The sequence below is a fragment of the Cornus florida genome, unplaced genomic scaffold (assembly GCF_030987335.1).
Source record: "Cornus florida cultivar Cherokee Brave unplaced genomic scaffold, ASM3098733v1 CherokeeBrave_3.0.0_Hap2_Chr03, whole genome shotgun sequence".
NCBI classification, from domain to species: domain Eukaryota; kingdom Viridiplantae; phylum Streptophyta; class Magnoliopsida; order Cornales; family Cornaceae; genus Cornus; species Cornus florida.
This window is the reverse complement of record NW_026775573.1, coordinates 4,605,092-4,677,180: the sequence shown is the minus strand read 5'-3', so window position 1 is coordinate 4,677,180 and position 72,089 is coordinate 4,605,092. Positions and strand designations below refer to the sequence as shown.

At 35.1% G+C, this 72,089-nt stretch overlaps 1 protein-coding gene across 11 annotated transcripts; it reads right to left on the bottom strand.

The window, feature by feature from the left end:
* Positions 1-15,659: 15,659 nt before the first annotated feature.
* LOC132299140 (uncharacterized) lies at positions 15,660-45,370 on the bottom strand. 11 transcript variants are annotated; one of them, XR_009480025.1, is made up of 20 exons: positions 44,363-45,369; positions 39,294-39,842; positions 39,081-39,200; positions 36,995-39,004; positions 36,792-36,908; positions 36,428-36,610; positions 36,252-36,314; positions 35,161-35,232; positions 34,790-35,053; positions 34,295-34,414; positions 28,974-29,033; positions 24,824-24,864; positions 24,593-24,670; positions 24,413-24,497; positions 22,144-22,298; positions 20,805-20,923; positions 17,919-18,061; positions 16,243-16,429; positions 16,127-16,161; positions 15,660-16,024 (listed from the first exon to the last, which is right to left on the bottom strand). XR_009480025.1 is itself a non-coding variant. In XM_059795605.1 (16 exons), the coding sequence occupies exons 1-15, from the start codon at positions 45,239-45,241 to the stop codon at positions 22,183-22,185; spliced, it is 4,767 nt and encodes a 1,588-aa protein (XP_059651588.1). In that variant the 5' UTR covers positions 45,242-45,369; the 3' UTR covers positions 20,805-20,923; positions 22,144-22,182. The 11 variants fall into 11 exon arrangements, 3 of the variants coding, with proteins under 3 accessions (XP_059651588.1, XP_059651589.1, XP_059651590.1); XR_009480024.1 differs by having other exon boundaries at positions 16,127-16,167; positions 17,927-18,061; XR_009480026.1 differs by having other exon boundaries at positions 15,660-15,944; positions 16,049-16,161; positions 17,927-18,061.
* Positions 45,371-72,089: the final 26,719 nt, after the last annotated feature.

Here is a 72,089-nt window from a genome sequence, read left to right as displayed (position 1 = left end):
TAGTTCTAATTTGCTAATTTATGGTGCTAAAATAGGATTCTAAATTAAATTTTAGATACACGGAGAAGTCTTTAATTGATGAATTAGACTTATGGATAGGCTAGGGCTCTGTGCTAAAGATAAAACAGAGTACAAGTATACAACTTAGTACGCTGTTACCGGATGGAAGGAAATAAATTGCTTAAATTAATTTTAACAATTTACTGGACTATAATATGATTATAGAATTGATTTTAAATACGTGATAGAGTCAATGATATATTAGATTTGATCTATGCATATCTGGATGTTAATTGTTGAGTTATGAAATCACAATCTGCAACTATATGGTTTAATGGTTGGATTTAATTGCTGGAACTTTAACTGTTTTCCTGTAATTACTTGGATATTGGTTTTGGATTATATATATGTGGAATTTTAATTGCTGAATTAATATATTCTGTCAATTATATGGTTATGGAGGATTGTATGCACCAGTACGGGACGGTGGCATACTAGGGACGGTTTAGCTCAAAATGCTAATACCTAACCTATCGGATGAAAGGGATGGATTGTAAAATATTGAATCCTAAACCTTGTTTAGTCAGATCGACTGATTAAATTGAACGACTATCTGGATTAATTGTGTTTGTGTGTAGTCGGATCGACTGATTAAGTTGAATGACTACCTGGATTAAATGTTGGTTGTGTTTAAGTCAGATCGACTGATTAAGTTGAATGACTAAACTGGATTAAAATTCTTATGTCAATTCAATAAACAATAAAATGGCATACCTTAGGTTAGACGAACTTTATATATATGTTATGGCACCACGATATGGGCATGAGTCTTAGAGTCGTCGGTTAGGGAGCGTATATGCATTGGGATGCATAGCTGGATATGATGGTTGAGGTGTACCCTGTTAGGTCTAGGTATTCATGCCCACCTTTGGGTGCGTTTTTGCATGTTGCCTTCTACTCAGGTTGAGACCCCATTATAGTCCAGTGAAGGTCCTCTAGTATGGATATATTTATGTATGGACTAGATAGATATTGTGAGGTATTTAGGTGTATCTGCGTATCGGGTCACTGTATGGATTGCAGTTAGATTAGAACTTCTTCGTGGGCCTGACCCACTCTTATTTTTCAGGTATCGGACGGTTCCAGTCTTAGGCTTGATCGTGCTGTACAGGGATTATCATTCATTCCACCGACGACGTAGGATGTCCTTCCATATTTTAGTATTTGGTTTTATGTCAGTTGTTTACGTTTCAGTTGAGATTTTTATTTAGGGGTCCACTAGATGGATTCCCGAGTTGTAATTTATGGAAGTTTTGGAAGTTGGATTTTATTAAGTTTTATCAGGCTATTGAGGATTTTATATTAGTATTCTGTTTAGCTTTTAATAGTTATTCTTAAATTCATATGTTTTTGTATTCTGTGTTCGTTATAACATATTAATTGTTTGATATCCCTCAGGTTTGGGCCTGGGCCTGATCAACCCGTGTTTCGGATCCGAGGGGTATCACAAGGAGCCAGTGGACTTGACCGAAAAACCCCTGGTTAATGTACAGATCGATCGGTTCCGACCAGAATGAACAACCAGAGTGGGGGAACGACTTGCTGTGGCGGAGAAACAGGAGTTAGTTGATTTCTTGTCTCAGAATGCCGATGTATTTGCGTGGAGCCACCTAGACATGCCTGGAATCAATCCTTCCGTATCCTGTCACTCCTTGAACGTAAATCCTAATACAAGACCTGTAAAGCAGAAGCAGCGAAGGTTTGCTCCAGAGCGTAACCGGATCATAGCTGAGGAGGTTGACAGGCTACTTGATGCGGGATTTATAAGAGAAGTGTATTATCCTAACTGGTTGTCAAACGTTGTTGTTTTGCAGAAGAAGAATGGGAAATGGCGAGTGTGCATTGATTTCACCAATTTGAACAAAGCATGTTCGAAGGATAGCTTTCCGCTGCTGAAAATTGATCAAATGGTGGACGTTACTACTGGATATGAGCGTTTAACCTTTTTAGATGCTTATTTCGGTTATAATCAGATCCCCATGGACCCTGCTGATGAAAAGAAAACTTCTTTCGTTACCGAGCGCAGGACCTATTTCTACAAAGTCATGCCATTCGGCCTGAAAAACGCCGGTGCAACTTACCGAAGACTTATTAGCAAAATTTTCAAGAGTCAAATAGGGAAGACCGTGGAAGCTTACATTGATGACATGGTAGTAAAAAGTAAGAAGAAAGTTGACTACCTGAAACATCTACAAGACGTATTTGATGTGTTGAGGCACTATGGAATGAAGCTCAATCTAACCAAGTGCTCATTCGGCGTGAGTTCTGGTCAATTCCTGGGACACGTGGTTAATCATAGAGGTATAGAAGCTAGCCTAGCCCAAGCAGAAGCTCTGACTTCGAACGCTAAGCCGACAACAGTCAAAGAAGTGCAAACACTTACGGGACGGATTGCTGCATTGAGCCAGTTCATTTCCAAATTGTCAGATCACTGCAAACCATTTTTTGACACAATACGAAGCCATGGCAGACAAGTTTAGGGGGGATGAACAGTGCCTAGCATTAACTGGTCTGAAGGAATATATGCAGAACCTTCCGGTCCTGTCAGCTCCAGAACCAGGAGAAAAACTATTTTTATACCTCAGGGTGTCCAGCATCGCGACAAGTGGCGTTCTGATCCGTTGTCCAGAGGGGAAGCAATATCCAGTGTTCTATGTCAGCAAAACGATGACTAAGGCCGAGCGGGTGATACTTTCGCTAGTGCATGCGAAAAGAAAGCTCAGGCATTACTTTGAATCCCATCCTATCATCGTTCTAACCACTTTCCCTATCGGAATAATCCTGCACAAGCCAGACCTCTCAGAAAGAATGACGAAGTGGGTAATAGAGTTAAGCTCATTTGATATAACATATGAACCCAGAACAATAGTCAAAGGGCAAGCAGTGGCAGATTTTTTACTATAATGTGATTCAGAAGACATGGAGGAAAACTTTCGTGGTTGCTTGTGGAAACTCTTTATCGATGGATCCTCAAATCAGATGGGGGCAGGCATTGGGATCAAACTGCAGACACCAGAAGGTACGTCCTTAAATCAAGCGCTCCGGCTTGAATTCAGAGCCACCAACAATGAAGCAGAGTATGAAGCACTGCTGGCAGAACTTAAGCTTGCCAAGGAGTTGAAGGTTAGGAATTTGATAGTCTTTAGTGACTCGCAGTTAATTGTTCGGCAGGTGAATGACGAGTATCAAAACCAAAGATGAAACAATGGAAGCCTATCATTCTGCTGTTATGCGGGAAGCCAAAAACTTTAAAAAAATTGAATTCATCCAAATACCGAGAGCATAACGAAGATGTCGATTGGCTAGCATATAGTGCCTTGGGTTCTGGAGAAACATTGGCAAGGGTGATTCCAGTAGGAATATTAAACCAGCCTTCCATTTTTTAAGAACCTTCCGGCCCAGATCCTTAGCAAGTGAATGTTATTCCATATGAGCCAAGTTGGATTAATCCGATCATAACTTACATCCAGGATGGTACTCTACCTGAGCAAAAAGATGAGGCTAGGAAAATCAAATCGAATGCTGCAAAGTACGCCATAGTGCACCAGTTATACAGAAGGTCTTTTTCTGGGCCGTACTTAAAGTGCGTCACCCCCACAGAGGCTTGGCAAATACTTCGAGCTATTCATGAAGGTGTATGTGGAAACCATTCAGGGGAAGGTCTTTAACGTACAAAGGAATGACGCAAGGGTACTTATGGCCGAACATATCGCAAGATGCGGAAGAATTGTCCAGAAGGTGCGATAAGTGCCAAAGGTTCGGACCATTGATTCACCAACCACCTGAGGACTTGCATGTAATGGCCATACCATGGCCTTTCGCACAATGGGGGATGGATGTGCTGCTGGCTACAGATTACTTTACTAAGTGGGTGGAAGCAGAGCCGTACCCGAGCGTAACTCAAACTGATGTGAGACGGTTCATTTGGAGTAATATTATTTGTCGTTTTGGTGTTCCGAGGTCAATCGTCATGGATAATGGGACCAACCTTGACAGCAAGCAAGTAAGAGAGTTGTTGGAGGAATATGGAATTAATCAAAAGCTGGTGGCAGTAAGTCACCCCCAGGCCAATGGACAAGTATAAATCACGAATAGAACACTCTTTGCTTGCATCAAGAAAAAGCTTGAAGAAAAGAAAGGAAAGTGGTTAGATGAACTGCCAAACGTCTTATGGGCTTATAGAATGACCCCAAGGCGACCGACCGGAGAAAGCCCATTCGCCATGGCGTATGGTACCGAGGCAGTTATACCGGTCGAACACTTGGTTCCGACTGTTCGAAGCTTGGCATGGAGCCGAGAGCATAACGACAGTGTGTTGAGGTTTAACCTTGATATGCTGGAGGAAAAGAGAGATGCAGCGACAATAAGGCTCGCATCCTACCAGCAGACGCTTATGAATAGCCATAACAAAAAGGTAAAGCACAGAGACTTTACACCAGGTGATCTGGTTCTAAAGAAGAAGGTAGGAATGGTTAAGAAAATGGTGGCACCTTGGGAAGTCCCATATAGAATTGCAGAAGTCATAGGAAATGAGGCATATACCCTAGAGACCATGGCCGGAAGGCTGGTTAACAAGCCTTGGAATGCTACGTCTCTGAAAAGGTATTATCAATAAAAAGTTGAGTTTCAATTTTGAATTCTGTTCATTTTCAATTGAATACAGGCGAGTGTACAAGTTTCCGAGATTTATAAAAGTAATATTCCTCTTCAAGAGATTGATTAAGTAAAAATAGCAAAATAAGTGACAGTTGGCACTATGAGCCGAACGCCAAACACTTGCTAAGAAATAAAAAGCCGAGTGGCAAGTGGCATTCTAGCCGAGCGCCAGGCACTTAAGCAAAGTAAGTGACAGCTTGCACTATGAGCCGAACGCCAAACACTTGCTAAGAAATAAAAAGTCAAGTGGCAAGTGGCATTCTAGCCGAGCGCCAGGCACTTAAGCAAAGTAAGTGGCAGCTGGCACTATGAGCCGAACGCCAAACACTTGCTAAAAAAAAAAAAACCAAGTGGCAAGTGGCATTCTAGCCGAGCGCCAGGCATTTAAGCAAAGTAAGTGGCAACTGGCACTATGAGCCGAACGCCAAGCACTTATTAAAAAATAAAAAGCCAAGTGAAAAATGGCATTCTAGCCGAATGTCAGGCACTTAAGCAAAGTAAGTGGCAACTGGTACTATGAGCCGAACACCAAGCACTTGCTAAAAAATAAAAAGCCAAGTGGCAAGTGGCAAGTGGCATTCTAGCCGAGCACCAGACACTTAAGCAAAGTAAGTGGCAGCTGGCACTATGAGCCGAACGCCAAACATTTGTTATAGATAAATGTGAAGCTGGTTGTTACCACCCATTCATAGATAAAGTCAATGTTTTTGTCATCTCATTCATGATATGTTTTGAGGTTACAAAAGATAAAATATACAGATGACATAACTACAAAGAAGCAGGAAATAAAAGTATCAGAAGAGTCCTAGCTAGCTGCCTCTGTTCTGTCAGCCTCCTGATTGCGTTGACTCGTCTCTTCACTTTTATTGGTCGTCCCGTCTTCTTGAAGAGGGGAGTCGAGATGAATAACTGAATCGTTCTGTTGAGGCCTAACCTCAGTAGCGGTTGAGGAAGGGACCATAGCGGATAGAAGAAGAACATCCAGAGGCTGAACGACGGAGGGAGCTGGAGTGACCTTGGAGGAAGCAATCTCCTAACACTCATCAAAAATGTGTTCAGCAGGAATGGAGTCTGGATCAACATAGACTCCTGGAGGATCAATTTCTAAATCCTTATCAACTTCGTCCGGAGTGGAACAGGTCTGGCCTTCGGCAGGAACACGGTCGGAGAAACCTCTCTATACCCCTAAGCATACCTAAAAGCCCCAACCCTTGAAAACCGAGTGTCAAGGGCCAGCAAGCCACCATTCACCTTGCTGATGGTATTGAGCAGAGCATCACGCTCATCCAGGGACCTCTTTTCGAAGGCCATCCGAGCAGACTGCTCATCAGTCAGAAGGCGCTGGAGTTCTGCTTTCTCATTCTTGAGCGAATCGTACTCGGACTGCCAAATGCTCTTCTCAAGTTGAAGGGCATCATTTTTATCCTGAAGGGAGTCAGTTTCCTTTTTCAGAATGTCTCTCTCTTTTTCAATTTTGCCAAACTAGGCCAACAGTTCGGTGTTTTTGGCGGCAAGGATATTATTCTCTTTATGGGCCACCTCGAGGCTGTCAGAGAACTTACGAACCTTGGCGTTTCCCATTTCCACCTGCTTCTGCAAGGCCATCATACCGAACAAGGTCTGCAAAGATATGGATGAACACTGGTTAAACTGATCGCATGGTCAGAAGAGCTCAAGCACAAAGATTATGTGAAGATTTGCAGACTGAGAGATAAAAATTACCTCCATGGCAGATAAGGGAAAGCGGCTGAACACCTCCTTCTGAGACAGACCTTTGGCTGCATCAATGTCCTTGGGAGTCCACATGTTCCCGTAATATGCCATAGCAGTCTGACCATCCTTGAACATAGTTTCGTTCGGCTTCACGAATGTCTTATCCGTTCGGACGAATCGAGGAGTCCATGGTGCTGTTGCAAAAGCAGTAGCTGTAACAGGCCCAGAGAGGGCAAGAGAACTAACTGGGCGACGCAAGAGTGTGCCCGGCCCAGAGATTCGGACCCTCCTTGTAAGAGATACATCATCAAGGTTGGCTGCACTATCGGGATGAGGCCTTTTGCCTCGCTCTTTATCCTGAGCACCCACAATAACAGCAGAACTAGTATTGACCTGAGGAGATGCGTTCGGATTGGTAGGAGGAACGCTAACGGCAGTATCAACAGCCACTATGTTCGGAATGGTGTCAGAAATAGTGGCAGAAGAAGAGGCCGAAGCAGGAGAAGAGGTTACCGCAGCAGTAGCAGCAACAGTGACTCGGGGAGGGTTTTTCCTCCTGCCGAAGGAGGGAATCTAGAGCTGGCTCATTGTGTTGCCGAGGGCTGAAATTGCAAAAAGGTTGTCTGAAGTAAGGAGGTCTGAGCAAGAAGGAATGTCATTCAGAACGTACTTCTTCAAGTAATTATTCCTATCCCTGCAAACACTATAGCTCAAGTCATCACAAGGAATGCCTAAGGAACGGTACAAGAAAGTACAAAAGCGAGGAACACAAATTTCGCGGAGACAATCGTTCTTATGTGTTTTGAATTTCTTATATGAAGAGACAAAACACTCGCCAAAGGCGTTCGGGATTGGATAATCCTCTACAGCTGGAGAAGACCAGGCCCCCCTAACCCCTATTATGTTGTTTCTCCAACCCTTTTCAGACTTGATTGTGTCCTTACATATGGACATCTTTTCAATCAGGTAGAAGTGGTAGATGTAATACCCCTAGTTTTCAAAAGGATAAAATGGGGATTTAATTTTGTTTAATTGATTTAATTATGTGACTTAGGTGTTTTGTTTTATTTATTATTTGTTTGAAAGTATTTATTTAAATTATTATCACCCCTAGTTTTCAAAAGGATAAAATGGGGATTTAATTTTGTTTAATTGATTTAATTATGTGACTTAGGTGTTTTATTTTATTTATTATTTGTTTGAAAGTGTTTATTTAAATTATTATTTTTTTTAATTGTATTGGTTTTTCTTTAAATAAGTTATTTAACTGTAATTGTATGTTGGTTGTATTTTTAGGTGTGTAATTGTGATTTACTTTAATTAATTAAAATAAATGTGATTTACTTAGATTAATGACGTGTGTTTTAAAATGACTTAGTTGGTATGGATTTTTTTGTATGGTCGTAGGATTAGGGTTTTTCTTCTATAGGAATTAATTAGCCGACATATGGTTAGGCTGGGATTAGGATTAGGATTGATAGGGCAGATATATATATATACATATATATATATATATATATATATATATATATATGTTGTATGTCTGCAAGGGTTTTAAAAACCGTTTTCCCCGTAACTAGAGAAGAAAGGAACAGAGAGAGACTTGAGGGAGAAGCTGTGAGGCTAAAGGAGGAAGAATAGGGGAAGAACAGAGGGGTTGTTTCTGGATGGAATTAAGAAACAACAGAGGACTGGAATGGTGGTCAGAGGTGGAATACAGTCTTCGAAATTCTGAAACTTAGAGAAGGCGGTGAAGGTTTCAAATCGGAATCTTAAGGCAAGTTTCAGTTTATTCCTCTCCTATAAACTTATGTTTTGTGCATCTTATATAGACTCCAGGAACTTAATTAAACTTTTAAAAATAAACTTTATTCATGCTTGATGTTTTTTGAAATTTGTTCTGCGTTTTAAAGTTTAAACTTATTCTTGCATAAACTGTGTGTGTAGTTTAAGTTTTGTTTGTCAATTGGTTCACATTGGGATAGGAGGAGTCTCTAGGGGTTTAAGAGCATTAATGGAACCTTAATAATCTAAAAAATGTCTGGAATAGAACACTGGACTTCGCCGGAAGCACAGACGGCAACCGGACGAAGCAGAGACAAAGCAATGGAGCAGAGACGGCTCTCAAGGGAAGAGAGCCGGCTCCCTAAATGAGGGAGCCGGCTCCCAAGAAGGTAGAGCCGGCTCTCCCTTTGGAAGATGAAGAGCCGGCTCCCATGGGGGGATGTAATACCCCTAAAATTAAAAATGATAAAATTGGAATTTAAATTTCATTCTATGTGCATTTTTGTCTATTAATTTTGTAATTATTGTATTTTGTTTGTTTTATTTTAAATTGTATTTTAAATGCCTTATTTGGTTAATTATTTAATTATCTTATTTGAATTATTTGAATTATGGTTTGTTTAGTTATCTGAGTTATTATATTGTTTGTTTTATTTTAAATTGTATTTTAAATACCTTATTTGGTTAATTATTTAATTGTCTTTAATAAGTGCTTAAGTAGAAGTTGAATTAACAGTTTTCAGTTAGGGTTTCTTGGAGCCGTCATACAAGTATTTAACGTGTATGTGACTTAAGTTTATGGGCCGATTCTAGTTTAATTAGGGTTCTGCCTTAACTCTAGTTTAATTAGGGTTTTCTAAAGGCCTATATATATATAGTTTAATTAGGGTTTTCTAAAGGCCTATATATATACGTGTATGAGTTTCACTCAGGGTGTTGGAGGAACCCTATTCACGGCACAGTAAAAAAATATAACATAACAGAGAGAGAGTTGAGAGAACAGAGGAAATTGTAAGAGCTACCAAGGACAAGAACAGAGAAGGTCAAAGGAGGGTTGTGGTGGATTAAATCACACCCATAGGAGGCTTGAAGAAAGTTAGTAGTTGCCGGAAACTTAGAGATGAAGCCGGGATTTCATAACTAAAATCACAGGCAAGTTCTTCTCTTTCTCCTTCTCTTTGGCTCGTGTTCTGTGCACCTAAATAATCTTTAGGGTTTAGTCAATTAATAAGTGGAAGTTATATGTTTAAACTATGTTATATGAATGATCTGTTTGTCGTAAATTCAAATCTGTTTACAGTTCATGTATTAACCGCTTCCAGTTTTGTTCTTAAAAGCATATTAAGTTTTGTTGTAATGTTTGTTACTGTACTTGCTTCCATCTTCTATAAACGAACCATGGGGATATTAATGGGGTGATAGAAGACCTTAGGTTCAGTATTATTGAGGAACAAAAGGATGGAATGGAGCTGTGGTTACAAAATAGTTTTAGTGTTGTCCCTAAAACATGTCTAGTTCGGTAGCAAATTTGATCTATTTAATTGATTTAAATGGTTAAAATCAAACTTTTGGGATGCTAGTGGATATTAATAAGACCCTTAGGATCAGTTTTTGAAACCGGGTAGCTCAAGTCATCACAAGGAATTACTCTTTATGAAAAATGTCTCTTTTACAAAAATGTTTAAAATTTAATTAATTCATTAAGGTTACTAGCCACTAATCATAATAGTACAATTGTAAGCGTTGTGTTGTCTGAACTGGCTCCGTATTTGGGTATTCGAGCCTTGCAGTTTCCAAAGAACTGTCGTGGCATAACTCGTGAGTTGTTAAAAAAAATTCTGAGAAGATATTTGACTGGAATTGTGTTTAAATTTTGAGTATGGAATTTATTTTGGACAAAATTTTGACATATATCTTAGTAGGACAAGTAGTAACCGGAAATACTAAACACATTTATACTTTTTAATATTTTTTTATTAGAAGATAAAATAAGTTAAAGTTGAATAATTGACATAATTAATATTACTGCCAGTTACTAGTTATATATTAACCTAACTTGCGATACTTAGAAAGTTTGTAATAAACTCGTAGTAGCTAATATTAGATTAAATTTGTCAGAAAAAAATTAAATCATACATAAGGTTTGCGTCCTTTTCTAATCCAAAGAAGAGAATTGATTTTCACAAGTTTCGGTGGTTTTATTTCAAGTTAAAACTTTCCATGTTCAATGAATATATTTTAGCACTCTTTTTTATAACTCTCTATTTCTTACTAGATTAAAAAATAAAAAATAAAAAACAAGAAAAGATAATTTTTTAGTGTTTTGGTTGAGTCACTGTTTAAAAAGTATTTTAGTACTGCGTAAAATAAAATAATGTTGCACCAAATATACTTTTGTTAATAATCTAAAAATAAAAACAGTATAAACAAAACGCATGCCAACATCACGATGTTTTATTTCTAAACAAATATGCATGGAACTATAAAAATTTTGGTAGACAGATGGAAATCATTATCGTAATATATTAATTAAACTAGGGGCACAAAATAGAATCGCACAATAGTGGAACGTGAATGTTTCAGTTCTTTATCTCATCATCTTCTCGATCCGATACGTGACCTGGCATTTATGGTCCACCCCACTTAAAGAAGAGGCTCTCAACACTATCATCACCATATCCATGCACGCCATCTTTTTTCACACTCCAAACACACTTTTTGCAACGGGTTTCGTCTCCTCTGTCCATAGAGAAGATGTCAAAAGTGACACTCTCGCGTTCCCACGAAAAACCACAGAAAAAAAGTGTTGTTTTCCAAATATTAGGGCGGAACTTCCATTGATAGGAGCTTCCAGGAGACAACACGTGAAGACCAAGATCATCGTCCTTTGATTTACAATGAAAGCTTATGCTCGTCCCGTCTGTCATGTTGTTGAAGACGGTAATTTTTACTGGGTCTCCAAAAATATTAAATTTGGATTCATCAGATGGGGCAGAAAAAACAAGCCCACTGTATAGGACAATGAACAAAGCAAACATTACTAAACATTTGTTGAAAAAACCCATCTTCGGATTTTGAAATTGTGAGGAGATGCATCTTGTGTTTGCAATCATATATATATATATATATATACACTCACGCGTGACAATGATATGCATTTTATGCTATTTAATATGTGATTATCCTTTATTAAAAAATTATGGCATTTTATTCTCTGAATTTAATTCCTTGATCAAACAAAATCACGACTAAGATCCTTTGTTCTTTAATTTTAGTTGATCAACCTACCCTAAGAATTAGCTTGCCACATATAGTATATATGATTTTATCAAATAATTTTATTTAGAGTATATTACTCTTCGGATTTTTTTTTTTTTTCAAATAGAATGGCAAGTGAGGTCCAACTTCTTTTTATATTCAATTGGTCAACTTAATTACTTTATCCTTTTCCTTGAATTTAATGTGTCCAAATCACATGCCATAATATCATATTTTTAAGCATTTTCTCTGTAGATACTTAACTTCTTTATAAATAATAGATATATGTATATATATATGTAGTTAACACATTTTCGTTGTAGACATGTTTCCTTCTTTATCAATAATTCTTAATATTATGGAAGTGGTCCGTAATTGTTGGGATTATTCAAAGGAAAAATTCAAAAGGTGCAAGTTATTTAAAGTCTTCTATTAAATACTAAAAATATTATTTGATAAAAAAATATAAAAAATAAAGCAATATTATAGAAGTAGGTTTTAATTGTTGGGAAAATTCAAAACGGACATTCAAAAGGTGCAAACTATTTGAATTATTCTATTAAATACTTAATCTATTATTTGATTAAAAAAAATAGGGTGAACTACATTAAACCCCCATTTTCTATTTTTTTTGTCAAAAAACCCCCCTCAATTATTAGAGATGTGTGATTTAACTAACTTCCGTAAACTAACTATTTGAGGGGGGTGATTTAATTCTCAAATATATATATATAGCAAATAAATTTCAAAAAAAAAAAAACCTAGATTTATAATGGCAAAAAATAAAATAAAATAAAATTAGGCATTATTTCTAGTATGTCCCTTTAATAAATCTATATAAAATGAAAATCAATAAAAACCAAATAAATGAATGCACAATATAATTCTTAAATATATATATATATATATATTGCAAATAAATTTCAAGAAAAAAAACCTAGATTTATATTGGAAAAAAAAAAAACCATTGAAACAACATGTACTCTTCTTCTTGTTCAACTTCTTTTATTACCCATCATTAATATATTATATATAATTTGTATCATAATATAATGGTATATATAATATGTATAATTGAATATTATTTAAATATATTTTCATTTCCATCTAGACTTCAGACCAATATAAATCTAGGTTTTTTTTTTAATTTAGGAAAAAAAATCTAAGTTTTTTTTTTTTTTCTTGAAATTTATTTGCTATTTATATATTTGAGAATTATATTGTGCATTCATTTATTTGGTTTTTATTGATTTTCATTTTATATAGATTTATTAAAGGGACAGAAATAATGCCTAATTTTTTTTTTCCAATATAAATCTAGGTTTTTTTTTCTTGAAATTTATTTGCAATATATATATATATATATATATTTGAGAATGAAATCACCCCCCTCTAATAGTTAGTTAACGGAAGTTAGTTAAATCATCCCCCACTAATAGTTGAGGGGGTTTTTTTGACCAAAAAAAAATAGAAAATGAGGGTTTAGTGAAAAACACAGATAAAAAAAGGGGGGTTTAATGCAGTTCTCCCAAAAAAAATAAGAAAAATTCAAAAGGTGCAAGTTATTTAAATTCTCAATATTCTCCCTAAAAAAATATATATTAAAAACATTTAAAACAATTTAATACAATTTAATAAATGAAAGGAAAAAACTTTATTACTTTATTCTTGCATTTAAAAAATATAAAACGTATTTAAATTATGCTTCGTTAAACTTGCTCTCAATCAAAAAATGCAATTGTCCATTTGCAGAGTAGATTGCAAAGGATTGGAACCTACCAAGCTCTTTTTATGAAGCATCCCACTCCAACGCATTTTAATAGGCCATTCAAGGTTGTTGTGGGCTTTCTGCATAGTAGGTTATGCCCCACTTTAATTTGTTCGTATATTAATTTAAGTAATTTATTAACATATTTACAAAAAAATAAAAAATACTCCAATCGTTCCTGAAAAAAAAATAATAAAATAAAATAAAAATAAAAAGTTACTAGATGATTGACATAATATTATTGGTAGTTTACTCGATATTAACCTAGCTAACTTGTGTCACTTTGAAAGTTTGAACCAGAAATAAAAATTACAAAAAAGTTCCTCTTTATTTTTACGTTTTTTAATGCCACAACAATGCCTTCGTCTTCTCTCTATAAGAAAGAATTATATGTAACCCTATATATATATATATATATATATATATATATTTCTTGTCTTGGACCATAACTCTACCGTGCTTTGATTTTACACTATATGTATACATACAAAAAAATATATATGTTACCTTCTGAATATATATATATATATATATATATATATATATATATATATATATATAGAATAATGATTAATAGGGTTTACTTTGAGGGTGAGAGAAAATGATAGTTTTTAAACTTTCTTTAAATTAGTTGACGTGGTTAACACAAGCCGTAAATAAATGTCATTCTGTAGTGAATTCAACTTAGGATAACTTAGAGAATATTTAAGTTAGAGGATCCAAGTTATTTAATTTGCACATTCATTTTGGCATGAAATATTCCTCCAATCGTGGGAATGAGCAAGAGGAGAGAGAGGGAGCGATCTTTTTCCGGAAAAAGATCAGAAGAGAGAATGACGTTAACGTGGTTAAAGTATAATGATTGTTAAAATATAATGAATTTTTCTTATTTTAAAACGATGCAATTTTTAAATTTTGGTAATTTTTTCTTATTTCAAAACAGTACAATTTTGAAACTTTCTTTAAATTAGTTGACTGTTTAACACAAGCCGTAAATAGATTTTAAATGTCACGTATCAATGATAATTCAATTTAGGATAATTTTTTTAAAAAATTTACCTTAAAAAGATTGGAGTCTTACTCCAAGAAATTTAAGTTTTTGATCAAATAATATCGCAAGTCAGGCCCAACTCCTTTTTATATTAAGTTGGCCAGCTGACTTGACGGGTAATTAGAGTAATTAAACACTTTATCGTTATCTTTGAAATTAATGTTATCCACGTGTCATAAAATGGGATTGGGATCCTCTCCTGCAAAATCACATGACCTTGTGACTCAAAATTTGAAGGCAATCACTTAATTAATTAAGGCAGTATTCGACCATTCTTTTAATTAAATAGCCTGTTTTATTTTTGAAATATTAATCAGCACCTCAAAATAAATCAATGTCTGAGAGAACAATGTGTAATTTTATATGTATATGTGTGTGTGTTTTGATTCACAAGTGTATATTTTAATTCTTATTTAAATTAAATTGATACATATGAGTTTAGGTTCAATGCCTCAAACGTTATACTTTTTAAGCACATCACATAACCTCTTCACGGGGATCTAAGTACCATAAAATCATCTTTATTTAATAATTTCCTCCTGCATTTACACTGTTACTAATTTTATTAAATCGTTAAGGGTAAAATCCATTTGCCATGACAAAATATTACAGAAATAGTTCCCAAAGTATTTTTGCGGAATTTTCATGTAAAGGAGCTACAACAAATTCGGTCTTGTGTGCTTTCTTCCACCCGTTATATATATATATATATAGCCATAATATGTATAGATGGAAAAATGTAGACATGTAGATTATATATGTTGTTGCAAGATATTTGATTGGAAGCGGGTTTAATTTCAAAGTCAGGAATTTATTTTGTACATATATTTTAGTAACACGAAACACTAAACAAATTTATAATTAATTTTATTACAAGATAAAATAAAGTTATTGGATGACTGACATAATATAATGAGGATATACATACTTCTCATCCCTAAACCCCTAATTTGAACAATTCATTGTGATTTGAACTAATAATGAATTAATACGACTTGTTTAATTATTTAATTATCAAATCATATATAAGAGGGCACATATTCACTTACTAAATCAAAATCAGATATGATAATTTGTTATTCATCTGCATCAATGATAATGGTCCTACGGTGTACAGTAGTAAGCATCTAGTCCAGTATTATTAATTACTATGACGCTTTGAAATTTTGAACTAAACTCATAGTAACTAATATCCAGAGATCATAGAAATTGAAAACATTTTGGAGCAAGCTATACACAGCCCAGGTATTGTAGCTATCATTGGAAAAACGTTGCAACATAAACTGTAACAAATTTAGTTCAAACCAGAGTTTATCAAACAAACTGTCCATATACTTCTACATCAGGTTTAGCACATCTTTCTTCGGGTTTTTTTTTTTTTTTTTTTTTTCATTTTATTTATTTTTAGTACATTCATGTCATATAAACGTGAAAAAAAAAAAAAAAAAAAAAAAAAAAAAAAACAGGCTTGATATCGACATTGACGGTGCTTCTCACATTCGCGCTTAATATTAGAGCCCATAAATTCTTCTGACCCCAATTTTGGATCGGCATAGGAGAAGATGCATGGTGTAAGAGGTCATTTCAGCAGCAATAAAAGCAGATTCAATTCTTGGTCATGATGCTCAGCGTTGGTCCTGCCATTGCGGATTGCTGACGAACAGGGAGGAAAAGATGTTCAACTGTTATCATCTTTCCACAAGTCATGATAAATATGAATCCTAAGAGAGCCTCTGCGAGCAAAAAAAGATTGTTACCTCTCTACGTCGTTTAATACAAAAAAAAAATTTAAAAATTAGGCATATGCATGGAGTCCACTTCTCCACGATACACACCAGATATGTAGGCCATCCCTCTTTGAAGACAACACCTGCAGCTAGATAGGCCCAAAGCAAAATGAGAGAAGCAATTGGAAGAATATATATATAATTTGAATTATGTCAATAAATACCTTCATTACAATGGGGAAAATATATGGACAAGTGTATGATGCACCGACATCCCCCTTCACTTGGCCAAACCCAGAGCATTCTGTTCCGCACTTACCAACAATATGTGATAAATCATTTCAAAGCAGCACATAGAAATCGGAACGCAATCTTAGATGCAGGTTGAAAGCCTAAACTGATGTCGCAGTCCTGAATGCAACCGGACAGAAATTTAGCAGGGAGAAAAGAAAAACATATTCATAGAAATCAATCCAAAACATATTTTAGCAGATGTGGAAATGTCTGGGTTGATTCTACGCTGCTTAAATGCATGCTTAATCTATTAATTACTCCTTGAAATAAAAAGCATTTGGTGGCCGGTGTTTAACAGATTTAGACAATGAATATTCAAACCAAGGAGGGAACTGAGACCTAGCTATGTGGGTGAGGATCCAATATATGATCACCAAGAATCCAGAGTGTTTTAAGGATTTAATGTAAGCAAAATAATAGTCTAACAATAATTAATCATTTAATTAAACCTAGAGGCTAGATCAATGGTTATCCATATTTTTAAGAGAAATTGCACCCTATTTAATAGAGGTGCATTATACCATATCAATTCTTAAAGGTGTTTTAATTTAAATGAATAGTCACGTATAATATGAAGAGTTGTGTTGATTGATGGAACTAGCACAACTCTTAACGTCTAATGGAATAGTCACAACCCTCGTCTATACATGAGAAAGAAGTCTAGAGTCCATCATCCGATTTAGAGAAAAGATTAAAGGGTTGAAGGCCATCTCCTATCTGAATACGGAAGGCACGCTTCCACAAAGGTCGATTCTAGTTTCCATATTCAGGTATGTCTCCTATCAATTTATGCATTTAGTCCATGACTTCTAGTTATGTTGAAATTACATTTAATTCAAGCCTCACCACCACCCTGATAATTAATATTGAATTATCAAATGATTGGCTTTGTTCTATCTCCTATTTAATGTTCTAAGTAAAATTTTTGAAAAAAAGATTGATCATGCTACTGATTGATGAAATATTTTGGGTCAAAATATGGATATGATTGTTTATGCACCAAAGGCAATAACTCGACATGGATGCATGGTGGAGTGGAAAACCTGAGGTTTGGTTTACACAAACTTGCTGACTGGCTGCTTTAATTCTTGATCCCACATTCTCAAACTTGTCAGTCTTAAACACTGGAGTCTGGACCAAGTAATGACCCCTACTAATGTTTTATGTACTTGGGTTTAAATACATTTAATTTAGTTATACAATATTTAGTAGCTCAAAAGTAAACACAGCTCTCCTCAATTGGCCACACAACATATTCCTATGAGAGTGACTATTTTCAATTGAATATTAATTAGGCTAATATATATTTATCAATTTAAATCCAAATATAATTTCATGTCTGAAATTATATTTCATGTATTTACATATTTCTATTTCTTTTCCTGAATATGTATTTACAAATTTCCATTTGATGTTCATTCATATTTCCAGAAACACTTCAATTATGGCCCATTGAAACAATACAAAAAAATAAGTGAAACAACCTCTTATGAGTTATACTACCTATTATGATTGAGAAGCTTACAAGTTAGCAATGTTCCCATAGCTAAAGTCTGACAAAGCACTGAATAATCACGTCTAAAAATGAATGTGTATTGTAAATTACCAACATACCCTCTCCATGAAAGACTCGGGCATTGTGGCTTCCAGTATGGCAGACCCCAATGACTGACATGCCATATAGAACGTGGATATGTGGATTCTCATTTTATACGCAGATCCTTTTGCAGGCCAAGTCCCCTATTTCAACTGAAAAACGTATTCACTGGAGAGATTAAATGATCTAACATGCAGTAGTAATTCTAAAAATTGATTTGCATGCTGAAAAAACAAACATGATTGATAAATAAATAAAACACATAAAATCTCTCAAGGGGGATGATCTTAGAGGCACAAACACTTCCTATATCGAAAATTTTCGAACACTCCTCGACATGTGTCTAACCTATCACAAGTCCACAATTTAAAACATAAAATTCTCAGCTTTGAACATACAGCCAACACTTCTTGCACACACGCTACATGTGACCAACAAATCTTGGAAATTTGTGATCTAATTTCTCATAAAATAAAACAAAAAATTTAACATTATTTTTAATAAAAAATAAATTAGAAGTTCATAGAAGATCTAGTATAAATTTTGACCATAAGTTTTTCAAGAAGTACTATGAAGTTTTATCAAGGTGGCATGGAAGAAGTATCATAATTATATGCTTAGATATATACTTCAATCTATATAAGAAAACATATTGAGAATATCTATCTCATCTTTGATGATATGAAGTTTTATCAAGGTGGCATGGAAGAAGAAGTATCATAATTATATGCTTAGATATATACTTCAATCTATATAAGAAAACATATTGAGAATATCTATCTCATCTTTGATGAGTCTTTATCAATGTGCCATGAACGATTATTGAATAGTCACAAGTTATAAATGTCATGTTATGGCCACATAATATCATATTAAGTAATAAAGTAATTTTTGTTGTGTATTTCATAATCTATATATAATCATATACTCGTGTATTGCATATTTTAGGATTTTCTGTTTAAGCATGTCTGTATCACTGCATGCTCGTGACCAGTCCCAGTGTCACTATCCATACTTCATATGAGATAATTTTAGTATCACCATGTGATGCAATTTTCAATTGGGGAACCATCACCATTTAGTTCTTTCATAAACATTCTTGATTCCTAATTGCCTAACTTGCGACCCAATGGTCAAATTCAGTTTAGTTTAACAAATGCAAGAACATGTTCATCAAGGCACAAAAATTAGCCTAGACCAAACTTAAAACAATATGTGATCAGGGCCCAGCATTTAAAGAATTTATCCAAAGAAACCCTACTAGCAAAATATAAAAATGAGAGGGTCCTAAGATTTCATATTCATAGACCATTCAAACTAAGCAAAATAAAAATGAGAATTATATATAGAACAATCCTGGAAATTTTGAGTAGAAGGATTTTTTATGAATATCTTTCATTCATTATGCTCAAACAGGTGTCATTTGAACTATGCAATCGTACATGGAATGATAAAATAGAATTTAAAACTCATGATTTTGTCAGGACGCTGAAAGAAAACATAATGGAGAATGACAAAAGAACTCCAAAGGGAATGCAAAACAAAGGGAAGCTGTGAGGAGTGTAATGAGGAAGACCACAAATTTTGAAGAGACTAAAAAGTGCAATATTGAGTTAGTGATAAGCAAGGTCATTGCCAAGACTGAAATATGTACAGGAGACCTCTATGTCAAGTAAGAAGTTGGAAGTAGAAGCAGCAGTACTTGTCTAAAGAATGAAAAAAGGCCATAATAGAGAATGTTCTCTCTAGCTTTAACAATTATTTAGTGTTAACATCTACTTAGACAAACTGAGCAATCTCAGAAATTTCTTGTGGGGAGGCAAGGTGAGGAGCTCAAATATCACTTGGTTAATTAGAGAACTGTCACTTTGAAGGGAGATTTGGGTATCAGGAGATTCAAGCAACTAAATTAAGATTTGTTTGGTGACGACAAAGATATGCATTAGAAGTGAGATGCTCGTGGAGACGGGTGGTAAGGGGAAGTTTTGAGTAGATAGAAATAGGTTCTGGGGTGAGACCAGGAAGGGTATTAAGAAAGGATGGGAAGATTTCTTTTTAGTATGTAAGCTTTTCTATGGAGGTGGGCCTGAGAGAGAGGTTCCAACATGATGTTTGGTAGTTTGGTACCAGAATTCTCCTTTGAGACAGATGATTATGCCCTTGTATAGCATTGCTTGCAATGAAGTGGCATATATACAGAATATCTGTCTCCCACAAGATCACCACCTGTCCATCTTTTCCACCAGTACAAAAGAAGTTTTCATTTTCATTACTCGAAATCACTATAACATATTAAATGTCAATACTGACTTATATTTCTGTTGGCGCACAATTGCTTGGGAAAGTAGTAGATGAGGATAAGAGTAAGTAAGAATGTCTCAGCACCACTGCAAACAAAAACTTCAGATCCAGCAGGAGAAAGGGGTTCCAAGGACAGGTTGTTCCTTCACAAGAAACCCCCTTCAAGAATTTTACTAATAAAATCTCTTACCTGCAGCCAGTTGCATAAAGTTTTAATGTTCTATCCTTCTAATAATTATTGTATTTCCTTTCGTGGGCACTTACAGGAATTCCAGACTTTGGCTCTTACAAGAAGTTCTTCCACACGATATTAGAGGAACAAATAACTATGAAAAAAAAAAAAAAAAATGAAATTTTGCTCAACAGTTATGAGCTAAAAAACAAAATCTAGGAAGCATTTCCACTAAACTGAGTTCATAAACTCTACCAAATTGGCAAAATTAAACTGACTTCTACAAATTAATAGATTTCCCGAGGGAAAAGATTTAACTGATTAAAAAGGGAGATGGAAAAGTGGAGGAAATGGGTGCTTCCTAGCAGTTACGCAAAAGGAAATCCCTATCTGATCAGATTGAGTTTTGACAAACAACTCACCGTCTCCAAGGACACGAGTCGAAAATGGACATTAACCCCCCAATAGGGCCAGTTGACAGGCAGGCAGACTACAGGATCATTCTCAATATCCGTAATAGCATTCCACCGCTTCTCCAATCCTGCAAGTGAACTTCGCTGATCAAAACATGGTTAGAAAAATATTCAATTTAATTTATGAACAGCTACCAGTTTTTTTTTTTTTTCTGGTTTATATTATTAAGAACTTCATTTCTGAAGTTTCTTAATCGGGATGGCCGGAACCTACCACAAGAAACTCAAGCCACATTATTGCATAGTTCATATACAAGATTTCAAATAACGGATTTTACAAAGTTTAACAGCCGTGACATTACAATATCACTAAGTGACGATGTTGTCACAGGTCGATGTAGTGTCCGGTTAAAAGTTCATAACCATAGCACGGTCCATAACAGCAAGCTGACGACACCATAGTAACCATTACAGCTAACTCAGCCCAAGACTATATTAATCCTTTTTCTCAATTTTCCACTTTATATCCACAAAGTCAGTTCTCATTATAACCAGAACACTCTATAATATATCTAGTTTTCAAATCTAAGTTTCGCTCTTGAACCAAGAGCTTGGGAAATTTCATTCAATCGGTAAGTTCAACTTTATTATGCATATATATTTTATTTAAAATTTCATTTAAGTTAGAAATATATGCTAGATATTATCTAAATTGTTGGTGAATCTTTAGGACATTTCATAAGAAGAAACTTCTGCTTTATTGAATAACTTTCATATATTCCAAGTTTAGTGCATTTTTAGCATTTGACGTACTTAAAAATGAGTTGACCTTTGACCATCGACTTAAAATAGAAACTAAAAATCATTATAATATCAAGTCATCTTTATAAGTTCCCTTTTTTCTTTTTCCTTTTCTGGATGAGGAACATCTTTATAAGTTCAACAAAACTCATTTTAAATAATAATAATAATAATAATACCAAATTTATAGGATTTTGGGATCAAAACATACGTGTCATACATTTTATGGGAGTTGAACATAAATAAAGAATTCAGAGTTTAGCCACATCCATTACATTAAGTCAGCTAGACCACTTACACTGTTATTGTAGATATCACTGTTACTTAAACACCTTCAGAACTCAAACAATTTGAGCTTCATCAAAATGATACAATGAACAAAGGGCACACAAATCTACCCAAGCAAGCATTTTTATTTTTCATATTTTCAACTTAAAATTTGAGCAATCTGACTTTCTGTATATTTCTTATTCCTTCAGCATACAAATATCAGAACATTAAATAAATAAAATTGAGCAACATAAATGTCAAAGCTTCTAAAGGGTACCTTCCAAATTTATATAACTCCTTTGGATAATTAGAACCCCTAGGGAAGACTGATACTTGGAATAATTTTTGGAAGTAGTTTATATGGGGGCTTAGTACTTGAGTCACCATCACTAAGAATGCATGGAAGCTCGCTTTCCAGGATAGAATAAGCATCTGCAAATGCCTGAGTCGCACAATATTAATAGAATATCAGAAGCACAATAATAATTATAACAATCAACATTTTCTTTGGGACTTAAGCACAATGGTTCACATTTCAAATAACCCAGGACAATGTCTACCAATTAAGGAACGCTGTATTGATTTCAAAAATGAATTATTTTGTCCATAAATTAAGAACAGTTTCCACAAAAAATGGTTAGCTACTGCAAGGTCATATAACCTGGCAAAACCCGGATAATCTTTCTATCATAATAAAGTCATTAAGTTGACAAAAAAGTACATTCTCGCATGTTTATTGAATTTGCTAATAAAGCGAGCAAACTGTTAGATTGATATGCAATGTTATCCATAAATAGCCAAAAGTGCTGGTCAGAGATAACAGTTAAAACTTTTTCTCCTAAAATATTTGATTTATCTGATAATGTGAAACCTACATCATGGAATTATAAAATTGAAGGACTTGAGTTAACAGAAGCTTCAAATGAATTATCACAGGAACAAACCATGTGATGTCTGTCCTCTCCTCATTCGTCAGTTCATTAGCTTAGGTGTTGCGAGGTCAGACGTATAGACAAAGAAAGGTATTCTCTTTTTTCCTCCCCATTTCTGCTCATAGAGTAACCAATACAAATAGAACCTTTTAAAAGAAATATATATATACATACACATACATATATGTATATCGCCAAATAGATATGTCCCTGTATAGCAGAAAACTGACATACAAAGTAGAAGTAATGGAGAATGACCCTTAATAAATGAGTGTGTGCACCTATCAAAAAAACAAAATTTCCTGTTGAACTCCAGATTTTTCTGGAGTAGGCCACACACAGCAGTAAAGTTCGTTGGATCTAAGTCACATAATTCTTCTCAACAGGTGCCGCTCTCACTCCCGTTCTGCACGCGCTCTCACTCCTGTTCCTATTCTACATGACTTAGATTTTGCTGCTTCCGCTCTCAAATTCGCTCCCGCTCCCGCACTGTGTGACTTGGCTTTGGATTACATTCAAGACCAAAAAAAATGATGATGATGATAATAATAACAATAACAAGTTACATGTTGCTATCCCAGTTAACACCTCAATGCCTCCACTTAACGTGCACAAAAATACAAATATATGGCACCAGGGAGAAAGGACAATGCACACTGAAACTTGCAGCGAGGAAGTATGAACAAACATTGTTCAGGTAATCCAAGATATCTATTAAAAAGAAAGTTCACTTCTGATGAAAAGTAAAATGATGGGGATGAGATGCGATTCGCACACGAGTTACATGTGTTACAACGTTACTTTTGGAAAAGAGGAGAATTAGGAATTTTTTGTAAATTAGGGCTACAAAATTATGTTTCTTGTTATATTTGGTAATATTTGAATTTTAGGGTTAATTTGGTATTTTTATATTTTAGAGTGTATAGGGTTTGCTTAACATTGTCCTATATAAGGCCCATATGTAATCATACATTTTCAGATTTTGATTATTGGAATTATTATCGCAAGTTTGGGAACTCTCCCGGTGTCTCTTCTCCCTCTCTGTTCTTGCTCTTTTCAATCTATCTTCTCACCCCCTTCGTCTGCCTTCTAACTTCTTCTTCTAACCTCATCTCATCTTCTCATTCCCATCCCCCTCTTTCTTTCTGGTTCTAAATTGAAGTAACAAGAAGCTTATCTGCCCTTCATCACTATGACTTCAAAATAGGAAACTATAAATAACTGTTAAAATTTGTATAGACCGGTTAAGAATCTAAATAAAAACCCAACTTATCTTAACCTGAAAAAGATAGTCATAAACCAAAACTAGGTTTAAAAAGAAAAAGTGACTAGAACTACAGCTCATTCCAGCAAATTTTGAAATCACTACATTCCCTCAACTCAAAATAAAATATAATTGATTACAAAAGGTTCTAATTGCACCTCATATGGAATCCAGAAAAATCCCCATTTTGCTAACATATTTTGCACACTGAAGTATTTGCATTGATCAGTTTCAGAGTTCAAAAAACCTTTTTTTTGTTATACAAAAATCCGTACTTCTTTGCAAAACTAATATTTTAAATACAAAAAATTTCAAAGCTGGTAATAATCCAATAAAGATTATAGACTGACCTTGATGCATTGATGTATCCGGAAGCAATTTCGCCCCACATTATTTGTTGGGAAAAGAGGATCATCAATGTATATTGGGTCGATGCTACAAGATAGATCATCAAGCATAAAGAGAAATATCTACAAGGACCTCCTACAACACAAATTCTAACAAACAAAGCAACTAGATGCTTCTGTTACCTATATCCTCGTTCCCTATTTATGTAAATCCCACTTCCCTGCACTGAAATACGCATTTGGCGAGGATCAAACACATTCCTGGATTACACAGGCAAGTCAGATTAATAGCAATCATGAGATTTAAGACAGAATTTGAAAATAATACAATCAATTGAGGACTACTAGTAAACTAGGAATCATGTCAACAATACATAAGAGAGAAAGCCCATCTCATAAATGGCTTCAACTCACCCAAAGAAGTAGAGAAAATCCATCAGCAAGCTTCCAAGATTCTACCAACCAGAAAAAATAATAATAATAAATAAATAAAAGAAGAAAAGGAATAAGAAGATGTTAATGTTGCAAGCAAGACAAAAGAACAAAATGTTTTTGCAGATGCACAACAATAAAAGTAAAAGTTCTTATCAATAACCAAGCCAGCAAGAATTTGAAATTTCTTTTCATAAAATTGAAACCAGGACGCATGCATGCAGACATACATGGACAAACTGCACATATAAACACACACGTGCACTCCACTTGATATCTATATGCTAAGAAGCATGGACACTTCTATGAGGTGTCGTGTCCGTGTCCGTGTCCGTGTCCGTGTCCGACACTCCATGGCCACTCCTAAACACGTGTCCGATACTTCATGGCCGTGTCCGTTATTTAAAAAATATATTTTATTATTTTGGACACTTGACCATCACATCTTGGATGCTTGGTCAACAGACTCAACACAACACATTCCGGACACTCGATCATCACATCCTACACTCTTTGTCTTATATAAAACAAACATATGACAGTCCTGAAGATAGCATGAACAAACATCAATGTGTTCAACCTCTAAGAAACAAAAACATAACTATAATGACAAGATAGGTGTAAGGGTAAGGTCCCCACAAAATAAGGGAGCCCACGTGCCATCAACGTGGCACCAAGGTAGGTCCTGCTAGCATGATAGCTCCTCATGGTTGAAAGGCCAAAGAAGGGTCCTCTAGGGGTACCTCGAGGATAACCACGTTCCAACTAGGGGACTCTCGTGCCAAAGGATAGGCCCGCAAGCATGAACCTTACGAAAGCACTCTCAAAAAGAACTTCACCTGCAAACAAGTGCAACACCAGAGCGAGACAAAGGTAGGATAGTCCTGAGGGATCGCGAATCTTCATCTTGGGACTCGGAAGGACCTTTGGAGTGGAGGATGAGAAGCTAGAACTTGCCAAGCCATAGGCCTAGCCAATGGGATAGTGAACAGCGTGCCACGACCGAAACCCCACTAATCACATTAAATGCTCCTAGCTACCGCCATCTTAGAAGGGATGGGTGCATTTATTGCTGATGTAGAATTAACATGCCATGCCAAATGATGGCATGGCCGAAAGACTATTCTGACCCTATAGACCTAAAATGGTCATGATTGCCTTACTAGGGTAGGTAAAGACTCTGGGTAGAGTCTCGAGAATGAACCACTGGGTGTTACCCAATAGTCTAAGGCTATAAATAGGACTCTCATGCGTCCATAGAGTGAGGACTGATAACCTTAAGTATCACAAGAGGTAAAAGACATTTCTACCTTCATCATCACTTCAATTGGCTAGCTTGTTTCTACTCCTCCTTCCTCCTAAATGTACCATCTAGGTCCCTCAAATGTGTGTCTTTGGTATCACCATTGTTATGTACAATTGAATCATAGTAAAACCCCCCACAATACGATAGCAATATCATATATAACCTAACATATTCTTTTGGGTTAATCTCACTAACACCACCTCAGGTTTGGCCAAATATCATATTGAAACACTTTTCAAAAATTACTATCACTTAGGTCCAATTTTACATTTCCGTCACTAACACCGTTAAAATTGTGCCAAAAGACAAATTTGCCCCTAATTTTTTAATATTTTATATTGTAAAATATCAGCAATCTAAAAGACTATTTTGCCCTCATTAATTATCTCACTTACCCACTCGTCTCTCTCATAAGGATGGGAGAACAACTCAATTTCACGATCGGAACAAACTGATATTCCGGTAATCGACGACGGAGCAATTGCCGGAGAAGCCACAAAAGGGGTAGTAGGAATTAGGGTGCGTTTGGGTAACGACTGGGGATGGTTTCCAGTGGGACAAAAGATGGAAAGATGGGAATGGAATTGAAGATTTGAAAAGTTGGGTTTTTTACAAGAGAGTCCTGATACTAATGCTCACCACTTCAACCCAAGTGCTGGTGCGATGCGTTCAAATGGGACCATGTGCGCATACAAGTGGTCACATAAGAGTATGATTTACAGTAATCATAAACTTGACATGCTCGCATCAATATTGAATTGGTCAAAATTAAAGTTCAAGTTCAGGTCCTTACTTATCCCTCCTAATATATGCAGTAACTATTTCATATGTAAAACTTTTCATAGAATTTCATATATACTTGTGCACCTTTGTTTGGCCAATCAATACTTCAGTTTGGTATTAAAGTTAAGGTTTTGTTGATTCACATCTCAAAACACTCTCATTCTGCCTAAATAGTGTCACATTAATCTAAGTTTTGCTTTGATTTTCACATTATTCTCCCGAGATGGTAATTGGTTGAATAGGTATATCGGTCTGGTGCACATGCCTGTTTACCCAAAGAGGATGAGATTGTCTCATGGGTCTGCAGCACTAGAAAGTAAACTCCTTCATTGCCCAAGTTCCTCTCTCTCTACCTCTGATTTTATGCCTGTTCTTTGTCAGATTGATACCTTGCGGTCTATTGGTTTCTCCAACAACTATTTAACTGAAATTCCAAATGGGTTCATGACAGGTTGTGGAGAGACTGGGGGTTAAAGCTGTGGAATTTTAGTATGAACAAATTGAGGGGTCATTTGCCATTATTTGATGTGATAACAGAAGTAGAAATAGAAGAAGAAGAAAAGGGATAGAAATGTCTTTTTAAACATCAAACAACCTTTCAGTGAGTCAAGACAAAGTCAAAGGGGTAATAATGTATTTTTACGTGCAAAAAGTGGTCTGACACAACTGGAAAGTAACTTTTGGGGTGTGAGTGAAAAACGGACCAAACGTTTGTAATGTGAGTGATACTAATTTTTAAAAGGTGTTTCAATGTGATATTTGGCCAAACCTGAGGGGGTGTCAGTGTAATTAACCATATTCGTTTTTATATTCGAATAGTGTCATCTTATAACTTATAGAACTTTAGTATAAAATTTAAAAATTAATTAAAGTTCTATAATTGTCATTCAATAGATATATAAATAAAAACTTATATTAATATTAGCCGTGTCCACGCCGTATCCATATCCTACTTTTTTAGAATTTGACGTGTCGGTGTAGTGCCTGTGCCCGTGTCCGTATCCGTATCCGCATCCATGCTTCTTAGTCTATATGCTAAAATTAAAATTAAGAGCTTCGACCATTTTCTTTTAATCTACCATCTACAAAATTGCAAGGCATGTGCCGCACATTAGAAGATGGCTTTACCTTCTTCACTAGTCCTGCAAAAGATTAACCACCCTCATTTTCCACAACTCAAAAATCTTTGGACTAGTGAGCATTAGACCTCACAAACCGATTTCGTCAAGGATGCACAATCCAGTGATTTGGAACCATTGGCCATAAAGCACAAGAAAGATGGGATCACAAAAACTAGAATTACAGTTAAGAATATCAGCCAAGACTTGGTCTCCTTTGGAAGTTCAAGTATATTCATCCTTCGGAAACTAGAAACTTCTTGATATTCCTATACCAAGGAAGTACTGCAAACAAGCTTGAATCTTTGACCTCAAATTCCTCATATGGTTTTTAGTTTATTGACACAACTCAAAAAGTATTCCCCTGCCATTAGACCAGCAGCACAGACAAAAAAAAACTATAATCAAACAATTTGTTGTTTATAAAGAGCATGCGGTCACCTTACCTAAGTATATGTATACAAAAAATACTAACAGTGCACTAATCATCTTGAATCAGCTCTCAAAATCACCTCAGTTTATAGAGAGCTGTCATTAGTTTAAACTCCTTTTTACTTTTCACAGGATGAACCTTAGTGGTGGCACTATATTACTTCCTCCAAATCTCAATGAAGAAAAACATTCTTTGCGCCTGATAGTTAAAACACCTAATTAGTAAGAGATAACAAAAGTCAAAACTATTTCCTCCAGGAAGCTAGAGTATAAAATGCTCCTAATTATCCACCCCAAACGTTTAATGTTACATGAAAATTTCAAATTGTATCGTACTTATATCAGACATAAAATGACATGGACATGGTATGGACCATGCCATTTCATATGAACATCATAACACAGGTGTACACTTGTGAAATAAAAGATGATTACACAAGCATTCAAACAATCCAAAGTCGGAACCTGATAAAATTCAGGTTCAATAACTTACTTGGTTAATAGGCCGGCCAAGGTGATGCTCATGCTGAAGAAAACGTGTAATCAGTAATATCTGTGAAAGTAGACAAAATAATAAGGTTGACAGATTCAAAACCTCAACGACAGTTATTTACCTCCTGGTTTACAAGGAACAATGTGACAACAGCATCACCCCCCAAAACAATTAAATGTGAAAACACCTCCTGGGTTCCATATTTCTCCATTTGCATTTGTTCTCAATAATTTCAATGTGTGAACACTGTATTCTACCAGTCTAACTCTTCACATACATGGAGGTGGGTGAGGGAGTATGCAGCTTATTCAGGGCAAGTAACTGTTTAATGAGGTATTAGACTTTTGGTCTAGAGAGTCTTGGTCTGAGCCTCTCCTTTTGCTGTTTATCTACCTCTCAATGTGCTACAGGGGGTTCCCACATGAGGGAAGGAGGATGAGTGAGCTTTATTTACATTGTTGCACCATTACATAATAAATTAAACTTTTGGGCCAAGTAGATGTTTAACGACTGTCAAAAATTCAAGTCACTAATTTACCCTAGCTTTAAGAAGTTCTTTCAAGCTTTACTTGATATTATAGTATAGAAAATATCGTTGGCGGTGTATCAGCCAAGTTTGGTTAAGTAAAGGACAGCCCAGGCTTGGTTCACCAGGTAAGAAGTCGTGATTGAGCCGGTCAAGTACAAGCTTGGCCCAAAAATGCTTGGTTTGGCTCAAAAGTTTGAAATATGCCAATTGACGTTGATATAGGTGGTTACAGAAACCCAAAGTTGAATTTCAGCCTAGTCATTTTTCTATCCAGTGAAAATTTTCACTACAGATTTTTTTATTATTTTTTTAAAAAAAATAATAATAATAATAGAAAGAGAAACAGCTTCTAAAAGATTTTTGTATATGGTCTTGCGAATACATGATAAAACTAACTGACACAATCGTGTCATAGCAGGTCAATGCTCCTCCATGTACTAAAGATCACCTCATTTTATGAATTAGAAACCATCATAAAAGACAAAAGCCAATTTTAGTAATAATAAATTACAAAGTGACCGAATTGGATTGGCCCAAGAATTACAAAAAAATAAATAAAAAATGTAATCATAAGCCATTACAGCCAAGTACATTGCAGATTTAACTGAACTTATTCTATGACAAACTTACATTTTAGTCTCATGTTTATCCAACGACCTAAGTAAACAAGCTCAAACAAACATTTACAAGTCAAATCTGGGTCGAGCTCGAGTAGTTTGGTTTTGCTTTACGGAACTAGTTCTCAATGGGATTAACCAGTTGCTGATATCAGTTTAAGTACTCAGTTTTTTAGGTTTAAATATAGGGAAATTAAAATGACCTCCCCTGAGGTTCAGTCAAATTACACCGTGTTACCCTCTTGTTTGACAAATTACAATGGCCTCCCCTGTCAGAGTTGTCGGGTGGATGGTGTTAACAGAAGCAGTGAAATTACTTATTTGTCCTCATTTTTTAATATTTTTTTTTTAGACTTAAACAAAGCAAAATGAAAAGACAACTACCCATTTGTACCCCAACGCTGGCTCACCCTTCTACTACTGATCCACAGCCATTAACGGCGTCGATGACCGGCAGCCCAACAGTTCAAATACGGGACTTTGCATATACTATGAATAAACCATCTGATAAAATGAAAGTTCTCTCTTATTATTCTCATTCTTTGACAAAGGCGTCACTGACCTCTCGCATGGAGCACTCTGTCACTCGCAACGCTCTTGTATCATCTTTTGACAGAAAGCTTGTGGGAATTTCGATGGGATCCGGATTCGACCACCTCCTTAATCATTTGGCAAATGGTTGTGGTAGTATGTCATATGATCAGAGAAAGGGAAAGACAGAGAGATTTGATGATCTGTTGGTGGAGAGAGAAATGGATCAATTTATTGTTTATATATGTATACACAACACTGTTGACAATTATACTCATATAATTATACACATCCATAAATATATAATCATCTCACTTTGTCTAATTGGGTCTCTCTTTTAGTGTTCAATTTTAGCTGACCATCAAAAGAAAAGTAAGATAGCAGATAATAGAATCAATGTATGCAACATAAACACATATGTATGATAATATCCCTCTCTTTCTCATTGGGTCTCTCTATTTTAGTGTTTGATTTTAATTGGCAACCAAAGAAGTTAGAGAGAAGAGAATAAGATCCAGCAGAGAGACATCTTGAATTTCCCATCATCAATGGTAGGTATGGTGGTGGGAGCAGTTCAATTTGTACATAGGAATGAGGGAGTGATGATCCAGGATATATATAGAAAGAGGATGAGATGGTACAAAGTATTTTTTTTTTTTTTTTTGATAATTAAGGTTTTATAAAAGGTGCTCGAAAGGGGGAGCGTTCCCAAAGAAGACAACAGCCGACCAAAATCGACTCTATAGCTTTAAGCTATACACAAAATCCAAAAGAATATCCATTGAATTACAATCCCGCCCGTATACCCAAAAAAATAAACAAGTATATTGTATTTAATAGCCCAAATGGGAGACTCTTCTCCTCCAAAGTATCTCCTATTTCTTTCGCGCCACAAACCCCACCAAATACAAAGGGGAGTGGCCCTCCAAGCATCTCTGACTCGGCTCTCCACTGTACACCCTTTCCAAGTCTCTAACAAGTTGACTGTGGATTCTGGGAACACCCATGGAAGACCAAACGCAACCAAAAACATAGCCCAAACATCCCTGGCCACTGAGCAATGAATAAGGAGATGGTTGACAGATTCCCCCATCTTTTTGCACATGAAACACCTGTTAACCACAACATGATTTATTTTTCTAAGATTATCAATGGTAAGGATGCTTCCAAGGCGACAATCCACGAGAAGAATGCCACCTTCAGTGGAGCTTTCATCCTCCAAATGGCTTTCCATGGAAACATAAGGCTAGGGCGCTCCAACATGCATTTGTAAAAGGACTTGACCTCGAACTCTTCTCTTGGGGTTCCCACCTACAGCATCTCGTCCATGCCCACCCCGAGTACCACCTCTCTATAAATGAATGCTAAAAAGTTTGTAACCTCCAAAAGTTCCCAATCATGAAACTGTTTACAGAACTGCACATCCCAAGTCACCCTCCCATTATCAAGACGATAATAGTCCGCGACTACTGCATCTCTAGCCACAACAATCCGGTAAAGACAAGGGAAATCTGAATTCTCACACTATCTGTCTTCCCAAAACTTGACATTACTCCCGCTTCAAACTTTAAACCAGATACGTTTAGAGAATTCATCCCAAGATCTACGGATAAGTTTCCAAGAGCCCATACCTGCTGGGATTCTAGCCTCCCTAGAAATCCACCCTCCATCGCCCTCCCCGTAATGACAAGCTATAACACGCCTCCAAAGCTTGAACCTCTCACCTGAACCTCCACAACCACTTGCCCAACAACGCCTTATTAAACACATCCAACCTTCGAATCCCCAAACCCCCCTTATTAATAGGGGAACACACCTACTCCCAGTTAACCAAGTGGTACTTGAACTCATCTCCTAAACCCTCCCACAGAAACTCCCTTTGAATAACATCAAGTCTTCAAACAACTGTCTTAGGCATCGGAAATAGCAACATATAGTAGGTCGGGAGACTTGAGAGAGTGCTTTTCATAAAAGTAACCCTCCCCCCTTTGGACAAGTATTGCTTCTTCCAACCTGCAAACCTCTTCTCATACCGCTCAACAATCGGATCCCACACAGAAACTCTCCTCGGCGAGGCTTCCAAAGGGAGTCCCAAGTAAGAGATCGGAAAAGAGTCAACACCACACCCCAGAATATCAGCCAAGGCATGAATATCATCCACCTCCCCAACTGGTACAATCTCGCTTTTCACAATGTTAGTCTTCAACCCAGAAACAACTTGGAAGCAAGCCAGCACGCACCGTAAATACCTCAACTAAATGAGACTAGCATCAAAAAAGACAATGGTGTCATCCGCAAAAAGCGGGTGGGAGATGACCAACTCATTCGGAGCTCTACCCACCGAGAATCCATGAATGAACCCAAGTTCACCCGCCCTCCCCATCCGACGGCTAAAAGCCTCCTTGACGATCATAAACAAGAATGGGGAGAGAGGGTCCCCCTACCTCAAACCATGAGAAATAGCAAAAAAATCAGCTGGGGATCCATTCACTAAAATAGAGAACCGAACCGTCAAAATACAAAAAAAATAAAAAAAATCCAGGCCATCCACTTTTGCCCGAAGCCCATTCTCTCCATCAGGTACATCAAAAAATTCCAGCAAACATGATCATAAGCCTTTTCAATATCCAGCTTGCAAACAACCCCCGGAATACCACTTCTCACCCTAGCCTCAATGCATTCACTAGCAATCAAAACTAAATCCAAAATCTGACACCCTCCAACAAAAAAGCATTCTGAGAGTCCGAAATCACCCCTTCGAGAACACTCCTCAACCGAATGGCTAAGAGTTTCGCAATAATTTTATACACCGCCCCAACAAGACTAATTGGTCTAAAGTCCTTCGCCTGACATGCTCTGCTCTTTTTGGGGATAAGCATGGTGAAGGAAGCGTCGAGGCTCTTTTCAAAAGAACCATGCAGGAAAAAAGTTATACATAATTTTACATATATGCCATGCAAACACATTTACCATTCAGATTGCATTTTAGTTTGGATTTCCATGAGGTATTATTGCCTTGTTTGTGGACATGTATCGCAGACATTCAGGGAAACGGAGCAATTTATGGGTTCGAATGGGTTGACAAAGCAACTAAAAAAACACTTTAGGAACTTTAAACTATAAAATTCGCTTACATCAGCGATTACAAACGTTGACCGCACTGACCATTAACGGCCGTTAACGGTGGGGAACACGGTGCTATAAAGATATAAACCTCAAGGGAGGTCAGTGTAATTTGTCAAACAAGAGGGGAACATGGTGTAATTTGACTGAACCTCAAGGGGAGCTTAGTGCAATTTTCCCTTAAATATATACAAAACTTGAACTAAATAATGTACCTTATACAAGAAATCATCTGAAAGTGAGCCTGAGTGAACTTTAGCATAGGATATTGGTATCAGAAATATATTATTTTTCACTTTAAGAACTCAATGATACAGGGTACCCCAGCCATTTCTTTCACATTATACATGATCTTTGTTGAAGCATTTTCCTTATATGGCATTGTGAACAGCAAACAACCATTAACAAATTTAATACTTAATCATAGAACACCAAGTATCTATAGAACTCTTTGCCAATAGTACTCCCATGTAGAAAGCTAGTTACTGAACCATCAAATTAAATAATGCATCACTACTCACCAGACAATATGAACTTAAGCCACCTGAATAGGATTGGTCCAGGCTACGATCTGACAAGAACTGCTTTAATACCAGAGCAAGGGGCGTAGCAGCAGGAAATTGCTCAGTGAGCTCCTTAACCTGGACACAAATTTGAAGCACAAAAAAGGTTAACACAAAACAAACATGCATGAAGACATGATATCTCAAACACTAAATCATTAGTGAAAAAAAAAAGGTAGAGGGAGACGCATTAATGACAATTATGATTAGCTCTAAAAATTCTATCAGCTTCACAAGAACACTCCCAAAATATTGCACATCCCACTAGAAAGAACAATGTTCTGCATTGCCATAATTTTTACCTAACGAGGTAAAGAGTACAACTGTACAAGCCAGACAAACATAATTTATATTTAGCCAGAAACTCTAATGGGTTAAAATGTCAAGACAGATCTCAGAACTGTATAGTTAACTTATAAAATAAGAAGTTTTAAATTTAAGATAGAGAACTACCAGTTCTGTTGTTTGGAAACCTGTGTGGGATGGCGACTTAAAACTGACGTCAAGACGAACTGATTTCACATTCTTGTCGTTATCATTATCCATCTGTGAAAGTTTTGAAGGAGTAGAGTTTTCTAAACCAACCAAATCAGTCTGAAAAAGATTGGCCAGTTCACCAGTCACCTGAGTTGGTTCCTCTTTAATTGCATGTACATTGGAAGTAGCAGAGATAATAAGGTCATTAGGAACTTCCACAACAAGCATGATAATAGGTATCTGGAAAGCAGGAAAAGGCAATAGCAAGATGAGATGAAGCATGAGGATAAAAAAATTATATTAAGAAATAAAGAAAAATAATAGTGCTCCAAGGTAAGAGGCATTACAGCTGTATTTTCGACAGTCTTGAGAGAATCATTTTTAACCCATTCCTGATTCGCAAGATACCTAGCAGCATGCTGGAAGGCAAAATTGGCACTGTTAATTCAACAATAGGCTACGGTAATACCAAAGATGACAATAGTTACATTCCCAGCACTAAAAAAGGAAAGGACTGATTAATTTATATATTCAACTCAACGCCTTCTTCCCAACTACTTGGGATGACATAAATCCTATTTTTCCATTCCACTTTATCTAAACCAAGGCTACAGACTCAGTACAACCACATATTACCATACCCTTCCTTACTAACTCTAGTCACATTAACTTTGGTATTACCCTTTTCCTCTAACATTACCTCAATGTGGACCCTGTCACTCTTATGCACCTGCTTTATATAAAGTCAGCGATTAACCTTAAAAATTAGGACACAGTGATGTACAACATTGTTGAAATTTTCCAATTTTCTTTCCCTATAACTCGGGGCAATTTAAGTTTCAGTAAAAATTATGCATAAATGGGAAGTTCTCTTATCTCTTTCCAACCAAGTCGTGACCACTCTTTTGAAGTTGTCCCATCTCTTTTCAACCAAATAGTGCCAAATTAGAAAATTTCTAACAATACCTTTCCCAAAACACCAACCCCAACTCACCAAAAAAAAAAAAAAACAGAGAAGAAAATTAATGGGGACAAATGGAATTAATGCAAATAACGTTAGAAATGATGGCAATGGATTTACAACTCTCTTTCTTTTTCCCCTGAATCAATGGATTTACAACTCATATCGCCTAAAATGCATATGTTTGGAAAGATGGATTATAGATCCATACCCCTCAAAAATTCACACATCGCCCCAAACAATAAGAAGAAAACCAATTGGCCTGCTGTAGTAATCCTTCAGGGGATATTTCATTTACATTTAAACAAAAAAGTACAAGCAACAATCAGTTTGTTGGACAAAGCAAGAGAGAGTTTAAAAAGTAGAAGAATTCAATGAAAGAGAAGAAGTACAGGAAAGCCAAAAATAAAAGGTTAAAAGTCAATTATGCCTACTGTCTCACAACCATGGAAACAATTTGTATCATTTGCTGCATACCTGGAGGCAAGTTTCTTTAATACCATTGCGACCCTCCAAGATCCCAGCTTCTTTAATTGGTTCCTGCGAAATGTCCAGACAATAGTTTATTTCCTATAGAAAAAAAATAAAATAAAATAAAAAAAGCACAAGAGATGGAAGTAAAACCAGATTGATTAAATCAGGTTATTTCTCACCAAGTTCCTCACTGGAGGAAGCGAAACAACAAGGTCCACATCGCTTGTTGGAAGGGACAAACCAGTTGCATTTGAACCATAGATGTGTGTCCTAGACCGGGGCCATAAGACTTGAAGAGACCTTGTAACCCGCTTGACAGCCCAATTAACATAAGGCTTCCTAATCATATTCTCTGCAGCAACCTTGAATTTCATTGTGTGACATTAATTATCAATCATGCAAATTGCATGGATGCTAGAAGTTACAAGATTTAAAAGCCATGAAGCGGAAAATTTGGCTGCAAATTTTTTTTTTTCCTAGTTGAATTTAGCTGCAGTAAATTAAAAACTGAAGGAGAAAAACACACTTTAATCTACACTTTACCTGCTTGCAGAAGGAGTCAATTTCTTCATGAAGGAGGCTGTGGAGCAGAGAGAGAGATGCCTTACGTGCAGAACAGTTCAGTAAATCAGGTGGTTGCAGAAGCAATGAAACATCAGGCTGTAATTAACAATTTCAGCAAGAAATGGGCAATTGAGAACCCTAAAAATGAAATTGAAACAGAATTGCTAAAACAATATACTTACATGTTCCTGATCACGAGTTAGCTGGGAGATTGCGATGAGCCGATCCTGCAGCAAAGCGCCTGATAAAGGCTGAATCATGGGATGTGCTGAAAGGCTTTTATTTCTCCAGGTGGGCCAAACCACTTCACTACCATCCATGCGCACACAAGCTTCCTCAAAGTTAGTTCCATCATGGAACCATCCTTTCACACCCCATTGCCTTGGGCTGGAGCTACCAGACCGAACAGTTGGAAATCCCCTGTGTTTTCTGGAGTCACCTACCGGAGAGGGTGGAGGAGGACGAGGAGCACGTGGAACACAAAGCACTACAGGTGAAGGTGGCCGCTTGATCCGAGGTTGCTCCCGCCTGTTAGGAGGAACACATGGACTTTTATGATCATGACTACGCCTAAAATCAGACCTTGATCTTTCCCGTGACATATTCGGAATGATAATTGGTGGCAGAACAGGGTAAGGAAATGAATCTCCTGCCTTCACTTCACCATCAACAGGCAAATTGGACAAAGATCCGGAGGTATTCTCGTCTGCTGCTACATCTGTCACTGTAGATGGGGTATGCAGCACCTTTCCATTTACTTCACCACCTGCTATAACATAACCAAGGGCCTGGTGCACTGGTCCTAATGGATCAAAAGGAGAAACAAAAGATGCGGCAGATGGAGAAGTCAGACCATTAGTACTGTAAGATGAAGAGAATGCAACCATATCATCAACAGCCCTATTCATGTCAGCTTCATGCCAAGCCCAAGAACTATCATCTGAACTAAGAGAAGGAGGACGAGAAAAACTGGTCCCATGATGATCAGAAGGATTCCAGTACATCACTCCCCCACCAAAATATTGATTATAATCCATCCCAGAAACTGCATGCACCTCAAGCTCTTCCTCTGATATCCAGTGGTTGTCAAGTTCATCTACTAGTTCCTGTGAAGTTTGTAGATCAGACAAGTCTGTTAAATCTCCAGAGTACATTCTTTCATCCTCATTGGTCATTCCTCTGGGCTGCACGCTTTGAGCAGTGAAACCCTGCTGAAAAGAAGGCTGCCTTAAGATAAAACCAGAATCATAACTACATGTCACCGATGAAGCCAATCCATTGATACTACGTACCATCGGGGGCCAATCCAAACTCATTGGTAATGGTCGAGACAAATTCCGGTTACCCCCATTGTCAATTGAAGGATTTCTTGACTGATGCACTGTTTGTATAAAGGATCGGTGGAAATGATTATGCCAATTGTGACCAACATCCAGATGCAATCTATCAGTGGCAGCTGGGAGATGTGAATTAACAGATGGAAAACGAACAGAAGATACAGTAGGCCACTCAAATGAAGGACATCCTGAAGAACTTATGGACCCAGTATCACAATTTCTTGCATTTTCTTGCTTCCCAGTTGAGGAGATCTTTTCTTTTGGACCAACTGAATTTGTTAGAACATCAGAAAAGACGGACTTTTTGTCAATTTCACTTAAAAGTCCAGCACGACAGTCGATCACTTCAGTGACGAGAAAACCATCAACCTCATTTGAAGGCAAAGCAGGAGTTGTTCCATTATAATCCATTCTAGAACTTACAGTTCCTATTCTGGAGGACATGCTGTGATAATCTATTGTTATGTCCAAGGAGTGACACCGTTTGAAATCAGTATGACTGCATTCTGTAGAATCATCAAAATATTCTTCTTGGCTGCTTTGGACCAGGTTGTCCTCCCTAATAGGCCCACTGGTGGAATTATTAGGACTTGTGTCTAGCATGTCTTTCTCACTACCAATTGAAATATCATTTGGCGCATACTGAACAATTGACTTATCAGATAACCAATCAGGGTTTGTGGCCTCAACTTGCGAAGTAATTTCACGGGGAGTAGAAATTTCTGTGACTTTTTTTTGGAAGTTTCCAACTTCAGCTGGATCATTTAAACCAGAGTATCTACTTTTATTGCTTTTTTTCCTACTCTTCCTCTTAGAATTCTGGATACTTCCTTTAATAGACCCTTGGTCATGTTCCTGATGACAGTCAATCAGTTATAAACCATTTAAATCTAAATGAAGAATATGATCCAAATAGAATATTGAGTACAACCATGTCAACTGCTGATAAAGGAGTTCCTCTATCAAGACCCTTCCCCTGAAGTGTGCAAGCAATCCCGTTCAACCCAATTACATCTTCACTATCTTTATGGACCAATCCAGACCCACAATCCTGAAATATCCTTTGAAGCAATTAAAACTAGATCTCAAAATAATTAATACATATGAGGGACTTCCTAAATACAATATATAAAAAGAATGGTACCTTGGGAAGTTTATAAAGTGGGAGATCATCATCTCCAGAAGATCTTGGAACAGGATTGGGCCTTTTCATATTACGGGTCTTCCCTTTTTTTCTACGGCCATTGGCACAAGGCTTCTCTTTGGACATTTTTGGAGGGACTTTCAGATCTCCCTCGTCCAGTAGTTCAAGCTTTGTACAATCAAGTGAAATAATCATGAGTAACCCTCGCAATTTCCTTAATATACAATCTGAAATGGTGCTGACAGAAACCAATGAACTAAAGAATAGATTGTCTTGATCATATTTACTATGCTGACAAGCTAATGATAAATCCAAAATATCAAGAAGAACAAATAAACCGTTGACTGCATTGACAAATGAAGAAGGCTTTCCAGAAACTGAAGCAGGAGCGGAAGTCAAATCAATGGATACATCTTTTCCTGTGTGTGTACAGATGGTCTTTTGACATAACATGGTATTGTTATATTTCAATGGTTGTTCTGCTCCTGCACTAACTAGCGACATTTTATCATCCAAGCTATTATCTGCCCCCTTCAATATCTCAATCGTCTGAAACATTGTGATGATCAGAAGTCAGCATACAAAATTAAAGTTTCAAGCTGAAACTTTAATACAGAATAGTAAATTTAATTGAAGTAAACCTCCACAATGAGGAAAATGTACAAACTCCAAGGACACAACAGCAGCCCCATCAAAGGATTATTTCCTATAAACATATATAAGCTTGCACCCCCCCGCTTTGACACATTGACCAACCAACTTGTCAATGGGCTCACAGTTCCCGACTTTCAATGCAGCAATGAGCCAATCAGGGTAATTTATAATAATTTTGTGCAAATATCGTATGTGCAAAATTCTCTTACCGAATCTCCAACAGTGGCAATCCCTCTTAATTTCAAATTGTGGAAAAGTTGTATGTTTCACCAAATTTTTTCTGCTCCATTCCTCTTCCCACTCGGACAAAAGAGTAAGATTTGAGGAAATCATGGTACAAAGAGTTGCTAATTTTTACACCTCCAAAATGTTTGTGGGTGTAATAGATTGAAACCCACAGTTAGACTAAGCACACCTATCATGCTTGTCATGCATCCCAACACATTCTACAAGCCCACATTTCAATAATTGCAAAGTTGAAACAATACTAATATGAACACTGAACAAATTGTGGCTGTTTAACCTCCGATCAAATTAATATTTAGTATGCTCAATGGTGATATTCATGGAACAGATATTGTCAACAAGCTATTCAGAGGCGTAAAAATAGTACTTGCACCAAATGCAATTTAATTCTGCCGAATATATACATATATATAACATCTCTTTGATCAAAATACATCAGCATCTTTCACATTCTTACTCCAAAGAGCAGCAGCCTTTCAAAACACACACAGGCACACACAAAATAATAATAACAATAATAAATAAATAAATAATCACTCCTCTTAAGGATCTTAACAAAACACAAGCACTGAACTCGCCGTAATTACCAAATCGGAATAAGGACATAATCACCATGGATTTAACCATGGCTCTAGATAAAGCAATCAGGGAAGAAGGATTCATGTAGCCAACATGAATTCGTTGAATCAAAGCTTTAACGAGTTCATTTAATTTTGAAATTAACTGAATTCAAACTAATTGTTATAAGTAAAATTCCAATTAGAAAATCATAACCTTAAACATGGTAGCTGCTCTTTGGTGATACCCCTTTCAAAGTTCAGACCTTCTTCCTCTATTATAACCAGAAAGAAGCCCCATCCTTTTCTATTTTAAAATTATAAAAAGAAAGTACCCCCCATTTATTATGAGTTCAATTCAAAAAATAACTGAGCTTTAAAAACAGGTCCATGTTACCCACATTGCAATAAAAAAAACACAGCCCAAAACAAAATTGCCATATTGGTTGAATCCCCTTCAAAATTAAGACATTATTACTTCAAGTCAACCAGAAAAGGCCCCATCTTTTTTTTTTCTATTTAAATAAATAAATAAAAAGCAGCCTCACCCCTTAAAATTAGTTTGTTTCTCACATGGGCTATATCAACGAAAAATTAAAAGATGTCGGAGAACTTCGAAAAAAATTAGTGAGAGAGAGAGAAGGATGAAACTTTGGCAGAAAAGGCAAGGTGGAAGCGGAACTACTGAAAAAAATAAAAACGGCGACTAGGGCCATTACAGACATCTACACAACTGAAAATACCACTGGACAAAGGATTGCTGACAAAAATTACACAAAGATCGCTGCACTTGCAAAGCAACATACTGACATAGAGCAAGAAGAATATATTTTTGCACAAAATAAAATATGGAAAAAGAATGGTGGGTGTTACTTGTGAGGTTTTACTTGTTGTGACTGATTATAGTTCCTGAAAAATATATATATATATTGTCTTGAAACTCCATATCATGTCAACGGATATTACATGGTGAAGCTCACGGAAACCTTTTTCATGTCTCTCCAATTAAATTCTAAAAAGAATCTCTCCTTACACCTAAAAATTTCTTCTAGCTGACAGCATAAGGTTTTCTGTTTGACCAAACACAACCAACAATAACAGCAGTTTTAACAATTCTTTGAAACAAAAAACAACCAGTATGAACCCTCTCTCTCTTAAATCTGTGATTATGTACATGCAGGTGTTTTAGCTCGGTATAAAGTTATGACTGATCTTAGCAATTCATGGTGCTGCATCACACTGCAACTAGTACAACTAACCAGCTTGGTGCACTATTAAACACTCCATGGACAATAAAGCAGTGGAAAAATAAATAGGTCAAAATTCTCATACGAGGCAAGCACTGTGGTTTCTGTTTGAGTTCAAGAGCAAAAGCATGCACTTTTGACGATGTAGAAAGATTCTTTAACAGCACACAGGAAGATAATCTCAGCACGATCAATAACAATAAAAAGCACTACTTACAATTAAGCACATGGATCCCCAGTGAAAGAAAGGAAGTTTGGCACGAGTAAAAAGTCTAAAATGCATTGGTTCCATTCATCACAATTCACATCGAGTGGGGCTAGGATCTACTTTGGATACAGTGCTGCCCCTTTCAAACTTATTAGCCCAAAATTACCAAAACTACTAGAGTTCTCTTGCGCAGCAATATTAAATCCTGCCACAATATAACATTTTTGTGTGCTAATATCCATTAAATTCAATTGTAACAAAATACCACATATTTTACCAACTAATATATAGATACATATATATACATATATTATGTTCAAATTGAATATTCAATCTAAGTGTTCATTAATATGTTTCATAATCCCATTCAATGATTCAAAAATTTCTCATAATTTCTAGGATCTATCAATATGAAATATTTTCCAAAAAAAAAAAATCCTATATTGACATCAATACCAATACATGGATAGCCAAATCCATCATTAAGAACCTTAACATAAATACTTCAGAACTCATCTATAGTTAAAAACCCAAATACTATACAAACCCCAATGAGAAAGTCTCTTAACAAAAGTAGGACAATCAAACTAATTTAGGCCATTTGTATAAGATTAATTAATTCTAGTACGGCAGGTAGTGATAAATGAATGTCCATGTCACATACAGCCTTTAGTGAGCATATATTATTCCACAAGAACATTGTACGCCTAATGTTTCATTTGAATCAAGGATTCTAAATGACTGATTCGGGCAATTTTGAAGTATAGATGAGATTCTAATTAATAGTAGATTTTGTTTTAGAGGCTATTGTTTAGTGCAATAATATAAGCTCAGACTGCTACCAAATGTAACTCTTTTTTCCTGAATAATACAAGTCCTAACTTAGGGAGAACAACTTAGCGTAAATGATGTCAAATGTTAGGTTTGCAGCAGATCTACCTTTCTCAACAGCTTTAACTAATTGGAATCACACTAGGCAATTGATTTTCTAATTAGATTTAGTATACAACTTCGTAGAAATGTTTACCCGTAGGTGTCATATGTAGTTCTTTGAGAAATGACCTACAAAACCTCACTTGTATAGTCTTATGTGGGGCTCAACCTTCGACGTAGTACATGCATATCACATACTCCACTTTCACACTTCCTTTTATACATTAGCAAAATCCTCAATGTATTAATTTTAAAGTTCCAGATCATTGTTGGCATCCACATTCATAATCTTAGTCATGAGATATGCAAAAATTGCAATTAAGCCAAGACGAAGAACGTTGAACCCCATAGATTTATCATATAATAATCCTATGTCATTTAACTTCTTTAAGATGTGACAACACAGAATTACATAATTGAATCACACCTAGCGCAGTGTATTTCTTTCTTTTCCTTTAGGGGGAGAGAGGGGAGGGGAGTGAGGGTTATTGCCTGGTTCAGCAGTTTAAGACTTGAAAATCAGTGTCATTGGTGCAAATTTGAGTCTCAAGCTGCTACTCTGTGAAATACCAATCCTACTTTCCAGAACCCTGTAGCAGGACCAGAGTTGGGTGACAACCCTTTTTTTAAAGGGTGAAGAATTATAAAGCAGCTGCCTAATATCCACAATAAAAGCATAATCACACAATAATCTTTTCATACAATTTCATTGGTTTTCATCTACATGATGGCTTAACCAAATAGATACTTGAACGGATTCTTTTGGACCAATAAAGGTGTATAACCTATCAATTCATTCTAATCTAAATCAACAACTAAGCCAGATGAACAAAGCTACCCAAACCAAACAGGATAACAGGAGTAGAAGAGAACAGCATTAGACACCTACGGCTTGTTTGAAACACTTCAACTTAAACCCCAAGTGTAATGGAACCGAATTGCAACACATCTCCAAATGGATTTGTTTAATCACCTACCCTTCGCTCTCATGGACTGTTCCAAGTTCCTTTGCACAAGTATCTCCATTAGCACTTAAATGATACCATTTCTTTTAGAAACTCTGGTCACCTAAAACATGCGACTTTAGGAATTAAAAACAATGCATTTTGCTGCCCCATTTTCAAACTATATGACACTCATTGGCATTTTGTACCACATTATATACAACTGTTGGGAATTTTGTATCCGATAATTGAACGCAAGAATACAAGTTTCCAAGAGTACCAGAGATTTTGCCGCTTTTCCCAAGACTGTAGTAAAGACTTTTCTCCTCATTTCGACATCCAACTTTCTCCACCAGTCAATACACCCCTTCTTCCTCCAATACGCATTTGCTGTCATGCCCGCAGCGGCAGCCTTCTCTTTCAATTTGACCCCCCTCTTCTTTCCATTATTAGAATTCAACCACGACAACCGCAAGGCCACCTCCAACCTGTTCGCCACGAAAGCCTCGATACTGTAATACCCTTTCGCCTTCAACCACTCCAATTCAACCCAATCTGAACCCAACCCACTTTCCTCCCCCCTCAAAAATCCCCCATTTGACACCGCATCCATCACTCCAACAAACCGATCCACGTTTTCAACAAACTCTTCACACACAGTCATGGAATCGAGGCAATTCGAGTTACACGAACAATCCACAACATTCTCCCCTTCTCTCGAATTGAAAAACCGAATTGCCTCAAAAATCATCCTCTCGGACTCATTTGACCCGCTAACTCGAGCTAAGAGGCCGTGAGACCTCCGAAAACAGAGAGTAGGAAGGCACGGGCGGTCGCCAGAGGGTAGATCAGGGAGGATGATGAAGAAACCGTGACCATCTGATCGGTGCTTGCCTTGCATTTGGAGGAGAATTTGGATGAAGTTTGGATCGACGGTGGTGAGGTGGGCTTGGCGTTGATGGACGGTGAGAGATGAGAACCATTTGAGGATGGAAGACCTAGGGTTAGGGTTAGTATTTGTAGAGAGAGAATGAGAAGATGAGTGGTATAGAGAGATGTGTGCGGTGAGAGAGTCGATGAGTTGCTTTGAATCCATCACCGTGTCTGTTGAAAGTGGTCTGTTCAAATTGTACGGAAATTTAGGGTTTGGTTTGTGCATTTTTGTTCACGGTGGTAGTTGCAGAGGTGACCGGACAAGAAGATAGTAGAAATGTTGTATTAAGCAAATAAATCGCGGATTGTGTAACACATTGAGACAAATTATACAAAAGCTCCAACTCAATTTTATGTAAGCCCTCCGTCCTATATCAATACTTCATTATTTTATTTTTACAGTCTCATTTTAATTGTTATATTTTAAACATTAATATATTACGTTTTATTACATTTCTAATTTGTCTCTGAAATATTAAATTAATTAAAATTTCAAAATAAGTAAAACTCATTAAAAACAACTTTTTCATATTACTATTAATAAACTTGTCAATATACATCTTTTTATACACTATTTTTTTTTAGAGTAGGACAAATTTAAAAATGCATCTTTTGTCAATCTAATAAAATATCATAAAAATTGTTGCCTTAAAAACTACGAAATGTTAAATTAGACTACCATAAAGGGATAGAGGGAGTACTATACACAAAAAAAAAATATTTATTTATATATATATATTACACCCTACTATTATGAAAGGGCAAATAACATGTAATGAACTTGCACCAGTTGTCCGGTGATTTAAAGAGTTCTTTTTTTTTTTTTTTTTCGCGCAAATTAGGGGAGATGTTTGTTTCAATCTCATATAAATAGATTTTCTCTACCTCCTACCTTTTATATAATTTTTTTTTTTTTTTCTTTTCTTATTGATATGTTTATGCCATCTTTGTCTACTGTCCTTAACCTTAGAACGAACAAATGTTACACTTAATTTCTCATGTCAATTTAAATTTCAATTACTCCTATCATCCATTTTAACATTCTCACTTTTGCTACATTAATTTGTTATTCTCATTTTTTTTTTTTTTTTATGTCTAACACTATCCATTTTACATTGTATTATATCCTCGTTTAGGATGTTTGTGAAAGCTGTGATTGTGTAGTGTTTGATATACTACAAAATTGTAGTAGAACATATGGCTTTCGTAATTGTTAAATGCTCTTCTCACGGACTGTATATTGTTACCTCTTCTTTCTAGTCTGTTTGTTGTAGCAAAATATATATATATACTACAAAATTGTGATTGTGTAGTGTTTCAAAACAAATTGTTATAAATATTGCATAAGCACAAATGAGTGAAGATTGTGCACAAAAGTAACTCAAAACATTATTTGCAATTAGGACAGTGACAAGTATTATCCATCTTAAAAATATTTATATGGCTACATATGCATCACAAACAAGAATGTAGTGTACAATTATATAAGCCAAAAATAATCTCTTGTACATTTGTTCATGAGTCAATTGAATTTAATTAGAATACGACTATTAATTGCCAACTTATTGCTGCCACAAAAGTGAAGCTATCAAAATTTAGACGAGAAAATGTTGCTGCTCCATCAGTCGGCTTCTCATAAACTTTCTAAACATGTTGATTGTCTGACAAATTGCATGTATACTCTTTTGGTAAAGTCTTTGGCAGATATGCTGAAATAACTTGCATCCCACTGTTGTCGACAAGAAGGCCCATGCGATGAACATGAACCAGCCGAGCCAGTTTGGAACGAAGACCGACACGAGTGAGACCGGAGACAGAACTCCACAGATGAGAATGACGTTTTTGCAGATCAGAGAGTAGCTTCCATGATGCTTTTGCACGTTTATCTTCACTAGCACGGCTGAGGCATACATGCATATGGCCGTCACGGAAGTTCCCATTTTTGCAGGATGTGCTTTGAAGGGAGAATCAATATCTTTGCCTTGAGCCTTCACTTGTAGTAGGCCTATCAGTGACTGAATCAAGAAGAAGTACACGGCGTGACATGCTGTTGATGAAATGAATCCTTGCTCCCTTGTATTATCACCAAACAGAAAATAAGATTACTAATACAATTACAATTTAAAATTATCACTATTGTATTTAGTGTCCTTCAAATTGGTAAAATGTTTGAGATAATAGACTAGACGGTATGTGTGAGCATACATATTCATTGAATTATGATAAAGAGTTCGACAGTCCGTCAATTTTATGATTTTCAAATAAAATCATAAATAGATTACAAGAAGTTTATATAGAATATAAGGGAAAGGAGAAAATTCAGGAGGGGCACGTGCCTCTGACCCTAACTCTCTCCGTTCCTAAGACACAGTGAGGAATTTGAACAAACCAACCAACCTTTGATGATTATGGTTACGATGATAACAGTCACAAGTAGTACTCCTGTTGGTATTTTTTGTTCTCTTCTTTTTCTTGGGCTTTGCCCTACCAACCTTGTTGTGGTTGCAAGCATCCACAAGCTCTATAACCTCAACTGAAGCACTCATTTGCTGCTTCTTGGTTGAGCTTAGATGTTAAACTAACCCACATTTTTATTCTCTATATGTACTAATTTATTCCTCTTTATAATCGAAGATGAATAGCGACATGTTGTTCAAAATGAGCTGTTTCGAGAGTGGATATACAGTTATGGTGTCTTAAACCTTGATCAAATCTCACACGACACACGACACACGACATATAACTTTTCGCCAATCCGGCACTTGTCCTCGACCCCAAACGACAAGGTTTTTGGCTGCATTCTGTGTCTTTAACGTGTAATGGGTTAAGGAATAAGGACACTTCTTCGACTTTTAGTTGCATATATATCCAATGTTTGATACACGGCTCTCATCTTAAAACCCAATATGCAAAACAAAAAAATCACACTTTGGAGAGCAACTTTTATTAGATTGTGAGATCAATTTTTTTTATATATATATTTTTATGAAAAATGTATGGTGATTTTTATTGACCGGGCTTATCAATTTATATGGCAAGTTTGGATTAATCAACAATCTCACCTAATACAAGTTCTAATTTATTCTATAAATATAATTAGGAAAATGATTCTTTTACCGAATAATTAGAATGAATTACTAAACTTACTTTTTTTATTGGTCAACTATATAACAAATAAGAAAATGGAATCCTCTACTTAGTTGTATTTGATATAAATAGCCAATTAAAAATTATTCTGTTAGGTAATTTACTGCAAGTGTTGTAAGTATCGCTAATATAATTCACGTATAAAATGGAAAGAATAGCCTTTTTAAGAAAGGCCAAGGCATGAATAATATTATGTGAAGAAATATTTAAAAAAATAAAATAAAATAACGAATTGGAATGACAAGAATTTATCTTAAATAAATGGTGAGTTGTATTAAGAAAGAAGCATAGGTAAAACTGACACAATATTGACACATTTATTTATTTGTCATACGTGATTGATTTGGAATTATCTAATAATTTTTCCACTCACATATGTTGTATATGAACATAAAACAAAGAGACATATTAATTTGTATTCATAAGAGTAGATTATTATATAACATTTGCAAGTAATTGAGCTTAGTGGGAGAGGGTCTTTTACCTAATTATGTTGTTTGAGCCTAATATTGGGAAGTCTGCAACTACTAACACTTGAGAGTACAATATAGTTTGTAGTTTACACTGAGTTCACTAAATTTTAACGACCACGATTAAATAAAAATAAGCTTATCGGAACTTCTGATCTTTACCTTAAAGCAATTCAATCACACTATTTTTTATTTTTTTTGCAAATTAAAATATAATAACCATGTTCACGATATATTTTTTATAAAAATTCTTACTAAACTTTCATTAGAGAAAGTATGATTGCAAGTGTGATACCATGCCTGTCACCAACCACTTATATTTTATCATATAAATAAAAATAAATCTATTTGGATAACTCTGGACTGGAATGATGTCATTGGCGCCAAATTGATGGAATCAGAGGGAATTTGAAACTTGTATTGGATTAAATGAAGAGAATAGAAGGTGGAGTGGTGAAAAAGGATAATTTTAATCAAATTTTTATCAGGAGGAGAATAGATGTAACAGTGGTTGAAGATGGCTGCAGCAACAGGCTGGATCTCCAAAACCCACTCCAACTCCGAGGACCCGGGCGAATAAACGGAGGATTCATTCATTGGAAGAATCGACCATCTTTTGCATTAGAAATACCGTCCAAGTACAGTGGGACCTTAATGAATCCCATATCACCACCCACTCCCTGACTTCCTTCAACCTTACTTCCAACTTCAGTTTCTCTCTCTCTCTCTCTCTATATATATATATATACACGCGCACACACTCTCTCTCTCTCTCCATATATATATATATATATATATATATATATATCTATCTGATCTTTCTTTCAACAATTAATCATTGGGGCGCATATATCATGTTTTATTCTCCTACCCATTCTTCCTTATTATTGCCCTTTTTTGGAACGGAACTATCATGCTAAAACCTGGTGAACTTGGTGAAACCTAAAATCTCAATTGTTGGTTTTGAAAATGATACAAAATTAGTTGCAATATTCAAAAAAGATACAAATATTCATGGTCAATATAAGCATAGATGGGCTTACAACTACAAATGCATCCGTCAAAGAAAGTAGGTTGTGGGTAATATAATTACATGAAATTTACTTAAACCCGAAGAGAGATTTTTGGTCTTAGCATCTAAGATTTAGAGAGAGAGAGGTTGAGAGGAGGGAGAAAGAGGAAAAGAAAGATGATAAATGACGTGTCTTAATATTAGTTTTTAAATTAATTTTGCACATAACAGATGTTCCAAGAAAATGATCCGTATACTGTACATTGTAATATAAATAATGTTTGGCATAAATGACAAGATAAAAGTCCAAATTGAAGTCAAGTTAATTAGTTGTCAAATTGCCAATCTTCACACTAAAATCTAATGTGAAACCAGCAATGCTAATATCGTACAGCAACACAATAATTGAAAAGAAAAATATATTGAGCTCAATATGCAAGAAAAACATAGGTTGCTCTTGGGAACACTGAATTTGTACTTTAAATTTAAAATTGAAGAAAATTTAATTTAAAAACCTTCACTCCCAAACACAGCAATAATTGATAATTACATCTTGGCTTACAAAATAGGTTCCTCTCGGGCCAGCATATTCAGAACAGGTTCAGGTTGTCCCCACACCGCTCGGACTAAAATGAATTTTGGGTTGATTTATTTTTTAAGCCCAAGCCAGGACCGAATTCTAAATAATATTGCCCAAGCTAAATTGTTTTTGGGTTGGGCTCCAATTAGTCCACAAGAGTTGCAGCTCTATAGGTTGGACCTGTCCTAGTTCTTTCCGAAACTCATCATGATTCAGCGGGTTCAGGGTCCATTTAGCTCAATCCATTCAGTTTTGGGCTAAATATGTGATAGGGATGTTAAAATTTTATAAGCCTGTCTGGCCTGTTAAGTAAAGATCTAATCTAAAAAGTTTTTGATGTATTGTATGAAAATATATATTTAAAAATTCAATATAATAACAAGGTTTTTAACATTATTTCAAATATGAATTAAGTGATAGTTGAATTATTTCAAACATATAATACACATTGATAATCCTTAGATATTGAGGTCTACTATATTAAATCTATAAATATGAATTATTATTTGTACAAGACTACTCCGAATTTTTACATTTTATAAACAAGCACAATGAAAACCTTTGGAGCCTAGGTATTGAAAATGCTGAAATAATATGGGCTTTTATGCTGTAAATGGAAAAAAGAAAATGAAAATTATTCTAACTATTTGGATTTAAAATTAAAAAAATTTAATTAAATTTTAAATTAAAAATATTTATTTGGCTACACATGCATCACAAACAAGAATGTAGTGTACAATTATATAAGCCAAAAATAAACTCTTGTACATTTGTTCATGAGTTATTGCCAAAAGCCATTCGAATTTAATTAGAATAGGACTATTAATTGCCAACTTATATTGCTGCCACAAACGTGAAGCTATCAAAATTTAGACGAGAAAATGTTGCTGCTCCATCAGTCGGCTTCTCATAAACTTTCTAAACATGTTTATTGTCTGACAAATTGCATGTATACTCTTTTGGTAAAGTCTTTGGCAGATATGCTGAAATAACTTGCATCCCACTGTTGTCGACAAGAAGGCCCATGCGATGAACATGAACCAGCTGAGCCAGTTTGGAACGAAGACCGACACGAGTGAGACCGGAGATAGAACTCCACAGATAAGAATGACGTTTTTGCAGATCAGAGAGTAGCTTCCATGATGCTTTTGCACGTTTATCTTCACTAGCACCGCTGAGGCATACATGCATATGGCCGTCACGGAAGTTCCCATTTTTGCAGGATGTGCTTTGAAGGGAGAATCAATATCTTTGCCTTGAGCCTTCACTTGTAGTAGGCCTATCAGTGACTGAATCAAGAAGAAGTACACGGCGTGACATGCTGTGGATGAAATGAATCCTTGCTCCCTTGTATAATCATCAAACAGAAAATAAGATTACTAATACAATTAGAACTTAAAATTATCACTATTGTATTTAGTGTCCTTCAAATTGGTAAAATGTTTGAGATAACAGACTAGACGGTGTGTGTGAGCATACATATTCATTGAATTGTGATAGAGAGTTCGACAGTTGGACTCTCCGTCAATTTTATGATTTTCAGAGAAAATCATAAATAAATCACAAGAAATTTATATAGAATATAAGGGGAGGACAAAATTCAGGAAGGGCACGTGCTCCAAGCCCTTAACTCCCTCCGTACCTGAGACAGAATGAGAAATTTGAACAAACAAACCAACCTTTGGTGGTTATGGTTACGACGATAACAGTCACAAGTAGTATTCTTCTTGGTATTTTTTGTTCTCTTCTTTTTCTTGGGCTTTGTCCTACCAACCTTGTCGTGGTTGCAAGCATCCACAAGCTCTCTAACCTCAACTGAAGCACTCATTTGCTGCTTCTTGGTTGAGCTTAGATGCTAAATTAACCCACATTTTACTCTCTATATATACTAATTTTCTTCCTCTTCATAATCGAAGATCAATAGCGACATATGTTGTCCAAAATGAGGTGTTTGGAGAGTGGAAATTTAAATTATTTGACCCAAGTGTCTTCAACCTTGATCAAATCTCACACTGACATATAACTTTTCGCCAATCCGGCACTCGCGCCTCGACCCCAAATGACAAGGTTTTTTGGCTGCATTCTTTGTCTTTATATACACCAATTATATGATAAGTTTGGATTACGCAACATTCTCACATAAATTGGATGTAGTTATCATAGTGTTCTAATTTTCTAAATTTCATAAAATAAAAAGGACAATTCATGTGTCCAATTTAGGTTACATCCAATATGTTGATGTGGTCCAATAAAAATACAACATGTGTCCAAAATCAAAAGTTAGATTTAAGTTGATTTTTTTTTTTTTTTTTTTCCTCACTCCACGAAAAACCATCCAATAATGTTTTTTGTTTTTTTTTTTTTTTTTTTCACAAACACCACCACAACTAGCGGCACAACCATCACAACCGGTGGCGCCATCACTACTATCCCCCACAACCACCACCACCATGTATTCCAGCGAATGAACGACCTGTAAGATTATTTATTAATTGCGTGACCCATATAATTTGGACATGTGATATATTTCATTAATTAGTTGTTAAGTAAATAGATATCAGAGTAATATTATATTATTTGGTCAAATTATAAATTACTCCTACTTTTATCGGTAATTAATTATTGGAGAAGTGTTTTCCTATTTATTCCTTACTTTGATGAAAAGTAGAATTAAAGTTACTAAAAGAAAAACCGGTCCTCTCTTTGCCTTTATAAAAATGCATATTTATATCAATTATGTATGCTAATGAAAACAACACTTATAATGTTTATGTGTGCAAAAGGCCAAGAGAGATAAATCAGTTTCCATACTTTGCCTATTGTTTGGAGTTACAGCTTAGTTCGTTGTTAAAGGATCTTGACGTTAGATTTGATATCAACAAGCTTTACTATCATGAATCGAGATATTTATATCTAACTATTTATTTATACATTATAAGAATGTGAGAATAATGAAGTTTTAAGATTTTGGGATTCATATTTATTTGTGATTAATATTTGACATGAAAAATTATAGTTTACACGACCACCTACACTGCCATAATTGGTTGTGCCACTGTGATACCCCTAATTTCGGAACACGGATTGATCAAGTTCGCGCACAAAACCGGGGGATATCAAAACAATTAAAGTATTTCAAACAAGCACAGAGTACAAAAAGAAAATAAAAAAATAAGTCGCTAAAGGAAAATCTATTAAATAATAAATCTATTAATAATTCTCCAATAGTTACAACTCGAGAATCCTATAATTCAAGAATCCCTAAAAATATTATCCAATAAATAACAATAGGAGATGAATGACAGTCTCCCAGCTGCGGATCCTCAACCTCGAGACTGGAACTTCTAATAAGCTGAAAAATAAATCGTGATTTAGATCCACGAGCAAGTTCTCTTTACCAGATCTCTAAAAACTAATAAAGAGATCATCTCTAACCAAAGCCAAATCTATAGAGTTTTTATTTTTAATATACAATGATACATATATATATAAATAATTGCAGTGAATTACTAGACTTACTTTTTTAATTGGTCAACTATGCAACAAATAAGAAAGTGAAACCCTCCACTTAGTTGTATTTGGTATAAATAGTCAATTAAAAATTATTCAGTTAGATAACTTACTGTTTCGTGTAAGTATCACTACTCATATAATTAACGTATAAAATGGAAAGAATTGAAAGATAATAACTATTATCTTTGACTAACCCCCATTTTAAGAAAGGCCAAGGCAAGAATAATATTATGTGAAGAAATATTTTTTTAACGAAAAAAACGAATTGGAATGCCAAGATTTTTTTCTTATAAAAATGGTAAGTTGTATTAGGAAAGAGGTATGGATAAAACTGACACAATATTGACACATTTATTTATATATCACACTAGATTGGTCTGGAACTATCTAATAATTTTTTCATTCAAGTATGTTGTACATGAACATAAAACAAAGAGACATATTAATTTGTATTCAAAAGAGTAGATTATTATATAACATTTGCAAGTACTTTAGCTTAGTGGGAGAGGGTCTTTTACCTAATTATGTTGTTTGAGCCTAATATTGGGGGGAAGTCTGCAACTACTAACACTTGAGAGTACAATATAGTTTGTAGTTTACACTAAGTTCAATCAATTTTAACGACCATAATTAAATAAAAATAAGTTTAATTATCGGATCTTCTGATCTTTACCTTAAAGCAATTCAATCACTCTATTTTTTTGTTTTTTTTGCAAATTAAAATATAATGACTATGTTCACGATATATTTTTTATAAAAATTCTAACAAAACTTTCATTAAAGAAAGTAAGAGTGCAAGTGTGTTACTACGCGTATCACCAACCAATTATATTTTATCATATAAATAAAAATAAATCTATTTGGATAACTCTGGGCTGGAATAATGTCATTGGTGCCAAATTGATGGAATTAGAGGGAATTTGAAACTTTTATTGGATTAAATGAAGGGAATAGAAGGAGGAGTGGTGAAAAGGGATACTTAATTTTAATCAAATTTTTATCTTGATGTAACAGTGGTTGAAGATGGCCGCAGAAATAGGCTGGATCTCCAAAACCCACTCCAACTCCGAGGACCCGGGCGAATAAACGGAGGATTCATTCATTGGAAGAATCGGCCATCTTTTGCATTAGAAATACCGTCTAAGTACAGTGGGACTGTAATGAATCACATATCACCACCCTGTCCCTGACTTCCTTCAACCTTACTTCCAACTTCAGTTTCTCTCTCTCTCTCTCTATACATATACACACACACTCTCTCTCTATATATATATAATATATAGGATCTTCTTTCAACAATTAATCATTGGGGAGCATATATCATGTTCAATTCTCCCACCTATTCTTCTCACGGAACTATCATGCTAAAACATGGTGAATTGAGTAAAACCTAAAATCTTAATTGTTGGTTATGAAAATGATACAAAATCAGTAACAATATCCAAAGAAGATACAAATATCCATGGTCAATATAAGCATGGATGGGCTTACAACTACAAATGCATCCGCCAGAATAACAAGAATCAATCTTGTTGGAGATAGAATTTTTTGAAAGTTCACGATTTAAGAGAAAGAGTAGGTTGTGGGTAAATTAATTATATGAAAGTTATTGAAAAGGGAAGAGAAAATTTTGGTCTTAGTAACTAAGATTTAGAGAGAGGTTGAGAGAAGAGAGAAAGAGAGAAATGGAGATGTGACAAATAACGTATCTTAATGAATTAAGTGTCTTAATATTAACTTTCAAATTAGTTTTGAAGACAACAGTAACGAAATGTCCCAAAGAAAGAATTTGTATACTGTGAATTGTAATATAGTAATGTTACCATAAATGACAAGATAAAAGTCCAAATTGAAGTCAAATTGCCAATCTTCGCACTAAAATCTAATGTGAAACCAATATCGCACTTCAACACAATCAATAATTGAAAAAAAATAATAAAATTTTGAGCTCAACATGCAAGAAATACATATGTTGCTCTTGGGAACATCAAATTGGTACTTTAAATTTAAAATTAGAAGAAATTTAATTCAAGAACCGTTTCGATACTCCCAAAATAACAATAATTAATAATTACATCTAATTGGGTGCACAAACTAGATTCCTGGGGCTAGCGTATTTCGAACAGGTTCAGGTTGTCCCCCCACAAATAAATCCGTGCTCGGATCATATTTTTTAAGCCCAAGGCTGGACGGAATTCTAACTAAAACTGTCCAAGCTAAATTGTTTTTGGGTTGGGCTCCAATTAGCCCACAAGAGTTGCAGATCTATAGGTTGTACCTGTCCTACTTCTTTCTGAAACTCATCATGATTCAGCGGGCTCAGGGTCCATTTAGCTCAGTCCATTCAGTTTTGGGCTAAATATGTGATAGGATGTTAAAATTTTATAAGCCTGTCTGGACTGTTAAGTGAAGATCTACCCTGAAAAGTTTTTGATGTATTTGTATGAAAATATATATTTAAAAAATGGATATAATAACAAGGTTTTAAACATTATTTCAAATGCGAATTAAGCGCTAATTGAATTATTTCAAACATATAATACACATTGATAATCCTTAGATATTGAGGTCTACTATATTAAATCTATAAATATGAAGTATTATTTGTATAAGACTACTCCAAATTTTTACATTTTATAAACAACCACAATGAAGCCTTGGTATTGAAAATGCTGAACTAATATGGGCTTTTATGCTGTAAATGGAAAAAAGAAAATGAAAATTATTCTAACTATTTGGATTTAAAATTAAAAGAAATTTAATTAAATTTTTTCTAATTTCAAAATCAAGGCATCAATTTGATATTCCCAAATGCAAAATAAGTAAAAAGGGTCTTTGGTAAATGTACTAAATACTCAAATTATATACCCCGTCTCATTATCATTAACTAAATCATATCTAAATATATATTAAAGTGCAATGCTACTACAAGGTTTGAGATTTCTCTCGAAGTATGAACACAATTACTTGAAAGATGACAAAACAAGAATTATATAGTTAATTTATTTCAAAAATTCATTTATTGACACGAGTCCATCAAAGTTAATAATGTAATTTAAACAAGTGAAATGTTATAAAATTTTGACCAATAATCTACCGTTAATAGTATTACTCTTGAAAGTTTTTCTCCCAACGAGAACACTGCATTCTATAAATACCAAATCTTTATGCAGACGCACCTGTGTAATATACATTTTTTTATTTTTAAAAAGTGATCGATATTTCTCACACTCCTTTCCTGAACCAACCCCGCCACTTATGTGCTCACTAGCTCATAGGCAGCTATTTTGTGGCCTAGGGTTGTCATTTGCTGTGTTGGTATGCTTGCCCAAATAGTCAGACATGATATTTCTCACAGAGTATTTATCTTAATTCCACAGTATTTATCTTAATTCTTCTTAGACATGTTTCTCCAAACATATTGTAGTATTGTCCACCATCACTATATTTACAATATAATATAAATGTATATAACTCAAGAGTGTATATCTATATATATATATATATATATATATATATATATATATATATATGTATATAGAAAGAGAATGATATTTTTGGAATTAAATTAATTTACAAATATAGAATATAAAGATTATATATATATATATAGGGAAGGAGAAAATTCAAGAGGACACTTTCCATATTTTTATAAGAGAAGTGATACGTCTTGCGACCTTAATTGTCAACTCATATTACGAATATAACGTAATATAACATGGTTGGGAATGAGTCGAAAAGAAAGAGATATTTACGGGATTTTGTTTTAAGAGTTTCAACGTGATCCAACCACGTTGTATTCCGAAGATAAGTCGATTCGAAAGACCTATCATTTCTTTTTTTATAAAAAACATATATATAATTATAAAAAAAGGACAATGACCTAACAACAACATACTCACTATTGATGATGATCAATTATAAATGGATATGTCATCTTTAATTACCAAATCAAAGATAGTGGGTAAATATCCACTTACTAAATCAAAGATAGTGATTTAATTATTATTTATTATTTGATAATTAAAATAAAATATGTCCATTTATTATTGGTCTACAACAACAGTAAGAACCCAATTATTATCCAAAAAAATATACTCCTTATATAGAATATAAGAGAGGGAGTTAACGCCCCGTCCGTCCCAGTCTCCAAGGATTTAAGAAGTATCCTAAGTTGTTTTCAGAATTATCTTCACTAGCACCTACATTTTGAATATCAAATATAACTTCATCATAGAAGAAGTATTGTATATTAAATAACAAAATCGGCTAACGTTTTTATTGTAAAATTGTATTTATACAGAAAACAAAATAAGAGTTATGTTGCATGGAATTACATAAGCTTTCGAATAAATTAGACATTCTAAAATTCTTATTATAACCCACGTGATGTCTTTTCTAAATTATTGTATAAAGAGAGAATATCAGCAGAACTATTCAGGGAATTCATAGAATCTAATATACTCATTTCACACACAACACATGAACAAAAATGGGAATTATACAAGAAAATGTTGAACTCCAAACATATACACACACACATAAAATCTCCATAGTTTCCTCCTCTCCCCAAAAGATGTATTGAAAAATGGGTTGAAACCAATACGGAATTGTCATAAAAGTTAGTGAAGGTAATTAAATCTGGTTACAAGTGGAACAATAATCTTAGAACTGCTATCTGACTAATAAATTTAGTTTGAACTGATTAAGTAGGTTCCAGATAACATTACTTGACTTCTGGTTTGGGCTTGTTTTTGAGTTTTAGTGGATAATCCAAACGGTTAGTATCGGTGTCAGCCTTGAAGCATAAACTACAAAATGCACAAAATTAAATTAGCATGTGTGTGTGTGAGAGAGAGAGAGTATAGAGAGAGAAAGAGGGAGTTTTAGAAGAATATAACGTTAGAGATGAGACACCCACGCCTGACTGATCAACGCTCAATACGTCAGAGAATTTCCTTCTCTTTTCTGCTGGTTCAAAACAGACACGGAAGGCAGTAGCCATGCATAGTCCGATTATAAGATGAGAATGAGATTGGTATTTTTGATGGATCCTCTATGTATATCCTCCTAATGGGCTCTTTTGCGTGGGCCGTGTAGCCTAGCTTACTTAAATGGGTTAATCGCACTCAGCCCACTTTACTACTAGAACTTTGATGTTTGCAATCAAGGGCAGGGGCCGTGTAGCCTGGCTTACCTAAATTGATGAATCGCACTCAGCCCTACTAGAATTTTGATGTTTATAATATCCAGAAATTATTAATGGAGTGGGATAGTATTTTTTTAAATAGGTTAATACTAGTATTATTATTATTATTATTTTTTTGTTTGGGCCAAAACTGGATATAGTAAAAAAAAAAATTTGTTTTTTTGGGTAGGCTTGAGCCCACCAAAACACACCCTGGATCCGCCAGTGTTTGTAATAGGTTTTCTTTGGCTAGTTGGAAATTTACCTTTTAATTGGTTAATTTAATTTATTAAAAAAACTTACCCTTTGTTGGGAACCAATATTTTTTAATATTAATGTCCAAATAATAATAATTGTGATACTTTTTGGTATTTGGAATTAGAATTGAAATGTAATTAGAATATTTGGACTAAATTGGAATTTGAAGAAAAAAAAAAAATGTATTACTTTGGATAAGACGAGTCAAATATGTTAAACCAATTTGTAGCGTAGTGTCACCGGCTAGGTGATTCATGGTCCCTTATTCGGATCCAATGTGTGACAAAAATCCATGACATTCACCCCACTCAAACCCACAACACTTTCGTGGTTAGCCCGCCCTGCCTACCCGTCCATTCTAATGGCAGGAGACTCGATACTCGACCCAGAAACCAACGTGTAGGCGTTTAGTGTGACACACGGATGAAGAATTGGGCCTGATCTGATACCGTTTGTCACAGGCCGAGTGCTTCGCTGTTCGACCCAAAAGCATAAGTTATTTGGTGATGCTAACAATAGGGGTGGAACTTGGGTGGGACTAATTCACCAACTCGATTTCCACCCGATAATTTTATGGGAGTGGGCACGGCATTTGATACCGTGGGATGAGACTCAGTTTAAATTGTATAGCCCAAATTTATTTTGGGCGGGATTTGTGTAAAGTTTTTTTTAACCCAAGGAACCCGAGAAACTCAAAGAACTCGAAATATAAGAAAAGTTTACAAGTAAAATAAAGATAAAATTAAATTATTTATAGTATCATCAACCAATTGATTTATGTTATCCACCTTAATTTTTTACTTTAACACGTTTATTTTTAAAATTTTAAAGTAATAAGTGAAGGAAACAGAGCAGTAAAGACTAAAGAATATAAAATTTTGAGTTATTTCCAAAATCTAATGAGAAATTTTTTACTAAGTTCCCAAAGTTTTAATCACTTAAATTCTCAAAACAAAACCATGTTGCCTATTCAAATACAAATTATAGATTATTGCTATAAGATCATATTAACATAGTTTGGTTGATTTTGGTTACATGATATGAGAGGTTTTACTTTATGTCAAGTGTATGTAGCTATATTGCTTAACATTTATTTTCTTGCAATGTTTATTTTTTTATTTCCTTCCAAAAGAAATGTTTATTTATTTGTAGGTTATTAAAAATTGGGATGATTCGAGAAACTCAAGAAATTCGTAAAACCCGTGTGGTGTGGTGCAGGTTGAAATACATGGGCTCAGGACTTGGGTTTGGCGTGGGCTAATCCCTTAGTCTGCCCAACCCGCATAAGTCCACCCCTAGCTAATACCTAACCTTGTATGTCCAAGACCCTCCATGTCCTTGTGGGACTAGAATCCATAATAGTAGGGACACATAAAAAAAAAAAAAAAAAAAAAAAAAATCGGTAAGTAGTTGTGAAAGCTGAGGGATGATGATGGGATTGAACCTGACGTGAATAGAGAGACCCATAATTTCCAGAACGTAAACACTAGAAAAGTATTTAATGAAAAAACAAGCTAGACAAAAATAATTACGAATATGCCGACTTTCACTATTCATATAGGGTCCAAATTACCTTATTATTTCTCCATCCATCTCATAACTCTTTTACTTTACCAATTTCTCATTTTTTTTCTCTTTCCTCCAACCATCTCTTCCGACAATTTCATCCAACCACTTCCTCCGGCAATCTCCCTAACATACATTTATTTTTATTTTATTTTTTGTTTAAGAGGATGTGGATGTGTGTGTTTTATATATTTTTAGGTTTTATGGATTTCTATAGATGTTATATATGCCTGTGTGTACATATATATATATACATATATGTTAACTAGGGCTCTTTCTTCCAATCACCAATCTCCAATCTCTACCAGTTTTACCAGTCGAACTATTTTTAGGTAATTTACACTAACACTCAACAAGTTTGGATTTATTACAGGTAAATATAACTTGACCCACTTTTTGACAATGACCCTCTCTAGGTTTGTTCTGTTGGACAAACACACCCCTCTCCACTCTAACCCGTGATAAAATATCTAAAACTCCATTTGACCTTTATATTGACCAATTTAAATAATGAAATTACAAATTTAATCTTATTAACTCTTTATATGGACAAAAATACCCCTAACTCATTTCTCACCCCTCTCATCCATACACACACACACGCATATACAGGGACAGAGCCACCTTATAGTAAATTGCCCCCACTGAAATTTTTTTCACTTGTATATTGTAATACCCCTAATTACAAAAGGATAGGCCTGGTATTTAATTTATTGTTTAAATTACGTATTATTTGTTTAATTGATTTAATTGTGTGTATTATTTGTTTTATTTTCATTAGTTGATTTATTTGACATTTATTTGCTTGTTGTTTGATTGAATTGGCATTTTGATTATATTTGTTTGTTAATTAATTGTATTGTTAATTATTTGTTTTATTGAATTTAATTAAATTAATGTTTATCGTAGGGATTTATTTCTTTTAAGGTTTCACATATTTAGCTGAGGTAGAGAATAACATTAGTTGTGTTTCCTTCTCGGATAGAAATTTTGGATTAGGGTTTTAGTTTAAAACCTATAAATATATCATTAAGACGACTTAGGTTTTTAAAAAGACTTTATATCACTCCTATTCACGTATCAAAGACACAGAAAGAAACACAGAGAGAAAACAGAGACGTGAGAGAAAACAGAGCAAGGCTCGAGGGGGAATTTTACAGAGAGGACTAAGGAGGTTGATTGAGGATTAGATTCGGAGCAATAGAAGGTTTACCGGTGTTCAGTAGTTGCCGGAAACTTAGAGACGACGCTGAGATTTCATAACTGAAATCACAGGCAAGTTCTTATCTTCCTCTTTCCCTTGGCTCGTGTTCTGTGCACCTAGATAATCTCTAGGGTTGAATTAATCACTAATTGAAACTTACATGTTTATTATATGCTTTGTTGATGATCTGTTTGCTTTAAAATCAAATATGTTTACAGTTTGTGCATGTTTGTTTCCAGTTCTATTCATTAAAGCATGTTAAAATCTGTTGTAGTTTTAGTTACCGTACTTGCTTTTATTTTCTGTAAACGGATCATGGAGATGTTATTAGGATGATATAAGACTCCTAAGTGCAGGGGTGAAAAGGAACAGAGGGGTTATTGGGTTTAGTTTAAACTCTGTAATTGTTTTCAAATTATTGTAAACCAATCTTGGGGATGCTTCTAGACTCAAATAAAACTCTTAAGGTCAGTTTTAAATACCACAGAGTGATAGGAATCAGCCGGAGAAGGAGCAGAGAAGTTGGAACGCAACACAGGGGACTGAAGGCTCTTAGAGAAGAGGAGAGTCGGCTTCATAGAGGAAGGAGCCGGCTCTACCACCAAAAGAGCCGGCTCTAAGATGTCTAGAACTGGCTCCAAGAAGCATGGATCCGGCTCCATGCTCTAAAAAGAGCCTGCTCCAAAGTTTTAGAGCAGGCTCTTTCATTTTGATGCGTACAGGGTTGTTTTTGGAATACTGTTTGGACTATGGGTGTTTTAAATTTTTTTCTGAACTGAGTTGAGAGTATACTGGATTTCCTAATTCAAATGTTAAGTGTTAATTAAGCTTCTGTTTGGATGGTTTTATGTCACTATGTTAAATGATAGAACAGAATGAAAGTACAAAACTGTGCATACTGTTAACTGTTGTAAATGATGAAATTGCTTAGCTTAATTTTGGGTAACATCATGGAGTATAATAAGATTATAAATCTTATATTGGATACATGAACAGTCATTCTACGTTTAAGATTTGAACTATGCATGCTTTGGATGTTATTTGCTAGAATATTAAATACTTTGATGCAAATACATTGATTAATACTTGATTTTAATTGCTAGATTGTAATCTTCTTTCTGCAATTATTTGGATATTAGTTTTGGATTGTAAATTGCTGCATTATTATATAAGTGTTGTAATTTACATGGATATGGAGGATTGTATGCACCGGTATGGGACGGTGACATACTGGGGATGGTTTAACTCAAAACGTCTAAACCTAACCTAATGGATTAAAGGAATGGATTTATAAATATTGAATCCGATTTGTGTTAAGTCAAATCAACTGCAACTAAGTTGAGTGGCTTCCTGGATTAATGGATGGTAGTTAAGTCATATCAACTGAATAAGTTGAGTGACTAACTAGTTGGTTTATTGTATGTCAGTTTAATAAATATTTGAACTACATACCCTGGTTTTGGACGGACTTTATATATATGTTTATGGTACCACGAGATGAGCTTGAGTCTTAGACTCGTTGGTTAGGGTGCGTATATGCAGTGGATGCGTAGCTGGTTATAATAGGTTGAGGTGTACCCTGTTAGGTCTAGGTACTCATGCCCACCTTCGGGTGCGTTTTCGCATGTTGCCTTCTAGTCAGGTTGAGACCCTCATTATAGACCAGTGAATGTCCTTAGTGTGGATATTTATATGTATGGACTAGATAGATATTGTGAGATGTCTATGGTGTATCTGCGTATCAGGTCACTGTATGGATTGTAGTTAGATTAGAACTTGCTTGTGGGCCTGACCCACTCTTCTATTATTCTTTTCAGGTGCAGGACGGATCCAGCCTTAGAGCTTGATCGTGCTTGTCGAAGACAGTCTCATATACATCTGTTTACGTAAGACTTCTCTTGATGTTTCTAACTTAATTTATTTTTTAGTTTCCAGTTCAGTTAAGATTTCTTTTAGGGGTCCATTAGTTGGATTCATAATTATTTATCTGGAGGATTTTATATTTATTTCGTTTTCTTATTTAAATTCTTAAATTTTATTCTGTGTTCAATTTAAAATACTTTAATTGTTTGATATTCCCTCTGGTTTGGGCCTGATCAACCCGTGTCTCGGATCCGAGGGGTATCACATATATACCACTAATTTTTCTTATTTTCAATAATATACTTATATAATTTTCACTTTGCCCCCCCCCCTAAAATTACAAAAAAAAAAAGAAGAAGGCTAAATTCACTCCCCTCCCCCCCCTTCACAACTTCCTAGATCCGTCCCTACGCATATATATATATACACACACACACACACAAACACATAAATATAAACATTGTGAAGACCGGTGTCCTTTTTCATTTTTCTCGCATTTATTTTTATTTTATTTTATTCCTTTTTTGTCTTGGGTCATGTGGGCCCAATGCCGAGTTAAGTGCTCAGGAATAGTTCTCGATACTTCATTCATTCCATTAGGGCATTTGTACGATATTCTTTTGCGATATTTTCATTTGGGCCATTTGTGCAATTATCTTTTGAGATATTTTCTTTTGGGGCAGTTATGCAATTATCTTTTGAGATATTTTTATGTAGGGACTTTTGTACAATTTGTGGAAGTTGTGTGACATGTGGAGGGATGGATTAGTGACAAGTGTAGGGTGAATTTGTGTGTGTGAGGTAGTGTTAGAATAGGTGTATTGTGATATTTTTACCAAATATTTTCTTATCTCTAACCTTTATAATCTTCATCTTCCTACTCTTACCAAAGACCACCATTGTTGCCCAAGCTTTAACCTTTATTTCACTCGCCTTCCATTAATTTTCTTGCCTAGCTGTAGAAGGGAGAAAGCACGGGGACACCTAGGGATACAAAACCATCAATTTTGGAGCATTTCTTCACTTTGGATTCTAGAGTTAGCTTTTCCTAGTGAGCTTGGGGGTGTAGTATGGCTTTAAGATAGTGCTTTGTTTATGTTTTGGAGTGTGGTGTGTGTTATGTATGTATAGTGTGAGTTGTGAGTATTTATGATGCATGATTGTTAATACCTAGCTCTTAAATGATGATATTGTGCATGACATTGTTTAGCTCTACGTTTCGGATACTCACATGATGTATATACATGATAATATTTGAGAAGATCATAATATATTTGCATATGTATTCATGTGTTTAGTTTATGTGGGCTTGGTGTCTAAACTCACATGATTGTTGTGCCTATATTGCTAGTAATGTCAACTTTATTTTTAAGGCATGGATATACCATCATTTGGTCACATGTTATAGTATAAATTGATGGAATTCTTCACTTATGATATGATATGCTAACCATGATCTTAAATAATCATATTTAATGTTATTTGTATCGAAATTCATGTAATGACTTTACATTGGAGACTATAGGACATGAATTGCTTGAGTATTGAGACTTATGTGCGCTTGTGAAGTGTTTCATTTGATATTAAATGTATGTGATACATTATGGGATTTGGTTAATGATATTTGGGAGATACTTGGGACCATTTTGATACTTTTAGAATGCGAGGGCTTGGTGCTCGCTGGTGAGCTCGGGCTCCCCAATTTATAGTGGTCATTTGGTTAGTTTCCTGCGGGTTAATAATTCGAAAATAACTATTTTTCTGATGTATGTAGTACATATGATCGGGGGTGTGCGTGTGTTCAAGTTATCCCTATTTTTTGATTCTCGAATCTTATTTTCAAATTGACATCCATGTGTAGTTATAACTTAATTAGTGTATTTTGGTTTTATTGTATTTTCTTGTATTAATTGATACAAACTCGAATGGAATAGGGCGAGTTGGGGACATTGCGCCTATCCATCACCTCCCCCCGCTAGGTATCCTAATTCAAATTAGCAAAAAGGAAGATTCAATATCTTAGAGAATCTCCAATGGGGCTACTATATAGGCTGCCAATTCAAAATATAACAGGTGAGTTAAAATTGGACTTTTTAATAGGCTGCTATATGGCCTGCCAAAATTTGCCTTTGCCATTTTTTGTGCCATATCTAACAAAACAAATAGCAATAGCTATTTGCCTTATTTTGTTGCCCTGCCGTCTCTCTTTCGCTCTCATCCATCTACAATCTCTCTCTCACTCATCCATCTACAACGACCGGCTATTATTGACGGCGACCGGCGCTTAAAGGCGACAAACACCACCTCCTGCTTCTGTTGTTTGATTTTTGTATTTTCTCTTCCCCTACAGACCTTGATTAGCAGTTACAGAGAGAGAGGGGGTAAGCTTGAGAGTTGAGAGACAGCGGCTGAAGCTTGCGAACGGCGAACCCGAATTGGAACAGCGGGCGATGAAAACTGAAAGATATGGGTTTTGATTTTTTGAACAATCTCCAATGATACGGCGATATAGGTTTTGATATAGGTAATAGGTTTTGAACTTTGGATTCTTGCAGACAGATAGATAAACTCAAATATATGGGTTTTGAACTTCTCATTCTTGTAGATTTTGTAGTTTGCAGTTGCAGAGAGAGAGAAAGAGAGGGCAAGTTCTCAGAGTTGAGAACGAGAATAGAGATGGAGGCGATTGGGGAGGCTGAAATGATTTGCCCTAAAAAAATATATATTTTTAATAATAATATAATCAAATATATATAATATACACACATATATATATAATATATATAAATTTCTGAAAAAAAAAATTATATAAAAAAATTAATTCACAAATAGTGGTAAAAAAATTATAAAAAATTTGTTTGTTTGTTTGTTTTTTTGGGGTCCTTTTTTGACAAGATATTTTAGATTTTTGCTTCTTTTTAATTAGGTTTAATTTTAGTTTCCTTCTAATGTCTAAAATTTGACTTGGAATATGCCTAATATTAATATTACTGATGCAAATATGAATGGTGGGAATGGTAGTTGAAAAAGAATAGTGGTTGTGTCAAAAAATAGTATTTTGCATGAAATGCACTATTGGAGCAGAATTACAAAAATGTAGCATTTTGACACGGTAATATCTGTCAAAATATAGATTTGACATGCTAAAATAGCTTTTAGCATTGAAGATGGCCTTACATGGTGAGGGTGTCATTGAGGTTGCTCGGCCCCTCCTGGCATTAGCAGCTTTGGTAAGAAGCATGCGATGATGAATCAATTGGAGGGTAGAATGGTTGTAAGTAAATCTAAGGGTTGAGGCTTCATTCACAGAGGATGATATCGCTCGTGCACTCCTACAAAATGAGGCCAGTGAAAATTTTAACGAATCAGGCCCTTTGATTTGTTGTGACTGCTAATCGAACATTTCAAAAAAGTTACGAAAAACACCCCTCATAATAGTTGCCATCATCTATTTGTACTAGTGAAAATAGTTACTTTACTCCAACCATCCCTACTCTTATCTTAGTCAACCCTTAGTTAAAATAAAAACTGAAAATGCCCTCATGTGCAACTAAATTACAAGATTAACCACGCAAATAAATTCACCATTCAAAACATAATATAAATATAAATCAATTAAGTATGAATATAGCATTATTAATATTCTTTCTAAAATTACAATTTGTCACTTGTACATTAAAATTTTATATGAGAAAAACTCCTCCCAACTAATATTACACATCAAGGGGTGATTTGCAACATTTCTGTAAAGATAATTATGTAAAATAAAGGAGGGTTTATGATGATACGCCTTGTTCACCTTCAATTAAAAGGTTATAATGTCAATCACCCTCAGTTGTTCATAAAAGAGGAATTTGATGCATTACTGTTTTGTTTTAGCAACAGAAGCCAAAGAGGCCTTTATACTTTCAGACTATTTGTATCTCCAAAGATTCAAGGCACAAAAGCACAAAATTTTACAGACGAACTACCATCAGTTTAAAATAACAATCTGTGAATCCATTTAAGGTCCAACACTGGATCAATCATCTTCTCCACTTTGTTACTTAAAAAACATATATGAAAACATTTCATTGTAGACATACTTAAAATCATTAGTTGTTTAGACACAGTTTTACGAAATTCACAAACAACCTTTAGCATATATATAGCCAACAACTATCCAATGTTCTAAAGCCACGATTAGGAGGCTTACAGTCCCCTTCATCCAAATGAATTCAACCTCACACGTACTCCTTCATTTAATCTCGAATCATCTGCAAACAACACCCAATAAATTTTTTTAAAAAAGGTCTAACTGCAGTGTCATGCAAACAAATTGAAATATTCCAATGAATGGCGCTCAAAGCTGGCCATAGTTTACTTGTTCACAAATTGGTTGCATTAAGTTTTCTAATCATTCAATTCTATCCATAATCAAAGTTCTTTGACAACTTGAACTTGTATGTATATAGTTTACACCTCACCCAGCATCCTCACTTTCCTTCCTCTCATCCTTTGCACCTACAAACTCGAATCTATTTCCTCTTAGATGTGGTTATTGGTTTACATATTATGCTGTATATGATACAATAATATCACTTCTTTCCTAGCTAAATTAGCAACAGATTGTACCCTATTCTTCATTAAGCAACTTGGATAATAAAAGTATTCCCAGTAACAAGTTGGTTTTTTAATTATATTCTCAGTATATTTGACTGCGTGTGAGCTTAGGTAGTAAAGTAGATAGCAGCATCAGAGACTTCACTTAAACTTGAAGAATTAATGTGGTAAAGGCGTGAACAGAATGGGAGGGGACCGGAGGGAAAGGGGAGATCATAATTTTATGCCTTAGTTGACTCATTTTACAAATAGGTCATACTAAGAGGATATAGCCACTAAAAGGTATCAAAATTCATGGTTTTTGCCTAATAGACTTAAAAAACCACAAGCTTTTTGGATCCTTTTGGCCCATTAAGAGGTGTATAGCCTATCAATCAATTTACTCTAATGTGAATCAACAAATAAGCCAAATGACGAAAGCCACCCAAACCAGACATGATAGCAGGAGTAGAAGAAAAAATCATTACCCAAGTACCTAGCTATGGCTGATCTCGAACGCATGAAATTAAAACCAAAGTGAAATGACACCTTATTGCAACACATGGATTTGTTTCATCACCTATCCATCGTGAACTTTCCAAGTTCCTTTGCACCAGTATCCCCATTAGACCTTAATAAATGATACCATTTCTTTTAAAAACTCTGGTCACCTAAAATAAGCTATTTCGGCAGTTTAACATAATAATGCATATATGTTGCCATTCAGTTTTCAAACTACATGATACTTCATTGGCATTTTTACCACAGTATCTGCAAATGCAGGAAATGTTGTATCTCATAATTGAACACAAATTACCAGGTCGGATTTGTACTATATAACTAAAGTTGAAAATTTTATAAATCAATTGTAATATGATTTTTTTATAAATACTAGTCATAGTATATATACTTTGAGAAAATTGAAAAAATGAGAAAAATACTAGACGAAAAATTGATATTAGAAAGGAACATATAGAGAAAAAATGATAAGTTACAATTAAAAAGAGAAGATTTACATAAATAAGTATTGTCAGATAATCAAATTTTCTTCATCAATTGTTTCAGTTTTTCAAAATCTTATTTGATTTCACTTGGGAAATATATGCTTGATGAAATATTAAAAAAAATAATGAATTTTAACTAAACAAAATAATTTTAAATTAAACGAGATGTCAATAAAGATTGTTATATAATTCTAGATATTTTTTTTTGTGGATATCATTGTACAAAAATGTTTGACAAAAAATGCTTAGAGCTTTTTTATTAAACATGATGAAACATTAGTCATTTTCTCTCTCTCTCTCTCTCTCTCTCGACTTAATATTATATTGTATATTTGTACAAGTAAATAAATTAACACTATGCAATAACAACTATAATAATAATAATGAGTTTCTTCACAATATTTGAGCTTTTAAAAACATAGTTATAAGGGTTCAAGTAGAACTTTAGTTTAAATTTCAAGAAGACAACAAGACAACTGTGACGTTCGAATTTTCACAAACTCGGATTGTCAATGTGACCCGAAAGTTGACCCGATATCGGATCCGAAATGCGGAAGCAGAAACAAAAACAAAGTCTATGGGGGATATTCAATATCACTAAAACGCCATGGTAACTTTCCGTGAAGTCATGAAATCAAAAGAAAATAAATGCGGAAGCGAAAAGGTGAAAATAGACCAAGTATGCCCCCAATGGCAAAATGGTCATTTCACATGAAAACAAAGTGTTAAAAGAAAACAAAATGCGGAAGCGACATTTTAAAAATGGACAAGTTTTAGCCCTAGGGGCAAAACGATAATTTCAAGAAAGATCTAAGTGCAACCGAACACAAGTTTTAGCCCTAGGGGCAAAACGATAATTTCTAGAAAGATCTAAGGGCAACCGAACACACTGTTGGATAGACAACGAAAATTAATGAACGTCACAGTTTACTAAATTTATTTTCGAACTCTCTATTTTGGGACTAAGTTTTAAATTCTCTATTTTGGGTCAATATGTAATTGTTTTGAAAAGATTGGAGGGGTCCAATTGAAAATTTTAATGATTTTTAGGGGTAATATATATAAATTGCCAGGGACCAAGCTGCCCCCCTAATTACCACAAGAATGCATATACCTGATATAGACTTTTCTCCTCTTTCAGCATCCAACTTTTTCCACCAGTCACTCAGTCAGTTAATACACCCCTTCTTCCTCCAATACACATTAGCTGCCATGTTCGCCACTGCGGCCTTCTCTTTCAATTTGACCCCCTCTTCTTTCCATTATTTGAATTCAACCTCAAGCCCACCTCCAACTTCTTCGCCACGAAAACATCTAATAACCTTTCGCCTTCAATCACGTACTGCGATTCAACCCACTTTCATCCCCTCATAAAAAAACCCAATTTGACACCGCACCCATTGCTGCGATAAACAGACCCACACTTTCAACAAACTCTTCACACACAGTCATGGAATGGAGCCAATTCGGGGAGCAAGAACAATCCACAACACTGTCCCCTTCTTTCGAATTGAACAACCGAATTGCCTCTTAAATCACCCTCTCGATTGGACTCATTTGACTCGCTAAGAGGCCGTGAGACCTCCCAAAACAGAGACTAGGAACGGTAGATCAAAAAGAATAACGAAGAAACCGTGACTGTCTGCTCGGAGCTTTTCTTGCATTTGGAGGAGAATGAATGACGTTTGGTTCAGCGGTGGTGAGGTGGGTTTGGCGTTGATTGACGGTGAGAGATAGAACCATTTGAGGATGAAGACCTAGGGTTAGGGTTAGGAATTTGTAGAGAGGGAATGAAACGACGAGTGATAGAGAGAGATGTGTGCAGTGAGAGAGTCTATGGCTCCGTTTAGATACCAAGGGAAAAGAAATGAAAGAGATAGGATAGGATAGGATAAGTTTAGTTATGCCAGAAAAATGAAATGAGAGTAATAATTTTTATTTATGTTTGGATAAACCAGAGATAAAAGAAAAAAATTATAAAAAGTTAAGATATACTTTATTAGTGAGGACTATTTATTCACCATATTAGATTTAGTAATTAAAGATAATATGTTTATTTATTATTAGTCCACATCACTAGTGAGGATGGTCTAGATCCCCACTAGTGAGGACTTAAGTATTGTTCATAAAAGAAAAAAATTTAAGTAATTTTATAGGATTAATGACTACATGATGTTATACTATAATTATTTAGGTAATTTTATAGAGTTTATTGGTCTCTAAAACTAAAATTAGAATTAATTAAGAGCATTTCCAACCGTTATATATATATATATATATATATATATATATATATATATATATATATATTTGTGTAAATTTTATGTATCATAATAGATTTATATACAAATTTTAAATTATTTATTTTTAACTCCAGTGGTTGTTTTATACCTTTTTGCGTAAAAATATATCTTTCAATATATATCAACCAGCCAGTGTCATGTCTGGATCCACATAATTTTTACAAACTTACTTAATATAGGGTTGATTAAAGGGAGGATAAAGGAAATATAAGATGTGATTGTGTAAAAAAGTTGTGTAAAATACACAACAATTTTATACATTAGTAATACGAAAGATTGATGAAGATTAAAAAAAAAAAAAAAAACAATTTATACATCATACGTGATAATGTATATTTTACACAAAATATATATATATATTTATTTATTTATTTATTAACAAATT

Excerpts from the sequence above, each read along its gene's own strand:
- LOC132299140 (XM_059795605.1), bottom strand. The coding sequence starts at position 45,241 with ATGCACAAACCAAACCCTAAATTTCCGTACAATTTGAACAGACCACTT. Across the intron at positions 35,054-35,160 it reads AGACTGTCGAAAATACAGCT|ATACCTATTATCATGCTTGT; the intron begins GTAATGCCTCTT and ends CCTGCTTTCCAG. Across the intron at positions 22,309-24,412 it reads GGATACATCAATGCATCAAG|GCATTTGCAGATGCTTATTC; the intron begins GTCAGTCTATAA and ends TGTGCGACTCAG.